This window comes from Drosophila novamexicana, unplaced genomic scaffold (assembly GCF_003285875.2).
Source record: "Drosophila novamexicana strain 15010-1031.04,08,12 unplaced genomic scaffold, DnovRS2.1 tig00001636-arrow-arrow-pilon, whole genome shotgun sequence".
In the NCBI taxonomy this organism is placed as follows: Eukaryota; Metazoa; Arthropoda; class Insecta; order Diptera; family Drosophilidae; genus Drosophila; species Drosophila novamexicana.
Genome location: NW_020824872.1, coordinates 278,716 through 350,804, shown reverse-complemented (window position 1 = coordinate 350,804; position 72,089 = coordinate 278,716). Strand labels below are relative to the sequence as shown.

The 72,089-nt window shown below is 37.8% G+C and overlaps 1 protein-coding gene across 7 annotated transcripts; it reads left to right on the top strand.

Moving 5' to 3' along the window:
* The first annotated feature begins 25,677 nt into the window (after positions 1-25,677).
* Positions 25,678-71,001, top strand: LOC115768104 (putative uncharacterized protein DDB_G0277255). 7 transcript variants are annotated; one of them, XM_030712601.1, is made up of 16 exons: positions 25,684-25,948; positions 26,036-26,153; positions 26,225-27,623; positions 27,722-27,880; positions 28,220-28,531; positions 28,588-28,752; positions 28,816-28,857; positions 28,916-28,942; positions 46,308-46,712; positions 46,769-48,192; positions 50,053-50,268; positions 51,129-51,595; positions 51,672-52,081; positions 56,328-56,739; positions 56,802-56,907; positions 68,782-70,999. In XM_030712601.1, exons 3-16 carry the CDS (start codon positions 26,343-26,345, stop codon positions 70,007-70,009), a joined length of 6,654 nt encoding a protein of 2,217 aa, XP_030568461.1. In that variant the 5' UTR covers positions 25,684-25,948; positions 26,036-26,153; positions 26,225-26,342; the 3' UTR covers positions 70,010-70,999. The 7 variants fall into 7 exon arrangements, with proteins under 7 accessions (XP_030568464.1, XP_030568463.1, XP_030568457.1 ...); XM_030712602.1 differs by having other exon boundaries at positions 26,225-26,549; positions 27,428-27,623; positions 27,722-28,531; positions 68,782-70,998; XM_030712597.1 differs by having other exon boundaries at positions 25,683-25,948; positions 27,722-28,531; positions 56,808-56,907; positions 68,782-71,001.
* The last annotated feature ends 1,088 nt before the right edge of the window (positions 71,002-72,089 follow it).

Sequence of the window (72,089 nt, the reverse complement as noted above, 5' to 3'; positions counted from 1 at the left end):
GCAATGATTTAATTATATTTTGCGTGTCCTTTTAATATTACTTTTTTCTCAATTCACCTCTTATTTGTATATGAACTAAAAAATGTTAAATGCTTATGATGTATATATAATAGGTATAATCAATTGCCGTAAGCTAAACACCACTGCTTAGACAAAAGTAAAATGTAAATTATTTTCATTTATTATTAATTAATGGTCTTTTCATTCTAAGTATTTATTTCATAGAAATAGTAAAATTAATAACTAAAGCCTGAGCAGAATAAAAAATTTCTAATAACATCACCAACTTATCTACTTATAATATTAGAAAGATAGAGATAGAGGCAGAGAAATCATAGACCCGTTGGGGGACATTTTTTAGCCAGTCCGGCAAGCTCTTTCCCTATTCATTACTGACGTCGTAAACAAGAGCATTGCATTATCTATCCTGCACTTCGGTAGGAATAGGGAGCAATAATTCCTGATTGAACAAGAGGGATTAGAGAACTGAAGACGATATGAAAGAAAATAAGAATCTACGTCGCCAACAATCTACTTATGTAGCCATACAATACCGAAAAGTGAAATTTGGTTGTTTAACGACGGAATATTAAGAAGAAGCTTTCTGGAGTTAGATGGCAACTGAAGATTGGGGTACATGATTAATCCTCATAAAGCGAAAAGTAAAAGTTGCTTCTGAGCAGTCTTAGTTCGATCCTAGCTATTTTTATGCTGCAGACACCAGATAGATGATCAGTATTCAAGAAGAGGGCGTACTAGCAAAATGTACAGATGTATCGTTAAGCTCTTTATACTAAAGAATAATGAACCTAAGTACACCTTTGAAGACTAAAGGAGAGTTTAGAATCGAAGAGAACCCCTAGATCATGCCTTGCAACGCAGTATTATCGATTGTATAAGAAACAAGATAAGGCCTAGTACAATTAAATGTCATAAACATACATTTTGAACGATTAAGACGCAATTGATATTGCGAACATCAATGATTCATAGAGTTCAAATTATCTTTTGAGCAAGAGTGATATAGAGGAGCAGTGTTCAAAAGAATACGTTCAACAACAACTGCATACATAAGTTCATGTGCATGTAATAAGACAGAGGGGAGATTATTTATTAAAAGGTCAAAAAGTAATGATCCAAGATGAGTACCTTAAGGTACATCAGTAGTAATGTGAACCTGTTTCAAGCTCAAGCAAGACATTTGAAAGAGAACTAATCCTTAAAAGAAGAAGTAATTCAAAGTAAATGAGAGTGAGCAGGGGAGACAACTCATTTGTAGATACAGCATCTATAGCCCAGTCGATCCAGTCTTGTCCGACTGTCTGTACATCTGCCCGTCCGTCAGTATGAACTCAAGCATATCAGACCCTGTAAGAGCTTAAGAGCTAGTGCTCGCGCAGAGCGAATTTGCCCTGTTCCGTAGTTTTTAAGAGCTTGAGTATATATATATATATATATATATATATATATATATATATATATATATATATATATATATATATATATATATATATATATATATATATATATATATATATGTATATATATATATATATATAAATGGCAGGCCTATATATATAAAAAGCCTAAAAGTGCGCTGCTTATTCTATCTAGCAGAAAAATATAGGGTAGAGTATCCACTGGCAACTAAAGCGATTAGAAGTAGTTTCTACATGGATGATATGTTGTGTGGTGCAGACACCATAGCCAACCTTATAGAATTGAAACAGGAAGTTTGTGAGCCGTTAGAACTTGTAGCTAAAGCCCTTGGAATATGTTGGGTTTTGCATCGATATGAGGGAGACCTTCGATGTTTGTGGGGAATGTAAATTTACAAAACTTTTTTCAGCGCGTTTTTAGCTATGTTTATAGGTGGCGTAGGGCTAGGAAGCGGCAAATTACAGGGCATCATCAGTCTGACCTAACTGCAGACGAGATGGTTGGAGGGCTTTGCTATATAATTTATAATCTGCAAAATTAAAAACTGCGTGAGAAATTCATTATATTAAAAGATAAAAAACCTATTAAGTCTGCAAAAATTTAATGCTTGAATCCCATCATTCAAGAAGACGAAGGAATTTCGATTATACGCGTAGGTGAGCGATTGCAAATGCTGTACGAAGTTGCTTTCTGCTTTTACCTGTCTTGGGCAATTAAATAATGGGACCTTTGCCAGAAGGCCGAGTGCGAGGCAGTTTCTACCCCTTTCAAAGAACGGGATTATTGCTCACAGGACCAATTTGGAATCATTTTAACAGACGAGGGAAGCGCCAAGCTAAGGTGTATTTAGCTGTTTTCGTATGCTTCCTAACGAAGGCCTGCCATTTAAAGATCGTATCGGACTTGAATGCCAACGTTTTCAAAGTGGCACGTTAATGGTTCTTTGCCAGACACTAATTTTGTAGGCGCTTTACAAGAGCTGGGCAAAACTTTTGACAATCCAAGGGCCAAGGTTTTATCAACGACACGTACAGTTATTCATTTTCTTACTCTCTCATTCATTTTATCTTCCCACGCTCAAGCTCGATGTAGATTTTCCATTTTGTAGAAACTGAGCTATTTATCGATTTTTCGTGATCACTAGACGGTCATAAGTTTCAAATTTGTGACATCCAAGGGCTTATACATATGGATGGACAAACGAACAAGACTACATCGACACGGCTATTAATTCTAACTGTATTGGTTCAACATTATGTAACAAGGCTAAGCTAAAAAAATTGCAGCTTAGAAAAGTACTAAATATAATAGCTTCGTAGCAGAAAGAAGACACTTGCATCACTTTTTGATGATTGGGTGTATGTATTTCTATAATAAAACTGTTTGTCCTGACTGACTGACTGGTGTTCAACGCACAGCCCAAACCGTAAAGGCTAGGAAGCAGAAATTTTCATGATGAAAAAATCACGAAAAACGTTTGTATGAAACTTTTTTGTTTACCACCCAATCGGCCTCAAACTCAATTTCAAGGTTCTTTGCTCAAATTCATCTGAGGGGTGTTTCGCACTTTTTGGAAATCCATTCCTTCTTGGTGGAAATGGGTGCCAAAGATTTGGTGGGTGACGTTTCGCGCTTAAATTCATTTCGAAGGATCCGTAAGAAAAATCATTTGATTTGGGAAATTCCACCCACAACAGTGGTTAATTCGCGAAAAACGTTTGTATGAAAGTTCCGATCGGCCTTAAACTCATTTTGAAAGATCTTTGCTCAAATTCATTTAAGAGGTGTTTCGCACCTTTTGGAAATCCATTCCTTCATGGTGGAAATGGGTGTCAAAGATTTGGTGGGTGACGTTCCGCACTTAAATTCATTTCTAAGGACCCATATGATGTAATGTTTTATATTTTTCGCAATGTATGTAATGTAATGTTTTATATCAAAGCATCCTCGGTTAACAGTGCAATTCAACGATTTTTTTATGAAGTTTTAATACAAAATTATTTTTAAAGCTATACATAAAAACTATGAATATGTGTTTTAGCCAAATGGGAAATTCCACCCACAACAGTGGTATCTTGGAGGAAAACGTTTGTATGTAAAGCTGTTTATTTACCGTCCGATTAGTTTCAAAATAATTTTTAAAGCTTTTTGAGAACACTTATTTTATACGTGCCACGGGCAAGGCCGGGCTATACTCGTTAGTTATTTATAAATGTGGAAGCATCTAATACTTTTATATCGCTTACAATCTGGCCATCCTGACAATTAATAGTCTCGATTATATACATTGATTGACTTCACTTACACTTTTCTGATACTAAGCCAGGGTTTCATGTTTAGGCTTCCCTTTTCTTTAATAAATTAAGCCAAGGCTATTGTCGAAAATTTATGTTTATGTCCATTGAATCCCGGAATTGAACAGATAGGATCAAGCCCACCAACAACGTCCACCATCTTGGCGCATCCGGCGAAAAGCAGCCCAGAAAAAAGGACAATGTCAAAAAATAATTCAGTAGGGACTAAGCTGGGCAGAATGGACCGCTTCCCCAGACCAGGAAGCAAGCTCACCCCAAATGCCAAGATCAAGGTCTCCAAGGCCATAGGCTCAGCCGAGTAAATGTAGGCTACAAAAATTTTTGCCCATTTCCGCGATCAGCGGGTGTCTTCGTTACAGGTGAATCCGCCGTCTGATCCAGCCAAGTACCCTACACAGGTGTTTAGATTCGCTTCTAGGTGGCCCATACCCGTGTCTTTTTTTTCCAACTTTGGCCTAGCTCAACCGCAAATCATGTTTACGGGTTCCTTCCACGTAAGGCGCCTAGCAAGGGTCACACCGATGTCGGTGCCGTTGTCCGTGTGCCTGATACTCTCTCCGCAAACGTGGCATGCTGCGTCTTGACATTTTTGATATTCCATCGAGATGCCCAACACCTAAGAATAGACGGCTACTTGAAGCTGGAGTATACCTTCATAAATATATGCATATGCATATGCTTAGTAAATTCAGATTTGCCAGCGTAAAGGAATAGCATGTTATCGACAAACTTTCATCAGACACGACTGAGACAGAGAACGCCCACGCCTTGCCGCTGTTGTCGTCTCTGACTAAGTGCATGACCAAGATTATAGTGGCGTAAGTGGGACGCTGGCAACTATCGATGTTGGCCTATCCTTGAAACCATGTGAACCTCGTGGGATTATCCTCTGCTTGCTAGAGCTCGTATACACAAAAGTACACTAACAATGGGATATGATCTAACGACTGATCACTCAATAATGTGCTGATGTTACTCCCTTTTAGCAAGACCGCCTTCTGTCCCAAAACTAATGAGAATTCCTGTTGCCACCCACTAGGAAATAGGAGCCTATAGCACCAAAGAGGCTAAAGCATTCTTCAGGGGTCTAGCAGAAATATTAATTTATTTTTATTATTTATTTATATATTAATGGTCAATAAAACGAGTATCAACATAAGCATACAAATATTTTTCATAGCATCACTGACACGATGGAGGTGTTTTATTTGCCCGTCCGGCCAGCTTGCTCCTTTTGACAGTTAATTTTTGCAGCTACGTTATTAGAGTCTGCAGTTAAGTAGGAAGGTATAAGTAGAAAAAATAGTATTCTCAAGTAAAAATTAAAAAAAATCGTAACTTAAAATATTTTCATTAAGGAATATATAATACATAAGATATAAGAATGATAAAAGTTAATACAAAAATTAAGGAAATTTGAAAAAATATTATGGCAAGTTATGCCTTTACTCGTAGCTCGGAATGGTCTGTGAATTCCCGGATACCCGAGTATCCTGAAAGCAACGATTTTATTGGGGAGATTGAATGTTCGGTTGAGAATAAGTGAAACAATTGCAATTCTTGTATAATACACGAAAAGGGTTGAGTTTTACGTAATCCCTTATGAACATAGGTAGGAATAGGGGCGATGATTCCTGGTAGGTCTGGAACAGAAAAGAAGAATCTATGTCGCCAACAATCAACTTATGTGGGAAGACAACACCGAGGATTGTCCTTCTGGTTAGGGACAGAAGATCAAGAAGAAGAAGCCTGCTGGAGTATGAAGATTGGGGTCCCAATTTAAATGATCGTAAGGCAAACAGTAGAAATTGCTTCTCAACTGATTCAATACGATCCTGACTATTATTATATTATGGAGACCAGATGCATGAGCAATATTCAATGATAGGGCGTACAAGAGAGATTTATAGAAATTTGGTTATGAAGGGATCGTTAAGCTTCTTAGACGAAGGTTGAACGAATTAAAGTACAGCTTTAGCTTCAATTACAATGGTAGGTTCATGAAGATTGAATTATGAATTAAAAGGAACTCCTAGGTCTTTAAATTTAAGTAAACGTGGCAGTGGCGTATTGTCGATTGCATAACACACAAAATAAGCTGTACTATGATTGAAGGTCATAGACATACACCTTGAACAACTTAGATGCAGATGATGGGCCGAACAATAAAGTTAAATAACGTTCAAAACACTTTGTAGACGAGAGTGACCTGGGGATCAGTGTAATAAACGACAAGTTTCACATCATCTGCATACATAGTACATGGGCACTTGATATAATCAAGGGAACATCGTTTAAAAAAAGAGTAAGGACTTAAGGTCAAAGTTGAAGTACATCAGAAGTAATGTAAACCTGTTTCGAGGTAGTCAACCCCAGCATGACTCTTTGGGTCCTATATTTTAAATAAACCGAAATCCAAAGAAAAAGAAAGAGAAGGAAGTTTAAGTTTATAAATACCGCGTGATGGAAAAGTAACTGTAACTGAGACATTCTCAGCGTCAGAAGGTGCAGTAAAAAATATAGACTCTGTAAAATGTGGTGTCAGTCGGCCGATTATTTCTATGCAAATTAACGGGCTTCGCCTTCCTGAGGTGGCTCAGTAATTAAACAATTAAAAAAAAGAGTAGTGATTCGTATCAAAACAATATAAGACTAAACATTACAGTATTTTATAAAGTAAACTTAAGCTAGCTGCGCAACCAGTGCTTCCGCGGAGCCGCCATCGCTGCCCCAAAAATGCAGCATTAGCGCCTCGTATGGTGTCGAATGGCCGTCGCGGCAACATATTATCGTTGCGACACATCCGCATCACACATGACTCCGGTCATCAGCTTCTTTGAAACGCTGGGTCAGCAGTCAGTGGTCGATCTTGAGGATCGTCCTCGGGCGCTTTGTAGCCCTTTATCATTTCCGCGACTTTTCGGGCGTTTCGATGCTTCCTTGAAAGCCGGTTGTTCCAGTAGACTATCGCTCCCAGGGCAGAAGTCAATAATACTATGCCCAGCGCTATTATCGACCTTACCCGCGCACAAGTGATTTGCCTGCAGAACGTGGCAGTTGCCCTCTGCGAGCAGTTCGCCACGGCCAATATTTGGCCGTCGCAATCGGCCACCAGGTTGTCGCGGAGTTGGAGTGTTAACCCGTTGTGGGCGACTGGGAAGATGTTTATTTTCCTTCACAGCTTGCTTATAATGGGAAATTGGATGATAACATTTATTACATAATCCTTACGGTGTACCTTAATATTAGACACTTTCAATATGTCAGTAATTGAAGTCCCTGTGACTTGGTCAGTGAGGATTGTTGGATGATCAGAGTGATGTACAATGGCTGGATTTATTACGTTAACTTTTTCAAGGGTAAAAGTGAGAATAAGATTTCCTATTTCGGTGGATAACATTCTATTGCGAGCTGCAAGGGTTTCAAAAAAGTGGCCAGTATCGGTCATCTTGCTATTCGAAACTTGGAGGATCTTATTAACGGTCTCGGTAAGTTGATTGATTTTCTGCTCTCTGATGAATATCATGGATAAAAGTTAAAAAAAAACTGTCAACGGAGGTTTTCCTTGTGGACCACCCTCCCCTCTATGAGGACCGTTGTCCCCAGGTCAGCTTGAACTTTTTTTCAATACAAAGAGGCGACAGCTTGTTACCCAGCCTGCGCTTTGTCTTTACCAAAACTTTCTCGCCTACTTCAAAGACCCTATTTCTTCGTTTCTGCTGAATCTGACATTTTGCTCTATCTAGGGCCCCTCTATCTTTTCCCTGACGCCACGGATGCATTCCGGCAAAGTGGTATGCAGAATATCTTTGGGCTTTATTTCCACTACCTGTAAAATGAGGTCTACTGTGTCTACGATGCCCTTTTAAAGCTTCAAGCACATAGCTATCTCCAGAATGTGCTATGAAACCGTTCTACTCACCTGTTTGATGTGCTGTGGGGACGTGGCACATTAACAATGCTTGCGTAATTGCCGTAATTGCTCAACAGAATAGACCTTATAGTCTCTGAATTGAATGCGAGCTCGTTATCGCAATATATTTGTTTGGCCTAAGGAAAGATGTTCATCAACACCAACCATGGGGGTCTTGTGTCTTCTATCGTGAGGGATGCGATAGGCTGCACGACCACAAACTTAGAAAACATCTCTATGCAAGTAAGAAAAGCATTTTTGTCCATCGAGATTTTCTACAATTTGGGACAACCTCATTGGCGAGCTCTCTTATTTTTGGAAAATAATATTCCAACATGACTTGCTTTATGTTTTCTAAAGCAGCCCTATGGGCTCTATTGTGCTCTCTAATAATGATTTCTATTCTGTCGCTGACGTCAGAAGCGTCGACCACGAAATTCTTGCAATACCAAAACTTTGTGGTGGGGAAGGCCTTTACCAGCTCATGCTGGAATCTGGCCAAGGTTGGAAGGTTACAGTGAATCGCGAATCAGCACATTTGGGTTGTTCCTAATCACTAAAGTTTGTCAGGTGGCGAGTCTTCCCGCCAATCAAGATGACATTTCTTTTAAGAGGTAAGCGGGCTTGCTATAATACAATCTGATTCCGAAAGCAGTTTACGGCTTTTCTGTGGAATCGATTGTGTAGGTCAAGAAAAATTGGCTATGAATTGCCGCCGCGTCTGACTCTGGCTCCGCGCACTCGTTCTGGAGAGCATTCACGTTTTCGCGCGACAGAGCGTTGGCCACATGATTTTCTTTGCCTGGCTTATAGAAAAGTTTTGCCCCTGTATCATCAATGAGAGCCTTCCAGCGCTTGATTTTAGCGTTGTTTTTTTGTAATCTGGGTACACGTCTGGTAACGTCTTCCGAAGCTAATATGTTTCGGAGTTTGTTAAATGCGTTGCGTTGGCATTCATCGAACGTCGTGAAATACTTAGCTTTACCCAGGCTTGCCAATATCATTGTGATGATCGGCAACCGTTTAAGATTGAGCTTCCTTAAGTCTATTACTAGGCGTTCTTTCTGCCCATCCCATCTGTGCCTTTCTTATCCACCACCAATACCGGATTGTTGTACGATGATTTGAATTTCCAGATAATGCCATTTTTCAAGAGACCCCTGAGGCGACAAAATCTTTTAAAAACCTAGGTGTGTACGTCGGTCGAACGAATAGTGGCCACAACGGCCGCGTTATAGGACAACCTCGTTAGAGTCCGCGAAAGCCTTGTTCTTCAGGTGAGGCATTCGCAGGAAATCGGACTTTACAGCAGATGGTGCCTCAATTTCTTTGGTCATCGTGTGGTTGACGTCCATGCATTTATAGTACCGCAAGGCCTCCGAAGTCCCACCAATTTTTAACATGCCTTCTTTTAGGTCCAGGCCTATAATCCCATCAATCGTGGATAACGAATCTAGTAGTCGTGCCCAAAAATGGACAGCTTGCTTTTTTCAGCTATATTGTTGGTACCTTGAATAGAATGAATAGCAACTTATAATCCGCCGCGGGATGAACAGAAATGTGCACAATACCATCCGCGTCCTGTGTCGCGTCTGCGTAATCTGTTCCACCTTCAGCGCTTGCCTGCAGGTGATCTACCCTTTGCCACCTTTGACCTGTCATACGATCATTTAGCGTTTAGCCTCCCATAACCTTGGTTCCTCTGAAAATTTATATTCTGCCTAAGCTTTGAGGACGGAAAGGTCCATTTCCATGGGCTCTATCGATTCCGGCCCTAGCCTGGCCCCTGTCTGATGGTTGGCCGTTTTGTTTTTTGAAGTGCGGGCTTTTTTCAACCTCATCATAGTATTGTAAGATTGACAGACCGCCCTGCCTGAGTGCAATGGCGTATTGAATTATACAAGAATTGCATTCGCCGGCCTTCTCACTTTACTTCTAATGAATTTAATGGCCACATATTTCTCCTTAGAGCCATAAAACTCGGGCAGGCATTTGACCGCGTCAAGGGAATCTTCACATAACACCCCGTCGATAATTTCGACATTCTTATAGACCTTATAGACCATAACTGAATTTGTTTTCAAATGTAACGCGGACGAGACAGCGCACTCTAACACATGCAAGGTACCAAATTCCCCTATAAACTATTTATTTCTTTGCTTATTTCTTCACTTCCCAAGGTCACTTACATTTTTTGATGTATTTATCTAATAACTATTAGATGATGGCCTCCCTCGTTGCTTCTATATTTGGAGAAGAACTCGTTATCCTCAATCACTGGCCCTGTGAATCAGTAAGCAATATATTTTGGAAGTGATGCTTCGTATCAAAGCCAATATAATAAACATTACAGTATTTTATAAAGTGAACTTAAACTAGCTGCGCAACCAGTGCTCCCGCGAAGCCGCCGTCGCTGCCCCAAAAGTGCTGCGTTAGCGCCTCGTGCATGGTGTCGAATGGCCGTCGCGGCTGGCAACATAGTTGCGACACATCCGCCGCGCGTGTGAATCCGGTTATCGGCTTCTGTAAAACGATCCCGCAGATAGCGGGAGTCACAGGTTAGCTTGCACAATTAAAATGACAGAAGTAGTAGGACCTTCTAACGAAGGGTATCCGCAAGGTGACAGGGCTGGTTTTTTGGTTTTTTGCTTAACCTCGTGAACAATCATGTGAGGAAGCCGAATGATGGGGAAGCCATCATGTGAAACATTAATTTTTTATGATACTATTTCAAGAGAGGTGGACAAATTAATTTAAGATTAAGTCCGTTGAAAGCCGGGACACAAAAACTTGCTTATGAGGAGTAACAACAGTCAAAATAAGAGCTAATGGGGCTGAAGATAAAATATTTGCTGGTGGGGCTAAGGAGGCACCCCGGTGCAATCCCGATTGCAATTAACAATATGGGCTAGATTGCGCGAAGGTCTATCTTTGCAGAATCGCTTACAGGGGCAGATTCAAAGATAGGGTCTACAGGCATTACTCCAGACAAAATCGCTTGGAGAAGGCGATACCGACAGCGTTGGAGATAAATCTAAGTTGCTAGGGCAAAAATGCCGAAAGTGTTTGGGCAGATATAGAGGGCAAATTCACAACTTGAGACTCTAACCTTCGATGAGGTGGAAACTCAAAGTTATATTTGCTAAAGGGGGCGCCAAAACGACCGGAAGTGCTGGCCATTAAAATATTTGTAAGTTTTGGAAATGAGACCTCTGACATTCTGATAATGAATAGAGACTTGGTTAGAAGACGAAGCTAGTTTTTTGGGGAAGAAATGGTACGCTGTATTGAAGGGACTGGAAGGGTGACAGGCTGGTTACGTTTTTTATACCCTGAACCCATTAAAAATGGGTATAAGGGTATATTGTATTTGTGCAAAATCCAAATGTATGTAACAGGCAGAAGATAGCATCTCCGACCCCATATAAAGTATATATATTCTTGATCAGCATAAATAGCCGAGTCGATCTAGCCATGTCCGTCTGTCTGTCCGTCCGTCCGTACGTATGTATGAACGCAAGGATCTCAGAACCTATAAAAGCTAGGGACTGAAATTTAGATGTAGATGCTCCTAGTTCCCGCGCAGATCGGGTTTGCTTCCGATAATCGATAACTTACTCCGTTTGCAAGCAATCGATAAAAATCGATATCGACATCCTGTTTTTTTTTAGCAAATTGGGTAAATAATAAGAGCTAGTGCCACCAAACATGATATGTTGCTTCTAGAATATTATAGATATTTCAAGTATGTTTCATTTCATACCTATCGCCACCTCCCCGCTACCACCCCAGAGCTATAAATCAAGTTAATAACCCAACTTTTATTGCCAACCAATTTAAACCACAATTTAAATGCAATTGTTTTTTTCAGAATACACAAATATTCTATGGTACAATAAGATATACTGTAGAAAAAGTTATATACAACTGCGCAATTGAATGGGGCAGCAGCTTTAAGAATTTCTGTATACATGTACACACACACATTCATGCGCGTCTGCTTCGCATTCTAATAACATGGTAATTGCATCTTTTTTTTTTGTAATGTTATTTTAGTTCCTTTTTTTATCATAAGTACTTAATTGTTGGTGTGGCTGCTAAGTAGAGGCATATCAAGTGGGGCGGTCTGTCGCGAGTTCGAGCCCTGCCAAGGGAATTGGTGTTGGTGTTGGAATAAGAGGGTTCAGGGTATCCCCTTGTCGGGAGCTCCCGACTAGAACCTCTTACTTGTTTGGCATGAACTCGTAAACAATCAGGTGTGGAGGCAAAAATTTGGGATCACAAATGATTGGGAACATATCCTGAGAAACATTGTTTTTAATGATGATATTTCACGGGGAGTGAAGAAATTTAATTTGGTAATTGACACGCTAGCAGGAGACTTGCTAGCAATATAGGCTGTCAATGACTTACAAGTGGTGTCAGACGAAAGTCGAGACACAAAAACTTGCCTACGAGGGGCAACAATGGTTAAAGTAGGAGCTGATGGGGCTGCAAGTAAAGGGACAAAAGAGGCGTAGGTGTCTTGATAGACGGAGAGGGCAGCTGCAAAAATTGAGGCTCCAACCGGCGATTGGTTGGAGACTCGAATTTGTATTTGCTAAACAGCTCAAAACTCAAATTAAAATTACTTGAGTCAAAATTACTCGGAACTACGAAGACCCCATCTGATGGCTTGGATATCACCTCATATGGTCCTGAGTATGGAGCCTCCGCCGGCTGCTTTACCACGACAGTCCTGACGAATAGATGAGAGCATTTATATATGGCTTTGTGCGAAAGAGTCCAGACTTGCTGTAATCCAAAGCTGGCGTCGGCCTTACCGCCTGCATGTTGGTACGAAATTGACTGACAAACTGACATCGATTCCAGGTCATTCGTTGGGGAGGCGAAGTGTGCACCCGTACATACCGGAAATTGATGCTTGAAGATCTTCCTTGAAATACGTTCGGAGGCCAAGCATTACAGTGGGAAGTAGAAGTGGGTGGTATGGTGTCGTGTAGATGTGTTCACTTCCCAATAAATTGCCTAGTTATTTGAAGACTCGAATTGGGCTCCTTGATCGGTGGTGATTATCAAAGGACATCCAAGAAGTAATATCCAGCATGACCAAATTACATCGCAGACCGTCTGTGCTGTCATATCCTGAAGAGGAAATGCCTCCGGCCAGTGAGAAAACCCGTCGATCATCGTCTGGCAATATCTGATCAAATCTGTAATCAGGGACAGTGATTTTGGTAGGTAATATCGAGTTGTGCTTATGTATTTTTGCCCTCTGACATGGCAAACAATTTCGTGACCATTCCGATATGTCCTTACGCATCGACGGCCAAACATATTTAGCACAAATTTGTTTGATTGTAGACCTACCACTAGGAGAGAGAGAAAATATGTTGTATCTCAATTTCTTTAGAATATATAGTATAGGAATTGCTGTCGATACGTCGCAGTACAGAAAATTTTGCTCGTTGACGTGCATTGACTGTAGTTGTAACGAATCATTGCTAAAGATGTCTCTTCATTTAAAATACTTAACAGTTCTCTGTCCGTTGCTTGGACCGCTTCAATGCTTTTTGTATCGATAGTCGACCGCATCGTTATGGCATCCTGGATGATCCTGGAGGGCGCGTCTGCTACTACGTTGTCGCTGCCGTTTAAATGTAAGATCTCTGTGGAGTACTGGGATGCTTTTTCAGGTTTTATGCGCATTCAGGGCGAATGCGTATATCAGCGGCTTGTGATCAGTTTTTATTATGAAAATCCTTTCTTCTAGCATGTGCTTGAAATACTTGATTGCTTCATATATTGCTAGTAACTCCCTGTCATATGTAGTACCTGCTGTCCGCTGGAAATTTTGCGAGCATTTTTGAATCCAAATGGCATGTATAAATTAAGATTTTAAAAGAAGGTCTTCGCGGATTTTCGTCACAAGATTTTATTTTGGTTATTTATAACTAGGCCGATGCCGATACGCCGTAGTGAGTGAGTTAATTTAAGCGCGAAGTCCCTGGGCCGATGTGCCTCAGTGAAAGCCGCATTAAAAACTAAATTTACAAAAGATTGATCAAAAATACCTAAGCTATTGTGTGCTTTAACAACGGCCTCTAGAATGCTTAGCTTGCGCCTCGTGCGCTGCCGTCGTGCAAGAACATCCGGCCCAGACTTATGTCAGCATCTACGGCTGGTGTTATTTATCATTTTGCTGACCCCTGTTAGCTCGTAAGAACATCCGGCTCGGTGCTATATCAGCATCTGGAGCTCTTGTCGTTGGCCTCTGTTAACTGCTCCCCTTTTAAGTTAAGGCCGCCCTCGGCCGTTCCTATCTCGGCGATCACCTTCTTAGTCTCCTTGGCCGATGCCATGTTTTTGGTGAACCGACGGTAGGTGACTCCGACGCAAATTATGGTGCAACACATAGCACCCAACAAGAAGGCTATTACCACGCTGTCGACGCTTCCAATTTCGTCCTTGACTTCCTTGATGATCTCCAGTTTACGTTCATTCAGGCGATGAAGGTAGGGGAGACTCAACACGTCTTTGTGGCCGGTGACGTTCAGAAGGGGAGATGCCGCGATGCCGGGGAACTTACTCTGGACGTTGTTGCGATTCAAGTACTTAGTTTCGTTGATCAGAGCCCAATTATTTAACGTGATTAGATTCGTTCCGTGAACCCAAGTCTCAGTACCGTTGTCAACGCAAACTTTAGCAGGCCGGTTATTGATGATCAGAATTCCGTCATCGACCCATGTGATCGGGTCTAAGTGACTCGGCTACATTTGGCAGTTTGCCAAGCCACCAGCATGCAGCTCTCTGGCACAAGAGCTGGTCGGTGAAAGTTGACAAAAGGTTCTTCCCGACGTGGAAGTGCAATTCTTAAGGGCAAGCACTTAATCTCCGCACTCAGCTATAATGTTGTCGTCAATTTGTAGCACAGCATTCTCATGTGCAACTGTATACAGCATCACCTTTCTGCAAGCCATTTTGATTTTCGGGAACTTAATGATAAAGTGAAGGGCATTAACAGATTGTAATACTTTCACGGACGCAACGGACATAAGGTCAAAGGTCATAAGGTCTTATGAAATATCCTATATTAAGTGTTATGTGTTAACTACTCCCCCTTCAAGTATAAGGCCGTCCTCGGCCGACCCAATCCCGGCGACGACTTCTCGTAACTGCTTCGCAGACTTCTTTGCGTCGATGATCCGCCAAAGAGTGAGGCCAATGCAGATTAATGCACAGCATATGGCTCCAATGATGAATGCCACACGATAAGCTTGATCAGTTCCGGCGACTTTCTTGAATTGCTGTATTACCTCCAAATTACGTTCACTCAAACGATGAAGGTAAGGGAGGCTGAGGACATCTTGGCTGGCAGTGATGTTCAGCAAGGGAGAATTGGCAATACCCGGGACTCTGGATCTCAGTCGTTGTCCACCTTAATCCTTGCGGACCCGCCGTTGAGCATGATGATTCCGTCATCTACATGGGTGATTATTTCCAGGTTGCTCGGCTGGATGTCGCAGTGTGCCGTGCCACCTGCATGGAGTCCTTTGGCACATGAACTCTCTAATGCCAGACGACAAAATGTGGCTCCAGGTGAAGCGGTGCAACTCTGCAGTGTGTGGGTTTCTCCATCGCATTCGGCTATGACGTTGTCAAAAAATCGCAATATGAAGTTCTTAGGTTGTCCTTGTGGACCACCCTCCCTCTAATGAGGACCTCGGTCCCCAGGTCTGCTTCCACGCCCAGCCACGTTTGCGGGTCCAACGCCGTAGTCATGCACTTATTATTCGTAGTCGCTCCCTTCGCGTGGTAATTGTAACTACCACTGGTTGGGCGCCAATTACGATTTAAAAAGAAGGTCTTCGCGGATTTTCGTCACAAGACTTTATTTTGGTTATATATAAAACACTAGGCCGATACGCCGAATTGAGTGAGTTAATTTAAGCGCGAAGTCCCTGGGCCGATGTGCCTCAGTGAAAGCCGCATTAAAAACTAAATTTACAAAAGATTGATCAAAAATACCTAAGCTATTGTGTGCTTTCACAACGGCCGCTAGAATGCTTAGCTTGCGCCTCGTGCGCTGCCGTCGTGCAAGAACATCCGGCCCAGAGCTATGCATTTTGCTGACCCCTGTTAGCTCGTAAGAACATCCGGCTCAGTGCTATATCAGCATCTGGAGCTAGTGTCGTTGGCCTCTGTTAACTTATACAAATTCAATCAAACCAAATGGAGTGCATACTGCAGTTTTCTCGATGTCTTCTGATGCCATCGGTATCTGATAGTATGTGTTTACTATGTAACCGGTCTGCGAAGTTGTGTATGAATGGTATCGAATAACAATCAGGAGTTGCTATCACGTTTAGCTTCCTGTAATCGTCACAGGCCCGTCAATCATCACTTTGCTACCATATTCAGCGAATTTGCCCATGAACTTTTGGAATAGCGACAGATTTCTCCGTCGGTCAGTTGATGGATTTGTGCTATCGCTGATGCCAGTTTCTCACCCATCAGTCACCGCGGACGATCTGCTACTGGTTCTCCAGCTGTGATGATGTAGTGGCAGTGGATGTGATGGGCGATTTTCGCGTCAGCTTTTGGCCGTGTTGACCGCCTTAGTATGTTTTGCGTGAAGGCTATGAATGTGTGGTTTTGGTGCATTACTTGCATCTTCGAAATGCTGCGAGTTCATTGAACTGCCGAAAATTGGGTGCTCCAGTGTGGAGATTAGACGTTGTTGCTGGATGTCTTTGAGAAAATGGAACTGTAACAGAAAGTCTGTGCCAATTATTGCAGTTTGCACGTCAGCAATGATAAACGAATACTTAAAAGCAGGACCCAGGCCCAAGTCGAGACAGTGTAGGTTGCCATATGTTTGAATTATGGTTCGGTTTGCGGCATATAATTGCAGTTTACTGTTTTGTAGTTTGCTATTTGTCATTGTGCAAGGCACAACTGACACAACAGATCCAGAATCAAAAAGAAAGATATGATTAGTATGCAGATCATGTGCGTGTAGACGGTGGTCTTGCCTCCGCGTCGCCTGTGCTAAATGGTTGCTGGTCGTGGAAATGTTTAACTGTTGGTAACGTGGGCAGCTTGGTTGGCATTGACGGACGCGGTGAGCAAACTTGCTGTGGTAGGAGCAGAGCGATTTTTTCCCCCACTTTCCTCGTCGTTTCTGGTGAGCGTGCACTGCTTTGAGCTATGACATTCGTCCTGTAGCTTATCGACTTTCTGCGAAAGCGCGTGCAAGGCGGCCGAAACATCAGTTAAACTGAGGCTTTTGTTACTGACCGCTTCTATATTCTGCTGATTTTGCTCAGCAGTTGCAGTTTTTGTCGATATTACGTAAGTCGGTTCCATTTCACTATTTTCCAGCATCTTGTCCGCTATTTTTGCTAAATTATTTAGATCATCTTCCTCCCTGACAGAAATTAGCGGACGAACTGACATTGTCAGCTCGGCGATAAATAGATAGGTGCTTAACGACGCATGTGTGTAAGGATTTCCGACGGCTTCTTGCCGGTCATGTCGCGACCTTGCAGAAGTCTTTTTAATTTTGAGTCCTCTGATTCCGCAAATGTTTCGAGAAGCCGTTTCGCTATGCGCCGTATCTGTTATGCAGAGGTAGATTCAGGATGAGATCCTCGATGGTGAGAGCGACATCCTCCTCTAAGTGTAACGACACCAAGTCGAACTTGCGATGGTCAGGTGCAAGAGAAACAGGCGCTCAGATTGTGCAAACCAAAGTTGAGGATTAAATTTTTTACCTGCGGCGCGTTGTTGGACTGTGAGCATGATTGCTAGTAGCCGTGCAACCGACGATTGAAGCTACTGCACTTGCACCTTCAATTCTTTAAGTTCTTCATTAAGCCCGCTATCTTGGGTCGCTATTTTTGTTGCGACGAAAAATTCGTCAGTGTCGGGAATTGTGTGCTTTATGAACGTGGACCCCAGAAAATAGTGCTCGTTTTGCATATAATGCCCTGTTTAACATTCGGGGTCACCACTCTCTATCTTGGTCTCTTGGCCAATTGCAGTCTTAATATTAGCTTTATCTGTGAAAGCAATTAGAATAGTGAAATAACTCGTCTTCTGTTATCTTGTCGCTGTTCGCTCCGATTGGCATCCTTTGGTCTTCTGCTCGTGATTGGCAGCTTAGAGGTAGGCCGATATATATTGGCCGAAAGATCGTGGCTAGGGCTGCCACATATTAATACTGTCTCCCCTATCTATAGCTCGCTCCTGTCAATAGGTGATGAAAAAAGGATTTCTAACGCGATTCCCATTCACATCGTTATGAACAAAGTTGACCCATTCACCTGACGGAAATTCCATTATGGAGTGATTGTGAAACAGTTTGAATTGTAGGTATCACCTACCTTTCTGCTGAAGAATCAGCAAAAGCTTCGTCCGATGGCTCCAAGCCAGAGTCAAAGGCTGTTTCCAAAAACAATAATCGAGCTTCGTTTTCGTGTTCTGGGGCTAGTGTAAGAAACGATAAGGTGACCCCCAAATGTTTATATTACGGTTCTGAAGGCCATTTGATACTGAAATGCTCAGCATATGAGGCGTGATCAGCTCAGCAGCGGTTTGAGTTCGCTAAAGCGGCTACTTTATTCTTATCAATTGCCTTCGAAATGGGCACCCTGTTGCCAGATGAAAGGCAAACAAGTGCAGAGTATGCAATCGTTCTCATAACATACTGTTGGATGGATACTCTGCCGTTTCTAACACTCGAGCCCTTGACTCGCACAGGATCTACAATGCATGCTATGCATGCGACTGTGTCTGATAGTGTAATCCAAGCTACCGCAGTCTTTGGCATCAAAACGAAAAGTGGTGAGTTCGTTTTGACTAGAGCTTTACCCGATTCTGGTTCACAAATTATTTTTTTAAAATATGAGCTAGCACAACAATTGCAGCTGCCAGAAGAAGAGGCTAGTATAAGCTTACTTGGGATTGCTCAATGCATAACTCCATATTTTCACAAGCCACAAAAGATCGACATGCTCATCGCTGAGACAAAAGACACTTGTGGGCTAGATTTTCTTAGGGCGTGACACACCGACAAGTCATGAGAAGACTCACGTTGTCAATCGGAGTTGCCCACAAGAGTCTTATACCTCGATAGACAAAACGTTAGAGAAATTTTGCCCATTGGAAGAGTTGCCTTCAATCAAAAAAGTCCGAACAGTTCAACAACAGTAATGTGAGAGTCACTATTTAGATAATCTGGCAATACTACCGTCAGGTCGATTTAAAGTAAAACTACCATTTAAATGACATCCTAATCAGCTTGGCAACTCTTCGCTGCTAAGCTTTTGTCGCTGGAAAGACGCTTGTCCCGATCTCCCGAGCTGAGGCGTATATACTTGGAATGTATGGAGGATCATTTAACTTAAGGTCACATGTCGGAAATAGAAAGTCAGACTCCAAGTACTCCACTCGACTTCATTCCGCATCAGTGTATTTTAAGCACATCGAGGAAGCTACGCATTGTTTTTGACGCGTCCTGTCGGACATCGTTTTAAATTGCGTTGAATGACCTTTTTATGGTTGGATTGACCATTCAAAAGGAGCTAAATTCGACTCTGCTTCGATTTAGACTCCAAAAATATGCATTGACAGCCGACATGAAAAAGATGTATAGGAAGGTCACGGTGCATGAAAAAGGTCGGGAGAAAGAACCCATCTGACCTTCAGGATAAACGTTGTAATTTACAGCATTGCGCCTGCTCCGTTTTTTGGCACAAGTTAGACTGGGATGAATCTTCCCCTCAAAGCTTCGATAGTTCATGGCGTTACGATTCTTTAGTCTGATTCTTTATTGGGTTCAGTCACATCCTTCATTTTTGGCAACATTTGTGTCGAATCGAGTGGCTGAAATTCAAGAGTGGACAGAGAACGCAGAATGGCGCCATGAACCTACAGAGCAAAACCCAGCAGATATCGTTTTAAGAGGCTGCGATATTGACGAGTTAATTGGGTCGATGTGGTTCGATGGGCCTTTATTTATGATAGAACCAAGAAAATCCTGGTCGGTTAACCAGCATCTGATGACAGATAGCTGTTGGACTAGCAGCTATGATAGACTGTGCCAATTATTGCAGTTTGCACGTCAGCAATGATAAACGAATACTTAAAAGCAGGACCCAGGCCCAAGTCGAGACAGTGTAGGTTGCCATATGTTTGAATTATGGTTCGGTTTGCGGCATATAATTGCAGTTTACTGTTTTGTAGTTTGCTATTTGTCATTGTGCAAGGCACAACTGACACAACAGATCCAGAATCAAAAAGAAAGATATGATTAGTATGCAGATCATGTGCGTGTAGACGGTGGTCTTGCCTCCGCGTCGCCTGTGCTAAATGGTTGCTGGTCGTGGAAATGTTTAACTGTTGGTAACGTGGGCAGCTTGGTTGGCATTGACGGACGCGGTGAGCAAACTTGCTGTGGTAGGAGCAGAGCGATTTTTTCCCCCACTTTCCTCGTCGTTTCTGGTGAGCGTGCACTGCTTTGAGCTATGACATTCGTCCTGTAGCTTATCGACTTTCTGCGAAAGCGCGTGCAAGGCGGCCGAAACATCAGTTAAACTGAGGCTTTTGTTACTGACCGCTTCTATATTCTGCTGATTTTGCTCAGCAGTTGCAGTTTTTGTCGATATTACGTAAGTCGGTTCCATTCCACTATTTTCCAGCATCTTGTCCGCTATTTTTGCTAAATTATTTAGATCATCTTCCTCCCTGACAGAAATTAGCGGACGAACTGACATTGTCAGCTCGGCGATAAATAGATAGGTGCTTAACGACGCATGTGTGTAAGGATTTCCGACGGCTTCTTGCCGGTCATGTCGCGACCTTGCAGAAGTCTTTTTAATTTTGAGTCCTCTGATTCCGCAAATGTTTCGAGAAGCCGTTTCGCTATGCGCCGTATCTGTTATGCAGGTTACGATTCTTTAGTCTGATTCTTTATTGGGTTCAGTCACATCCTTCATTTTTGGCAACATTTGTGTCGAATCGAGTGGCTGAAATTCAAGAGTGGACAGAGAACGCAGAATGGCGCCATGAACCTACAGAGCAAAACCCAGCAGATATCGTTTTAAGAGGCTGCGATATTGACGAGTTAATTGGGTCGATGTGGTTCGATGGGCCTTTATTTATGATAGAACCAAGAAAATCCTGGTCGGTTAACCAGCATCTGATGACAGATAGCTGTTGGACTAGCAGCTATGATAGACCGACAGATATCTTGAAACTATCGGTAGTTTTTCATCGCATGCCAAGCTGCTGAGAGTGTTTGCTTATGTGTTCCGATTTATTTAACAATGCAAAATCGAGCAAAATCGTCAGCAGCCTTAGAGAGTGGAGCTCCTTAGCGGCGCTCAAAAAAAGGGAAAGCTTTCGAGAAAAAAGTTGAAGTCATCCAATAAGTTGAATTCAAAGATGACATAGATAGAGTTCGAGAAGGAACGCGCGTGGGTCCATTTATACATGAGTATAATGGATCTTCTTTTTGCAAATGCTCCTCTTTATTGTGGTGATAAAAACATTATTAGTACCTGCATTTGACGAATTGTCATGCTGGCCCAAGTGAGTTTTCTTTGTAAAAGAGGTCTATCGTCAGACAGTTGCTTTAAATGCAAACCTCGTCTACTAAAATAAATTATGGAAGATTTACCAGCAGATCAACTTCGAGCACTTCTCCCGTCTTGTATCTATGGCGTCGACTTTTGTAGCCCAAGTCGCACATAGGATTATTTGTTTGCTTCGCTTTCAAAGCGGTTCACTTAGAACTAGTATCTGACTTATCCACTTATTCATTTTTAATGGCTTTTCAAAGGCTCTTCGGCCACGGAGGAGTCCCAAAGACCGCCCATTGCGACAACGAAAGCCAGTCGCCAGTTTCGAGAGTTACGAGCTCGAATTGAGGAAAAGGCGGACGCAATTCGTAAATTCGCATTAAACAGCTATTGCGAAATTGCGCTCTACCGCCAAGAGCTCCGCACTTCGGGAGTTTGTTGGAGGCAGGTATGAAGCCTGCAAAGCACCTACTCCCACGGACGGTACTCCCAAGCAACGGTGAGACTCTAATGGCAGGCCACCTACTGCTGGGAGGCCCATTGAGGGCTCTGCCGGCAGAGGGGATTGTGGACCAGGAGGGTCTTATCTGCTTGAATGGATGGCGAGCTGTCTCGTCGCTCCCGGAACAGTTATAGCGGTAACGGTCAAAGGAGTATGTTCTTGGACTCCAAGCGTGCACCAAGTGGCACCATCTACTGCCAAACGTCATCCTTAGAGAGCTAGTGGTCGTGTCCGAGGACAATTTGCCTCCCCAGTAATGAATGATCATCAAAGTGACGTCGGTGCATGCAGGAGGGGGTGGTGTCCTTAGGGTCGCAGAGCTGAGGTCCGTCAGTGGCGGAAATTTCAAAACGCTGATCCATTAGTTGCCACGGACTTGTCAAATGAAGCCCCCAAGCGCTTCATGGTGACCAGTGTTGGCGCTGATCTGCGCATTGAATAATTTAATTGATTAAAACGTTAAAGTCTGGTGTAAGTTAGGCTTAGGGCGGAGCGGGAGCTTAATATAGCGCTGTCACTCGCTCTAGGAGCGAATTCGCCTCGCTTCACTTTATAGTTGTCAGTTGTCGAATTATACAAAACCGATCAGCATGACACGCAAAAAAAAAATCGTTAAATCTTAAAGCAAATAACAATTTTAGTTTATAAATATATAAAATCATATAATTTTTCACATATCACGTTAATGTTCTGAATTCATATTGATTTCGTTAATGATCTTGTATTCAGTCTTACCGAACCAGCTTTAATTTACTTTAACTGGTACAATACGATTTAATTATTTCTTTTTATACGTGTATACAAAATTTCAATAGTTTTTTTTTTTTAGTTTTAAAGTATAGTTCGATTTTTTCTATTAATATATATTTTTATACCCTGAACCCATTTTTAATGGGTAAAAAGGGTAAATTATTATTGTGCAAATGTATATAACAGGCAGAAGGCAGCATTTTCGACCCCATAAAGTATATATTCTTAATCAGCATCAATAGTCGATCAAGACGTGTCCGTCTGTCTGTCCGTCCGTCTGTCCATCCGTCTGTCCGTATGTATGAACCCAAAGATATCAGAACCTATAAGAGACCACGCTAGTGACTTGAAATTTTAGCTTTAGGTCCTCCTAGTGCCTGCGCAAATCGAGTTTTTTTCCGATAATCGATAACTTACTCCGTTTCCAAGCAATCGATAAAAATCGATATCGACATCCTGTTTTTTGAGCAAATCGGGTAAATATAAGAAGCTAGATTCACCAAACTTGATATGTTGCTTCTAGAATATGCTAAATATATCAAGTATCTTTCATTTTATACCTATCGCCATCTCCCCGCTACCATCGCAGAGCTATAAATCAAGTTAATAACCCAACTTATATTGCCCGCCACTTTAAGCCCCAATTTGAATACAATTGACTTTTTGAGCATACACAAATATTCTATGGGTACAAAAAGAAATACCATAGAAAGTTTCATTAAGATCGGTTAAGAACAACCCAAAAATTATGTGTTTTACTACGCAATTGGATGGGGCAGCTAGCGCAAATTCCATGAATTTCTGTATACATGTACATACAGACAATTCTATCAACAGCATTGCAATTGCGATTGTCTTCTGTGCTGCTATTTTAATTCGTTTTTTTTTTCTCAACAATGCTCAATTATTGGTGTGGATGTGGAGTAGAGGCATAGTAAGTAGTGCGGTCTGTCGCGAGTTGGATACCTACCGGGGAAACTATTTTAATTTTTTTTGGCTGGTGTGGCTGTTGAGTAGCGTTGTCAGCAAGTAATGCGGTCAGTTGCGAGTTCGAACCCTGCAAAGGGGTTTTTTTTAATATATCTTCATTTCTTTAAATGAGCGTGTAACGCGTGCTGCATTTGGTATTGGAATAAGAGGGTTCAGGGTATTCCCTAGTCGGGAGCTCCCGACTGAAACCTTTTACCTGTTTGTAATACAATCTATTTTACTATTTATTTTTTTGATTTCAGCAGTTGCCTTGTGATTAAAGGGTAAGCACTCTTTGCTTAAATTATAATGTTTTTGTTTTTGTATGGAGAGAGGATCGTCTAGTTTATTTAAAACAAACAATTAGCCGAGGATATCACAATTAATGTCGATGTCCTTTGTGCTGCTTGTACTCCTAATAAGCAATATCTAAAATAGTCGAAAGTGCGCTCATTGCTCAGACGCAAGGAGATGCTAACCTTAACGTTGTAAGCGCCAGAAACAGCCGTTGTTAAGCTAACATTATATTATATTATTGGCATGGTTTTCGGCTATATAAATCGCCATTAGTGCCAGGAGTGCGTAACGAATTTTTCGTAACATGCTCACTAAAATTGTTTGCAGTAGTATTTACTTAAATCGGTTTTAGTAGTAATTACAATGCTTAGTTTAAAAATTGTTTTTACAAATATAACACAGTTCAATACCAACTACTCCAAAGAATTATCATATTAGCATATGTTATCTGATATGCATGCACTACATTTCCAGTATATTTTAGGTCGCGGTCATTTCTACTATTCAACTAATCGAACGAACTATTTTTCAACCCTATTTTACTGGGCACTAAACACATCCTCATGTCCCTATAAAATATCATTCTTATCCAACTCACTGAATATATATGTTCAACATCATTCGTTATTCCCTAGTTGTAAGATATTGCTTTCGAATATATACTTTTGCGAGTTTCACGTACCAGACCACCCAAGCCATTTGACTGAATCCTTGAAGTTTCAATAAATAGTAAGTAAACTTCTATCTTATTCAATCGACTCAAATCTTTAAAGATGAATAATATGCGTTCACGAGCTGGCTTTACAAACCAAAACTTTATTACTGGGCACACTTTTTTAGATTATCTCATAACCTTTGCGTTGTTTATTATACACATTAAATATATGACTTCCGTAGAAGCTTCTACAGCAATACACCTTTGACTTGTCTATTATACACATTAAAAATATTTAAGATACTCCGCAGAACATTCTACGGCATTCTAAGTAGAGTAACTCGCAGATTTTTACCAGCTCCTACTGACCGACAGTTGAAGGTACTTATTTTGAAATGATACTCTTAGAGAATTCAGTAATTCAAAACAGAAATGTATATGCGCCAATAAGCCTTACACCATGAATTTAAAGGTTGTACATTTAAAAAAAAATTTTTTTCTCCTTATCGTTTTCCTCGTATTGCATCACCAGCGAAAATTATTCCATTTTTATCATTTTTAAATTGTTGTTATCTTACCCTATATAGCTGTCGATTACAATCTAGTAGCATAAGACTAATCGATTTATAGTTAATGAACATCGATTATATTACTTCACTGTTTTCGTGTTAGACTTTGTGGTCAGAAAGTTTTAAATTTAGCAAATGCTTTTAAAACACTTAAACTTACAGGAGTGTGAATAAATTGTTAAATACAGAAGTGCTTACCAAAATAGATATATGTAGAAACCGCGCGAATCAAATTTAAAATGTTTAAAAATGAATTACAACTTTCGACAAACAGTATGTAATGCGTACTGATGTGTGCGGCGCTGTGGCTGTTGCTGCGTACACAACGCGAGGAAACATGCAATATTGTGTGCACTTTTCCAACAAGTGCAAGCGAGATGGCTATTGCTACTAGAATCATTGTATACAACATCTTTCATACACTTACATACATACAAGGCAAGTAGCGCGCGAGCGCTCTTGTAGCCGACATTGCTCTAGCGACTACAGAGCATAAAGAAATAAAACAATTTAAAAAATATATAAAAATGTGTCGTGATTATAAATATCAGAAATAATAACATACCAAGAATATATATATATATATATATAAATACAACGAAACAATAAAAATTTTTATTATGGATAGAAAACTAATTATTTATACATATATGTGTGTACATGAGTACAAAATATTATATATGTATATTATGTAGACACAAAATGAAAACAGATTCAGTTTAAAACAAAGTCAATAATATGCATATGTGTTCAAATATACGTGTTTATAGTTTAGTTAAATACATAAGTGCAAGTATGAACCTTTCTGACGGAGTGATGAAAAGTGTAAAAGATGGTGTCGGGTGGTGGATAGAGAAAGGGGGAATGATAATGCTATGTATGTATTTATATACATATGTTTTAATGAACACGCAACATAAATATATATCATACGTTTTTTGTTCATATGCGTGTAAGTATGAATTAAATACAAACACAAAAAAAAAAATGATTTACGACCGGTCACCTTCTATTATAAATGGTATATTACATATTTTAGAAAATTGTCAAAAATTCATTGCCGATTAGTGCATTTTACTCTACAACAAACCGTTTGGCTGGTATTTAAATCGTTATTAGGTGGAGTGGTATTTTATATTTCATCTTTACTATGAAAGGTAAAGCACACATCATTTCCTTAATATGATCACACCAATGGACTCATTCTTTTCAATTTCGATGATTATAGCTTTAATGGCACCCACAGCATTAATAGCTAAAATAGAAACAACAGACGATTATTGATACTATAGAAAGGCGCAAGCACACACAAAAATAAGAGAAAAAACTAATAATACGTTATTGACATGGATACCACTAATTCAAATCCAACTGGAACGCCGGTGTTAAAATCGCTTGCTGCCTCAAGCGTTCTACAGGAGTCACGCGCTCTTTTAACGCAACTTGACAGTGTAGAAGCAGCTAAAGCGGTTCTTCCTGCGAACGCGGCTATCGTGAGTGCCAACAAAAATCAACTACAAGATGAGACGAACACACTTGGTACGATTGCAGTGGTAAGTGATCAACCAGTCACTTCAACACTTACGTCGATAACAATGCCAAACACAACGGCTGTGGGACTGAACCTGCCGCCACCTACACCGAATTTAAGTGTTGCAGGATCTGCAACTGATGTTGATTTATTGAGTTGTTTGCTCCCAGCGCCGTCTTCATTTGTAACTGCTGGTCTAATACCAACGTCAACACCACCACCTCACACCTCTTTAGACCAAACAGCACCAGCAGCACTAACGCCTGCACCATGTGCAAGTGATTTTGACTCTGACACGGAATTGTCAATCGTAGCAGCAACAGCTGCAACAGAAGTTGCGTCCACAGTAGACAACTCGACCACTTCACCAATCTCAACCTTATCGTCCGCACCAGCTCAAACTGCATTATTAGCAACCACAAACGGCCACATCAACAGCAACAACACCTCCAGCAGTTGTCCTCAACTGAGTCTTAACACAAAACAGCAGCGCCAACAAAAACGACGGCGTGAGCGAGCCCAGCGCCTGCAGGCAGAGCGCGATAGTCGATGCAATTTAAGTGCATTAAGTGGCACTCTAATTGCAGGATCTGTTGGTGTGGGCGTTAGCCTTGGTATTGGCGCTGTTACTGGTAGTAGCAGTGGCGGTATCATTGGTTCGGTTACTGCACCTAACATAATAATGGGTAACTCTAGCGCAGTGGCTCCTGGGAATAGCTTACTATACAACCTCAATAGTGCTGGTAGTATGGGTGAAGATAGCAATAATTCCAATGGAAATTTTACTAGCAGTAGTAACGGTAGTAACAATTTACTACCACCTACGGACAGCATTGCATCACTGCTATTAAATCCGCCACATTCGCCCGAATGTAATTCTGGTCTTATGGCCACCCCTAGTGACAGCGAAGGTGAATCACTGGATGAAGATCTTCTTTCAACATCATCATCGTCAACATTGCTGCTTCCGCGCGATAAGCCCCCACCAAGGCCGCCACCTCCAGTTCGCCGAAAATTGCCAAGATCACCTGTCCTAGAAGAGGAGATTATTGATGGATTTGCCATATTAGAGTTTAAAACTTACGAAGATCTTGAGGTAAGTTCAAAGACCTTCTGTGGAGGGAAAAGATGTGATTACTATTTTATTTTCTTAATGTTGTCTTAATTTATGTGTATATATCTAATTAAAAACAGTTTGCTATTAAATTGGGTCAAAAACGCAAGGAAAAGCGGCTTTCGGCATTGGAAGAACTGACGTGCACCTATAGCATAGAGGAGATGAAAATGCCGAAGATCATCGATACTGGCCAACCGCACACACTGCGAACTACCAATCTATCCAGTTTGTCTATTGTAAGCAACAATAATTTAAAAGAAGTTAATCACCACCAACATCGCGGTGTCGGTGCTGGGATGGGGGGCACAATTGTGGCTACGTCTAACAGCATTAGTACTAACATTAACAATAATACAGCAAATAACAACAATAGCAATACGGTATATACTGTGCCATTGGCAAGTATGTGTAACGCACCGGACACGGAAGCAGATAATTGGGTAGAAGATCCATATCGACAACAGCAGGATCAGCTAAGCGGGAGTGCCAGTACTATTAGCATTGACATTAACAGCAATGCAAATCAAAATCAAATTAGTAATAATCAACATTTGAACCATTTAACCCAATCTAAGCAAACCGCATCCTCTGTCATCAACATAAACAATACGACTATCCCAGGAGCCGTAAATACTGTCACTGATAGCTGCCTTCTGGATAATGGTAATGCAAAGCTATCCATTGGTTCGGTCGTGCCACACATAAATCTTAGTGATAATGGAAATGAAAGTAGTGGTAGCGAGAGTAAATCTCAAAATACCAAGAATGCTAACCAACCAAATAATGTGGCAGCAGAATATATTAGCATTAAGAGCACAAAATCAAATGATGCTACCACATTAAACAGTCGTCTAAAGGTTATTTCGTCCTCATGTCCAAAAATCAAAGTGAGTTAAGCAATAAAAAAAGGTATAATTATTAACAATTTATTGAATACCAACAGAAGCTGAATGGTTTAGAATGCAGTAAAGCAGATGTAATTGCTACAGAAGCTGTCGCAACGGGACTGACGTTGGAAATTCAAGACTTTACGAACAGTTCAGCGAAGGTTGTAGGGGCCAGTCTTTTGCTTCAAAAGGATAACGATCTAAATGAAAGTTTTACTGATGTAAGTTTTAATTTTATTGATACCTATTTATAAAAATACCAATATTTTGTACTTTTTGGGCAGAATTCAAATCACTGCACTAGCAACTTCAACGAAACTAATATCGTATGTATTTTCTGTAAAACACTTTATTATCTTTCTATTCATATCATATTTGTTTCAGTGTGATAAGACTAACGGCGGGAATAAGGTAAGTTTAAACCAACAGGTTGTGCATTTTTATCCAAATAAATCCCATGGTAGATTATATATATATACTCGCCCGATTCTTAAAAAATTACAGATGATTAACGAAAGAGAATAGAAAATAAAACATTAAAGTACAAAACATCAACAGTTATGTGTTTACCGATTTTTTTCTCTTTAATTTTTCGTATTTCGGCTGGTGCAAATTTATAATCGCACTTTGATAATTCTAATTTTCTTGACTGTTTTTAATTAGCAAATTCACTTAAAAAATTGTTCGCATAGAATATTAAATTTAAATTAATTAAAATACGATCATTCCGCGTAGTTCTTACCTTACCGACGAGGAAAAATGAATATTAAGAAATTGCTAGGAAAATTAATCATTCTGATGCACTGAAAAAAATGGCACAACAACAAAAGTTTCTAACCGAGATAAGCGATGTAAGCCAACCAAATTGCCATGACTGTAACCTCGATGTGCCCAGCTTTTAACCATTGCACGTTTCCAAAGTTATAGAAATACAATATCTTGAATCTACAAGAGTGCTAGGCAGTCAAAAGATAGCTCTAGAATTAGCAGGGAAAAACATAGGCTTAAATATAGGTAATGTGATCATTTGTCGGAAGCTTTTATTAGCACCAAATAATCGAATCTTTCGCATTGCAGACTATATTTTCGTATGAGAAAAAATTAAATTTAGATGGCGCTGATTGATATAAGATTATTTATTTGCTAAATACAATTACTTCTTGTGAAAGATGTTACGGTTTTTGATGTTTTTTGATAGTGCGTTTAAAGTAAAACCGAAAATCGAATAATAATAATAAAAAAGAAACGGTGAAGACATTACTGTTGTTGTTATATATACATATATGCTTCATATGTTTTTATGTTATATATGTATTTATGTATATAATATAATGGCAATCGACTTAAAGAAAAATACCATTGCAAAGTTGCCCATTTATTCTACTTACTATTCCCAATTAGCTTTTTCGTGCCCATTTGTTCAAAATTAATGTAATCTTTTAGCAGAAAGAAAAACTGATAGTTGTCAATTTACTAAACATTTTAAATATTTGTATTATAAAAAGTTGAGTAAAATATTAATGTATTACACATTTTTTCTGATTGTGAAGGAAACTCAAGAGCTGCATTATCGTGGCAAAAGATTTAGACAAATATAGTTGGAAAAAAAATTATTACCATAGTTTTTAATTCACAAAGCTCCTTTTAACTTTAAAAACTTTTACAAATACAAAGGATTAACTTTTATCCTTTGTAAATGTAAAAACTAAAAGCATCTTTATAAGTTCCTTAATCTCAATCCTTTGAGCTAAATCACTTTTAAAAACAATCCTGGTGGTTCTGATTTTTCTTGTATACGTAACATAAATCATATGAAGACATGTTACGCCACTAAAGTCAAATAAATATATTAACGATACGCAAGCGAGACACAGTGCACCAATAATGACGCACAGCGACTAAAACATGGTAACGAAAATAGATAACTCGGAAAAGGGCCTTGATCTATTTATTAACTTTATTCAACAAAAGTAAATAAAACAAAAAGACACGTTTTTGACCCAAGACAAAAGTTTTTTAAAATTCGTTTTAAGCAAGTTATCCTCTTTCCTATATAAATCCAATTTGGCATGGGCAAAAAAAATTTTCCTGTGTAAAATTGATCAATATTCTTTTTTTATAACATATACAAACAATGATTGATAGGATTTAAATCAAGTAGGGTCTTGAGTGAATGTGGCGTATTATATAAGGTAAACTCGCGTATTATTAGTCATATGCTTAAGGTCATTAGGGTCATGAGGTCATTTCCTCGTTGAAATCAAAGAGATCGATATGTCAAATTTTTGCACGCTTGGCCTCAAATTTGGTTTATCATCACTACACCTACACCATGCATAATTGTCTTTCATTGGGTTATATGCTTCTCTAGTTATTCTCCACACTCGCCGCCGTCTATCTGAGCCAAACATGTTATACTTGAACTCTTCAGAGAATAAAACATGGCGCCAAAACTGTGGAGGCGCAATGTGGTAATCTTTTGCGGAGTCGTTTTATCAAAATATGTGTTTTAAAGAAAAGAGACGTACGTACGTAAGAGAAATGATAAGTGTTGTTTACAGAACGTTTTTATTGAATTATTGAATAATTATGTTAAAATTTAACATGCTCTGAGAAGGAGAGTGTGCTCATGCATATATGGTTATGTCAAAGTATTAGTGCGCGTGTAGCTATGTACTTCTTTTACATTGCGCTCCTGGGCATTAGACTGTGAGATACATAGTCAGCCCTTCTGCCGTAAAGCAACCAAGTGGCTGATCATAGTTATTAGTGGCAATGTTTACGATTGCAACAAAAAATTACATTGTGCATGCATGAATGAACAAAGTAATTATATGAAGTTATTTAATGTTAAAAAAAAATTCCTGTAAGATAAAAATAATTTTGGGTTTTGTTTTGTCTTGTGTGTAATATAAAGGGTGTATTTTATGCATTATTATATTATTTAATATTAGTACAAAAAAAATTTTTTATTGTTTGTTTTCGTTTTTGGTCTTAAAAATTGTAAGATTCTTTTTATTGTTTGTTAACTTTGATTTTGAAATTACAAATCATTTTAATTATTAATAACTTATTCTTTGAGGGTTAATAATGTTATTTAAAAAACAATTTTAATCTATCAATATGTACTTTTTGTTTTGTTTTTTTTTTTTTTTTATTTTAGAATCTATTATGATAATGTTATCATTGGGTGTCCTAGATATCTATCTTTAAGCTTATTACCTGGTTTTAGTAAAACTTGGACTGCTAATTCTAATTGAAAATCTGAAACTTTCCTATCATACTATTCTTTCTGTTTTTTTCTAATTATTTTCCATAATTATTCTTGCCTTCTTATAAGCTTATTCTTATCTAAATCTAGGTTCCTTTGCGTTATATCCTATATTATAAAGATGTTATATTTTATCTATGCTACTAAAATGTTTTGATAGGATTGGATTTTTGCTAAGAACTAGTTCATATTGGCAATTATCAGGTGCCTTGGATGGGGTAATATAGTCGCAATAAACAAAATATTGAAGCCATACTTCCCAATCTGTTCTATCAACTGATATGTTTGAATTCAATTATGTTTACGTGACTTCGTTCAACAGTTCGTAACGTCTGGTTATGGTGTACTGTAGACGTAATGTTGTCTATTTATAAATATTTTCATAAGTTTTTTTTGGAATACTTGTATTCTGTTACCCTTTACTGTAATAAACGTCTTCATTGGGCCGTTATTTAGAATAAATGATTCGAATATAACTTTTGCAACGGCTTTTGCGCGTTTTTTCTTTATTTATTTGTGTCACCGGTTTGAGTAGCGCTATGTTCTTATGTTCTTTAAATATATATTCCCCTTATTTTTGAAAGTATCTATTGAAGTGTTTTCGCTCGGTGCCACTTTAAGTTGGCTAATCTTATTTATACCGGCTTTTGAATCAAGTCTTTGAAAGAATTGCCCTAGGTCGGACATTCTATTAGAATATATATTTTTAATCTCAATTCTTGCTATAACTTCTTAACCATGTTCTAACAAATATTTGATAAATATTTGTGTTAATCGCATTCACTACTTTCCGCGCTTCGTCATTCTTAATGACTTAATCTACGTTGGTCTTAAAAGCAATTTCAAGATTTCGCCTGGCAAATTTTCTTTTCTATTTTCATTGTTATCTCCTGCGCGCAGGATTTATTTTGTTGTCTTGTGGTGATTTTAAAGACTTGGAATGTCATCTGCAATATAATTATCTTTACCCTTAAGATATTCTACTGTAAATTTATATTCTTCTACTTTCAATTTCATTATTGTTAATATTTTAAACTTGCGTTAACCATTGAGAAGAGCTAAGTTAATGGTCTGTGATCCGTTTTTACTATAAATTGTTTGCCATATACGTAAGACGAAAATATTTAATTGCCCAGTGGATTGCTGCTAACTCTTTTTCTGATTTGGAACTCTAGCCTTTTGTGAAGGTTTGGGGCGTATGCTACTGGTAGATTTGTACCATTGTATTCTTGTGTAAGAACTGCTCCACAGGCTTGCATACTTGCGTCGACTGTAATGTAAAATTCTTTGCTAAAATCTAAAAAAAAAATTCCGAGAAACTTTGATTAAAATGTATGCAAAATGGAAAAAAATCTTCTATCCGTCGGAACAGGGGTTTTCTTAATGACATCGTAATATTTGTCTTCTGTTAAAATACTTTTATCAGTACACTTGTGACCTGGAAAAGCTACTTCGTGTATGAAAAACATTTCTCTGTCATAAGTCACCCATATATCGATAAGCTTGAGAATTTTCAAGACCTTAAAATGCTATTGCCAGTTAGAATGAGCTTGGCGCTATTTTTAATCCGTATGGTAATCACGTGAAACAATAGGAGCCATTGTTTGTTGAAAGGGACATAATATTTCGAGAATCTTCATCAAGTTCAATATGGTGGAATTCTAACATTGGCAGTGAATGGCAGTGACTTGTCTGCAAAGATTTTTTTTATTAATTTGACGATAACGAAGCACCGTCTTTTGTCAGTGGAACCTGGTAAAGGCTTCTTGGAAATTAGAGTTGAATTTGAGTAAGTGTTGACTAATTTAGATACAGACGGTTCTACGATACCAAACGTGTTTCTTATTAACCTTTTCTTAAAAAGGTTTTCTTCTGGGTTTGATTGATTTAAGCGATAAAGGCGTATAATAACGTGTTTGTATTGTGGGGCCAGTGAAGTTTAATTGACTCGTCAACCCAGAAGTGTCAATTTTACCAGTAATTAATTTATGAATAAATATTTCACCAAACATAGTTCTACGATTAATTAGAAAAGGAAGTTTAATCATCAGAAGTCTACTGGAGTTTGACGTCAAACGCCATCGAGGATCCCAGTTTAAACCACGAAGGGCAAACAACAAGTATTGTTTCCGTGCCGATTCGATTCTGTCTTGGTGATAGGTATACTGTGGCGTCTATACACGAGGCATACTCAAAAATAATAGGTCGTAACTAAAATATAAAAAAGAGTCTTTATCGTGTACGGATCGTCAAAATTCTTGATCAATCGCTTGATGAAACCCAAAACAATTGTGGTAGTCGGATGTAAGTTTATGATGAAGAATGATTACTGGTACTGATGACACGCTCGAGCAGTAAGATTGCAAGGGTGTAAGAAACCATCCGGGTAGGACTTCTATTGAAAGTCATTAGCTTGCATTTGCAAAAGTTTAGAGTTTAGAGGTTTAATTGACACCAAGACTGAAAGGCATCAATGTCGGGTGTAAATAAATACATAAGCCCACTTCTTTATATGAAAAGTACAACATTACATTATCAACTTACATCAGCAATCGAGAGTGTGACGGTATATCGAGGGAAAGTCATTGATGAAAAGAGTAAAGAGTAATGGGCCAAGGTGGATATCATAAGACATGAAGTCACCTGAATACATTTAGAAAATGAAATGAAAATACAACGGCCGAAACTCTTTAAAACAGATGTCTGTAAATATTTCAGGAGGAGCATTTACTTAAGGATAAAGTATCCCTCGAATAAACAAAATTAAATTTTTCCATTGTTATAACTGGAGCTTACATTTTTGCCTGTATATAGGCTTTAACATCATCTAGCCTAGAAATAAAAATGTTTTTTCGGTGGAATAGCCACTAGAGACTTTGGTACCACAGGTGTGAGAGTGGGAACATTGTCAGCTAAAACAGCCAGTAGTCCGGGCGGCGAGACTTCTAGCTCCCGCATGATCATAGCAGAAGCTCTGCTCTAGTAATAATTTCGCAAATAAACGGACCCGAGGCAACCATTCGGTTAATAACCAACCGATCGTTGTTTATCAAACTTTGTGATTTTGCCTTTCTATTCGCCCTTCATATTTAAATGACAGATTGTACAGTGGGACTACTGCGACTTATTTTTTTTAAGTGTTATGCATACGATTTTTGTTGTATTTGACGTGCGTATTTAAAATAAGATGACGTTCCTTAAATATTTTCCTTGCATATTGGAGAACTATCTGACCACTTATTAAAGAAATTTATATAAAATTCTCAGAAACTTCCTAACCCACAGTCCCAGTCTATGTAAACGAAAACTACCGTTACCTCTTTGCATTGAGGATATTACGGTGTACGAAGACTATTGGAGCTAAACACTTGCCTTTTTCTGTTTTTTTTTTTATCGTTATTTTTTGTATTAAACATATTTTCTTTTGGTAAATAAAGGAAAAATGATAAAAATAAAAATGCATTTGTACTTTTTCTGTTGCCCTTCTGCGACTTATTTGTAACGTTACCAACGAATATTTTTGTCGCTGTATAAAGACAGTATTGGTACACTGTATAGTTTTATTGTAAAAAACAAAAAGATTGAATGTATAGATTTTGGAAATTTACTAAACTTATAGTCAGCGTGACAAAAAAAACTTGCCCATACAAACGCGTCGATATAGCGCGCGAAGTCGACTTATTTTGTTTAATAACTCAATGAGGGTATCCCGTTAAATTATAAATATAAAGAACTTTCATCCAATCATAATCCAAGAAAAATTTTATACTGCGCAATAAGGGAATGAACTTTAAATCACTTGTAAATCTGGCAGTAAATCCATTATTTCTAAAGTTATTCTAGTTAAAACAGTAAATGAATATTTTCAGAAGACAGTAGTTAATTTTAAAATAGAACAAATAAGCAGTGCATTTAATTCGTCCATCGAATTTAAGCTAACATTTTTTATTTTAACTGAACTGTCCTTTTAAGATTCTATCCTTTTTATTACGTGGCAATAAACTTGCAAAATAATCCTAGTTTTTTGATAAATAAATATGAAATATAAAAACAAATAAAAGTGATCTAGTTGAGAATTCCTGAATAAGGGATGCTCTGCGCACAGTGCCGTACTACTGTCACAAACATTCTACCTCTCTTTTATATATGCCGCAAACTACGTACCCTATAATACAACTGTGCTACGTCCCTTAGCTTCACGCTTGCAAGAGCGCTCGCATTTAACTTGCGTATTTATTGAACGATTTTTATGACATTCTTAGGGCAGGATTTTCATATCGGTTTTATCGATGGCTTAGAAGCGGGCAATTGATCTTACTTAAAGAAACTTTATTTATACGAGCAATAGGAGTAGTACGTTCGTTTTTTCGTAAAATTCACAGAGGAAATTGCGAGTTAAAGGTAAACGAAAGTTAATTTTTTTGGCTTCAAGATTCTCACCTGACAGCTATTATGGGCGGAAACCGTTGGCTGGCTCCATTCGATGTCGATTCGATTTCTTTAAATTAAATTGTTTATTATATTACTATTTTCTGTCTAATAGATTTACAAACAACAATAACAATGTATGTAAAAAGCAACATCGACGTGCCAAACCCTTTCATTATTTCATTTAACTCCTTTCCTCAAAATTAAATAAATGGTCTCAAGCAATCTTGCTCTCTGATCCAGTGAGAGAATTGCGGACCCGTGGTGTGACTTTTTTGTACTCGCTGTTCAATCTCTATGTGTTATGGCTAGAGGTAGGATAAATGTCATACTTTACGAAAGTATGAAAACATTTTGCAATTTAACGATTTATGCTTAGCAAGTTTTTAAACAAAACTAAGTATTGTTATTGCTCTCAATTCTAAAATTATTAACGAATATTTGTTTGTTGACATCCTCTATTCTGGCACTCTCCACTTAAGCATTCTTGTTGGTGTTTAAAATCAATAACTGCGATATACAAACAAAACTTAAAGGAAAATTTGTCTAAATAAAATACATAAATTAGAGGGAGAGGAAAAGAGTCTGATATTAACTATTTTCCTCTCCCTCTAATTTATGTATTTTATTTAGACAAATATATATATATATATATATATATATAAGTATATAAACCCCGAAATATTAAAAGCATTATATTGTAACGTGAATAAAGCAATGTGGTATCCCACTTATTCCACAAATGAAGAAAAGAAAAACCCCACAGAAAAAAAATAATGCCGAAGCTTTACTAAAGTTTCATTATTCCCAGAACCCATTGAAATTGGGCTCAAAATATATTACTTTATGCAAATGTATGTTACAGCACTTAGCATTCAACATGTTGTATAAATCCGTTTCTCTTTGACATACACAATGTGTTCAATTAAAGTCGGTAATCCACCATTCTGCATCGTTTTTTTCTCGGAATATTTCAAAACTCATATGATGTACATATATTGAGCGAAAAACTAACCGAAACACTTTTAACCTTAACATAAAGCAATACATGGATACATGATTGTGTGAATTTTATGTAGTTTGGGTGATGTTTGTTGCTTGAAAAAAAATGATATAAGGAATAATATAAATACAATATACAGTTTGTCAAGTAATTGTTTGCAAAATGAAAATCAGCACACAAATTCATTTTTAAACTTATATTTTACCGATTTAAACTATTTCTTCTTAATTTTTTTTTTGCATATAATAATTATTCTAAGTATTCTTTATAGATATAAGGCACAAAAATAACAAAATTCAAAACTCAAATGTAAAAAAAAAAAGACAAAACAAAAATGAGGCAATTTTTGCGCTGTCATTTAATTCTGTGCAAAATGCATACTATTACTATATACATAACTAAATCTAGGAAACTATAGCTATTGTGGTACTAATATTTGGTATATTGGCCATTAGCATCCATTACAGCCCGCAGACGACGTGACATTGAGTGAATAAGGTTATTTAGGTCATAGATTTCGGGTATTTTCATCCATTCTTGTTGAATGGCCTTGATGAGAGCGTTTTTATTAGTTGGGCTCCGTTTCCCTACGCGCTTCTTTAGGAAAGCCCACAAATTTTCAATTGGGTTTAAGTCAGGACTCTGGGCAGGGGTGTCAATGACTTTGCTGCAATTATACAGTAGCCAAGTCCTGCACAAAAACGATTTGTGTTTGTGGTCGTTGTCCTGATAAAGCTTGTACCTCTGTTTATTGGGGTTTTGAGGGTCTGCGAAGCCAAACTTTATTGCGCTCCTTGACAATTCATTCTTTAGAATGCCCAAGTAAAACTCTTTTGTCATCACATCATTGAAAATGCGCAGTTCACCAACACCTTTCGACGATATGCAGCCCCACACCATTACCGAAAGCTTGCCAAACTTTACTGTTGGTATTATATTCTTCGGTTCCAGAGTTGTATTGGGCTTTCTCCAAACTTTGCTGGGTCCGTCATGATAATATAACATTATTTTTGTCTCGTCACAAAATAACGTCATCCCAGTACTCCGCGGGCTTGTTGACATTGGCAATTGAAAAATTAAGCCGCCTCTGAATATTTACTGCGGACAGTAGTGGCTTCTTCCTAGCTATTTGCGAGGAGTATTTATGCACTTTTAAGAGTTTACGAACTGTCTCGTGGCTCACTGTCTTATTGCAGTCATTTTTTAAGTCCGATGCCAATTGTCGGAGGCTAGTTTGAGGTTGATCGTTGATCTGTTTTAAAATTGTTGCTTGATCGCGTCTAGTGAGCTTCGCTGGTCTGCCTCCGGAGTGCTTTAATTCCAATCTTTTTTCTTTTTCGGCGCGGCTAATAATATTATAAATAGTTCTTAGCTTAATTGAGAACATATCCGCCAATTTTTTAGCAGATTTCCCCTTGTAATGGAAATAAAATAATTAAATTAGATTTTCATTAACTCGTTGACCAGGCATTGCAAAAAGCTCTAAATTAGGCAAGATGTGAACTGTTAAAAACGCAAAATCGCTTAAAAGGTTCGCACACTGCATATCAATGACTCACGGATTAAAATTTCTTCGAATTTGAAGTACCGTTAGGTAGCTTGGGCTCTATTTCGAATTGTGTTTGCATTTTGCAAAGAATTAATTGACAGCGCAAAAATTGCCTCATTTTAGTCTTGTCTGTTTTTTTTAAATTTACGTTTTGAATTTTGTTATGTTTGTGCCTTATATCTATAAAGAATACTTAGAATAATAATTATATGCAAAAAAAATTAAGAAGAAATAGTTTAAATCAGTAAAATATAAGTTTAAAAATCAATTTGTGTGCTGTTTTTAATTTTGCAAACAATTACTTGACAAACTGTATATCGAACAAGTAAAATGCTGTAGTCGAGAGGGCCGTCCGATCACTTTCAAACCGTTTTATTTTCAAAGATCTTTGAGAGAATTTATTTTATACCATCCACTGGCTAGGCCGGAGAATGCCCGCTAGAAATATAATAAAATTAAAAATACTTCATCTAATAAAAAGGCTAAATGTCAAATTTTGCGAGTTTAGCTCTTACGATCTAAGAGATTTGCTCAACAAACATTTTGATATGGATTGCTTGGAAAACGGGGGATTATCGATAACAAACTCGTGCTACACGTGCACTTGGAGGACCTACGTTCAAAATTTTAAGTCGCACAGACTCTGAGATCCTTGCGTTCATACATATGGATAGAATGGCGGACGGGCAAACAGTCTGAAATGGCTAGATCTACTCGGCTATTGATGCCGTTCAAAAATATATATACTTTATGGGGTCGGAGATACTTATAGTACATACATTTGCACAAATACATTATACCCTTTTTACCTGGTTTCAATTTGTCCAACCTATAAGCTTAAGCTTGTCCTATGTAAGCTTATGTTGAAAGGGTAATAAACACTTCATGAACTCAAATTTTTACTGTCACCGAAACACTGTTATTTTCTCAAAATTAAAGGCCGAACAGAAACTAAACGAATTAATGTTTGCGACTAAACTAGACCACACGCTCACAAAAATTAAGCACAGTATCCTTTAGGCGGGGTATATCATTTTCTTGAACAAATAATTTATTTTCGTACGCTTTCAAGTAGACGGTTATTTCTGACCTCCGTGTGTTTTAAAATGTACTGAATTGATTTAGCCTGTATGACCATTTACTTGAACACCAAATTTGGCAGTAAGTGTTAGCCTGATTGGGTCACTATATCAAATATAAACAAGCCATGATATCTTAACCAAACTTTGAAATTACGATTTGACTATGCTCCTCACATTTAATAAATTCCTTGGACTAGACTAATAAATTATATATGAGAATTTATATGTGCGAGCTACCTTAAAGCCAAAGGCAGATTTTCTAACACTGTTAGTTGGGAAATAATTAAAAGAAATTATCGAAATATGAACAGCGATTTAAAAATACTGATTTTATGCCGAGCCAACCTGACACAACGTACATATGTGAATACAAAGTTGGGATAGGTCACGGTGAGCGCTAGAAAACTAACAAAACTAATTAATTAATAAATTTAACAAAAGCCACTGCAGTGAATTACATGACTGACACAATGCCCGCGCATTCATATCAATATTATTTAACAAAGAAATTATAAAAAAAACAATGTCCCCATTTTCGTTGTTTTATATACAGAAAATACTATCTTATAAGATGGACGCCCCTTTTCGGGTGGATATTTTATCTCAAACTAATATAAATCTGGCCACACCAATTCCTGCTCTATCGGGCGACCACTCCTCTTGAGCGCACAAAAGTTACCCAAAGGTCATTGTCTGCCCAAGAGAGTTTTCGATGTAGATAGAGTTGTCGCCAGGGTCAAATAATTACTCTAAAGAATGCAAGTGGTACCGTGTGAAATTAAAAACGACCGCTGTAGTCGAGTTTGCTCGACAAGAAAATCCCCTATGCTTTTCAGTCACTATAATATTTTCGCTATTAACACCGGTCTTTGAATTTTTCAAATCAAAAATGATACCCCAATATGAATTCCAAAATGCCTTTGCATGTAGTGATAGATGCATTTATGCACAACCTACAAACTTATGTGCGACCAACTGCGCCACACTATTGAAAACATAATGAGGAAGATAAATAGATTAGATATACGGCGGAATATCGATTTTGAAAAATGCGGTAATTTTGCAGATAGTATAGAGGAATATGCATATCAAGTCTCTAGTTTTACAGCTTCCAAGAAAGACGCGTTCATACCCACGGGGAGACAGACAGACTGACATGGCTTAATAGACTAAATAGATTGTTCGTGCATAATTCACCCGTCCAAACATGGGTGATTTACGCCATTGACTAAGTTAAGTGCTTTTCTCGAAAAATAAAACCAATTTATTTGGGCTATTGCATGAATTAAGTTATTGCGTAAGTTGGGCTATGTCACATTAAATAATTTATTTTAAATTTTCCCTTACCATTTAAATTAGCAATTGGCTGTCCAGTTAGCTGGCATGTCGTTTGAAGAGCGAAAAGCCATGCTTCGCTTCTTTCCAAAATTTACAAAATGGGGGTCTGCGGTTACAAAATATGTTTAGTAACCAAGGCTACGAAATCGACTTTTTCAAATACGCACAAAAATATATACCATTGAAAAATATATCAAGGCGTCATCTATTTAGTGTAAACTAATTTTAATCCGACTGGCGCGAAGTTAAGTTGTTTTAAATAGGTATAAGCATCAAGAATGAGCAGGTTGTATAGCTATTTCAGATCCTCCCATGTTTGCCATCAGCAGACGATGTTGCCGACTCTAGAACTGCAAGGTTTTGTCGTCAGTCCGAAGTTTTAAGCACTTGAGAATTATAAGCAACGCAAAAACAAAGCTAGCAAATCCAAAGTCTACTCTTGTGTGCTTTCTTTTGAGGTATACACTGTTATGCGAATCAGCACCGTTATCAACAAAACATAAATGTCCGTATTTATTTTCAGAAAGGAAAAAACTCTGGTTTCACAGTTAAAAAGAAAATATGTATTTCAATTTATGTACAAATAAAAAATATTGTTGACTTCCGACTTCAAGAGGTTTCGTAGCTTAACGCCCGGGCTACGCAAGCGATTGGTCAGGGTCAGCTAAATAATACGTTTCATAGCATTGAAGTTAATATCAAACATCAGAGAAGTTATTGGGAGAGCACCACGACAAAAGTTATCATTATACAAGCTGACAAAAGCAACAAAATGGTTAGCAGGCATAAAAATAGTTATCAAGAAAAGGTGATATTGAATAACAAGACAACATACAAACAACAGGAAAGGGCCCATAAATACAGCTAGTGAACAAAAAGAATTTACTTCTGACCCGCATACTTTTCAGACTGATACTAAAATTATAATGCTCTTGAAAGTACGCCTCGAGAATATACGGACTGCCAAAACATTAAACACATGTATAAATATTTGGACGATATCATATGTATTTTAAAATAACAAAACGTAAATGATATAGTAAACAGACAATATAAAACAAGGATTTGGCACAAAGAAGAAGTTCCATCTGGATGAATAATACATTTTTATTCCAACAAATACCATTTAATTCGAAAATACCAACACTCTACGACATTATTCACAGAGTGTACCTTAAGCGATGGGGCTATAGTCGGGAGTTCCCGACTACGGGATACACTGCACCCTCTACGACCAATACCAAATGCAGGTCACGCTCGTTTGCTGAAGTAGTAATAAAATTAATTTAAAAAAAATATATATAACCCTCGATAGGACCCGAATTGCGAAATTAATATTATTTTTATTCTCCAATTAAGAAATAAAAGAGTGATAAAAGAGTGTATTACTTAAAAATAAAAATAATTTAATTAATAATTTCAAATATAAAAAATTACACAAATATTTGCATCGACTTTAAAATACATATTTTGTACGGAGTTCACCTTAGTTCACAAAATTTGGGGTAGGTCGTGATCTGCGCTTAAAAACTAGGAGAATTGTTTCTTTGCCAGCCAGAGACTTTGCCAGAGCAGTGGATAACAACACATTCAAATATGCTGTTATGTATGTATATTCACACGGATACAAACATAATTGCTTGCACGGCCCTCATAGAGCCGAAGCTGAGAACACATTCTATTTTTAGCTTTTTCGTTCTCTCGGCTGTGAGAGCGCAATACTACAGATTTCGTTTTCGTTCTCAATTTTCAAAAAATCAAGCTGCATAATAGCATTTTGTTGTATAGCGTTACTCATCTTAGTGTTTTTATTTTCTTTGGCTGAACCCTCTTCTACCAACACCAAAAGCAGTAATGAAATAAAAAAATATAAAAAAAAAGGCTTCCTAATCGAACCCGAACTCATACCAACCGCACTATTTGCAACCGCCTCTACTTGACAGTCAAACCAACAATTATTTTTTGGCGAGAAAAAAACGAATTAAAATATCAGCACATACACACAGTCTAGAATACAATAGAACCTCAATTGCAATGCTGTTGATTGAGTGCAATCAAAATGCGCATGAATGTGTGTGTATATGTATACAAAAATTCTTGTAATTTGCGCTAGCTGCAGAAAACACGTGTCAATATAAGTACACACTATATTTAATAACTTTTGTGTTTCTTAACCGATCTTGATAAATTTTCCACAGTCGATTTTATTGTACTATAGAATATTCATGTATTCTTTAAAAAAAATTGCATTAAAATTGTAACTCAAATTGCTAGTCAATACAAATTTGCTTGATTTATAGCTATGTGTCGGTAGCAGGGAGGTGGCGAAAGACACTTAATATTGTATATACTATTCTAGATGATACATGTCGAGTTTGGTGACTCCAGCTTTAAAGTCCTAAGAGATTTGCTCAAAAGACACGATTTCGAAATCGATTTTGATCGAGTACTTGGAAACGGGGCAAGTTATCGATCATCGGAAACAAACTCGTACTGTGAAGGCACAGATTCTGAGATCAGTGAGTTCATACATATGGAAGGACGGACGAACGGACAGACAGACGGACATGGCTAGATCGACTCGGCTATTGATGCCGTTCAAGAATTTTTATACTTTATGGGGTTGGAGATGCGTCTTTCTGTCTGTTACATACATATACACATATACATTATATTCTTTGTATCCATTTTCAATGGGTTCAGGGTTTAAAAACAATGCTAATGAAAAAAATTATCCCAGACTATGTGATAATATAATAGCAAAAAAGAACTTAAGCTAAATAAATGGAAGAAATCATAAAGAGAATCATGATTACCAAGCATAGTAAATCAGCTTTTTTTTGGTAAAGCATTTTGCCAACAGGCAGGCGATTGTCAAAATACTATCAGACACACTCCAAACACCTACACTTTTGATATAAAATACCGATCATAAGGAGACACCAATGTGAAAAATAGCAATTGCTGCTAACAGCAGATTATGATTGTGTGAAGATATTCGACAATGTGCATCAGTAAAAATACAGCGCTTGCCATGTGAGTCAAAAATTAAATAATACAGAACTCAGACCACAAATATTGAAGGAAAAGAAAACAAAAAAAGGGACAGTATATATAAAGGTATGACGATACTATAATTAAGAGCTGTAATGTGTACACTTCTTTAAAAAAATATTTGTTAAATGTTCCCGATAAAAGTGCGACTGGGGATTAAAAACTCTAATTATAGTGTATATTAGATTGAGTAAGACGTCGAAAAAACCCTCCATTTTAGCTATTTTTATTGTTTTATTTTATTTTTTGTGAAAAATAATAAATTAAAGTAATAAATATATTAATAATTGATACCAGGCATTCAACTGTGAAACATTTCAATGGCAAATCACTCATAATGCAGCATTCTATATATTTGATTGATTTTCACATGAAGAGCAAAAAACAATTACATTCTCTAAAAGCTGATAAACAAATGACATACTTAACATTGCTTTTATTTATATTTTAATAAAATTTCTAGAATGTTATATTCTATTGAAGCTCAGCGTTCGGTTGATAACCTTAGCAATCTTACTCTTACAGTTCATTCGTTCATTCAACGTTAGTACGAAACTTTTGCTTACTATCCAATCGGTCTTAAACTCAATTTCAAAGATATTTGTTCAAATTCATTTGAGAGGTGTTTCACACTTTTCCAAAAATGTATTCATTTTGGTCGAAATGGGGGTCAAATATTTGGTGGATGACGTTTCGCCCTCAAATTCATTTTCAAGGATCTATATGCAAAATCATTTATGACGTGTTTCACATTTTTCGCAAAATCTAAACTCCTTCGGTGAAGAGTGCATTTCAAAGATTTTTTTTGGTGAATTTTAGGTGGTGTCCGATTTGCGTCAAACTTATTTTCAGAACTGTACATAAGAATATAATGAATACGTGTTTCTGCGATTTGGGCAATTCCACTCCACACAGTTGTAAATTGGAGGAAAACGTTTGAATGAAAGTTGTTTGTTTACCGTCCGATCAGCTTTATATATAAGCTCACGTATAACAGGGCGCAAGGTTTTTAAAAATCAAATTATCGTTGTTGCATCAAAAATTTAAATATATCGATATCCAAACGCTGAATCTTCATTAAGAGCTAGAATGTCTCGTTGACCTCAAGTCTCCAGGAGCTTAAAACCAAAAAAGTAGTCACGCTCAATCCATATATTAAGGGCTATATAATTAATTTTTTCTCGATTTCGCCAATGTACCGAACGTTCTCTATACTCAGTCTTTGTAAGTATTGTAGACTTAATGTTTCTTGGTGGTTTATTGAACAATGTTGACGCTGCTGGGTCAGGAGAACCAATAATAATAATATAATATTTCAGAGCCTCAAATTTCGTTTCTTGAGCAGCAAGTGCGATATTAAATTCGGTTTCTATTAATATCTGCAATTGATTTGTTGGCATTGCCATATTAAATTTGTTTTATTTGATTTCTAACACTTCGCAATGATTTTTTTTGCATTCTTTACTGCCTAATTTTTAAAATTGTTCGAGTAAATCTATCTATTTAACTATCACTTCTATAGGGCTTTTGTTTATTTTTATATAGTTTTACTGCCCAAAGATTGGGAACTTAGCTTTGTAACTGTTGCTATGATTGCAATATAAAAAGATAGGATATCAATGAGCAGTCCACTTATGTGCTCTTATTTAATTCCTATAAACTGCTTAAGTCATTGAAGGGTTTGTTGTTGTTGTAAAAATGTTCCATTTGCTGCCGTCGGCGGTGGAGTTGTATGTTGCTTCTGTTGTTGTGATTTTTATTCTGACACTGTCGTTGCTAAAATATGTCGTATATCGGTCGGCGGCGTCCGCAACTTTGTTGCTGTTCGATGCCCGCAGAAGCCGCTGATGGTGCATCGCAACATGCCACTTATGGGTGCTTAGTTAGTGTTCCCTGTTGTTGGGTAATTGGGTTAACTTATATACTTAGCAATATAGTCCTAATGTAATGTGCATAGTAAGATATTAATTGCTGCAATGACAAATCAGTAAATAAAAAAAAAAAAAATTGATTGATAATTGAGTTTTTAATTGTGTTTTTTCATTAAATAGAATCCAGAAAACTTGGTAGCTTTTGTTTTTCCTTCAACGCCAAACCATATGTCAAACGATGCGCTTCAACAATCATCAACGCGCAATTCAACGGAATATCCACAACCACAGACTACTCGTACGGAATGTGTAGCTGCAAATGTGTGTGGTAACGATATACCGGTATTATCGCAAGATATAAGTACACTGTCAAACACTTTACCTGGTGTTGGAGCAAATGGGTCTCTTACAGTTGCCGGCGAGAGTATTACCGAATCTGCTGGCTTACAACAAACCGTCAGTGTGGTACCACCAACACTTCTGACGACGAAGTCTGCAACAGGTCATGGGAATAATCAAAAACTAAGTACGGGAACAGATAATTTACAGCATACCATACACCATCCTGCGGCAACATCTGCACAAGTAAGCTGGTTTTTTATTCTTTTAGTTCTTTGTTAAAATTGTTCAATACTTTCTAGGTGACTAGCCTTACTATTTCCGCTGGTTGCGAGTCATATCTTACATCAGAAGCCGGACGATGCGGACTTGAACTGACGTCATCGGTAAATGCTCAAGGAATTACTCTAAGCAACAAAATGGTAACGCCACTTGGGATGGAGACTCCAGTGCAAAAGCCTACGATTCCTTTGGGTACTCCCCTAACTTCCGTCACAATAGCACCATTACATGGTTCATTCGGCGAGCGAACTTCCAATTTATTGCTTGCAGCCAATATTAAATCTAATGATAATGCAATGCTGAGCATGGATGGGCTAGGAACAGCTGCATCCCTAGATTCACAGAAGACCACTAATAGCTCAGTACCCACGTCTACATCCTCAATTGCTAATGGATTCCTTTCTGGTCATACATCTGTTACTTGTGCAACATCAAATGTTGGAAGTGTTCTTTCACATATCGCTCCACACTCGGGAAACAAGGTGCTTTCTGTTCCTATGACTTTGCCACCTATTACGGCAGTTAGTTCTGGCGCAGCTGCGGCCTCCGGCATTGCAAAAACATCAGTTAGTACAGGAAGTAGTCCAGTTGGGGCAGCAGGATCTTCATTGGTATTTCATGGTGCACCCCCACTGATGCCTCATTCGGGTGCAGGCCTACCTATGCTAATTCAAGCTACACCATACCGTACTTCCTTTCCCCACTATTCAGCTTTATATACACCATATAATAACATAGCACATGGACAATACCTGTCGCAAGTGATACCCATAGGGTCTTCTAATACCTCGTCGTCGCCTCAGCGTTCGGATGCTCGCAACAGTCGAGAGTCGGCGACAACATCATCTTTAAAAGCACCAGTAACAAGTGCATCTACACATCATCAGTACAGTGTCAGCGGCATCGGAGGAATGCGACCTATTACGCCACTTGGTTATGTGATTTCCAATAATAATACAACCCAGGTATTAGGGACAATGGCTACAACAACGGTAACGACAGTACCTTTGTTAAATTCGACGCACTCACGACACTTAACAGCTAACGCCGCAGGTGCGTTTGGGGTGACAACCACCGGATCAGCTATTGCAACATCACAATTGTCTACATCCTCCGGAATTTCAGTTGCGGCTACTTCACAATTACAACAATCTGCACCAATGCAAATGCTTCCACAAACTGGGTATCCAACCCACCTTCCTCAAGTACTAAGCTCATATCCACAGTTCGCACCTTCAACGTCGACACAACAGCAGCCACTTTTACGTTGCACTACCACTTCTGCCAATGGCATCAGTAATACTTCAGTTCTTACTGTACAAAGTTTAATGACGGCGATGCCGTCGACGTCATTAACCGCATCTATAGCATCGTCATCTGTGATTCAAAAAATAGTTTCGCCCAAAAGCGGGAGCCCTAGCAGAGATCGGGACACAAGCTACAGGTATTACAATTTAATAATAATTATAATTAATCTCATAATACAACCAATCTACTAAAATAATAATATCTCTAATGTATAAAACTGGTTGTCCTCACTGACAAAACAACGACCAACGCACAGCCCAAACAATAAAAGCTACGAAGCTAATATTTCTCCTGAAGCTTCCTTTGGGGAAACAAGTGAATGCGAAGACATAAAGGTGTCTGTAAATTTCGGTTATATTTTTATTGCCATTCATTTGACCACGGGGATACCGAGTATTTATTAATGTAGTTAATAGAGAGCTGCATGAATGGCAAAAAGCCACGTTCAACAAAACAATGCCAAAAATGAGTTGAGTGAAATTGAATGCAAAGCCGAATATGTTTGGGTGAGTGAGTGCGGTCACGTAGAACTCGGACGCGCAACATCGAAACGAAAGAAAACGAATTGAATGAGTGGGAATGCGTTGGAATAAGAGGTTTCGTTTCGAATGCATTCGAATGACCAACCGCTTTTTAATTGTTGTTGTCTTGTCGCGCATAAGAAGAAAGGGAAAAAACAAAACAAAAACAACAAAATGCGCTTGCAAAATACATACAGTCTCGTCACCGTTTTTTTCTTCGCCCATTTCTTTTGACTGCTTGAGTCTGTTGTATCGAACGAAATGAAGGCACGCACTCGAGTAATTCGAGTTTCTTCGGCTGTGCCAAATTTTTCATCCGCTTTACGCTTTTTTTATTCTCACTTATTTCGATGAATGCCGTCTGGTATGAGACACAACACACACTCACATTGGTACTCATTCGTTTCATTGTGAGCCTCGCACTCACTCAATTCAATTCAATTCGAGTCCATTCAATTCAACGTATGTTGTGAGTGAAGCCATGCAGCTCTCTAGGAATGCGTGAACATTGTGGGACTGGGGAGCATGTTATTGCATAATAAGATAAAGAATATTTTACCGGCTTAGCCAAAAAGAGATGGAGCTGTCGTGGCGGGAAGTCCATTTTTTTATTTTATTTTTCTACACCTTGAGCAATTTAATATATTTCGATCAAATGAAAAATAAATAACCTACTTCTTCGGCGAGCTGAAGATTAAATACACTTTTAGAATTGATGTTGTTCTGATGTTGATAGGATTTGGCTCATATAAAGCATAGTAGAAGTATGGCCAAGATATCTTTATAAACAAGATTTTAATTATCGACCGATTGTTTTCATATCAGCTATATCGGGGTCTACAAACAATCGACCAAAAGAAAAGCCACTCAAGTTGCGACAAAGTATCTATGTACTATGTACTACTCTCATCCTCCATCCCTCCAGTCTATTAATTACTTATTATCTTATCCACATCGAAAAATTTATCTGCCTCATTGTCCCCACTGCGACCCAATCAATAAGCTAACTGAACACTGACTTAGAAATTAATTTGTGCACTCCTTGCTCATATAGATTATTCTTCATATATTCTCTCTTTTATTTAAAATATGTCTTTCGTTTTCGTTGGGGTTAGATTACTTTTAATTGATAAAATAAAAAAAAATACAAAAGAAAAACAATCTATCATTGCTTACACATTTCCATTTCATAACAAGTATTTTATTATTATTGCCTTTTTGCTCTATAAATATGAATAAATAAATATATGAATTGACAATTGCTTCTTAATGTGAACCGTCGAACTGCCTCTTGTTAGGGGACGACGCACATAGGCTCATGATTCGATTTTTTTGCTTTCGTCTCAAATGAACGCTTCTGTTAAAATTGCAGCTTCCTAGCACTTTCAGTTTGGGCTATGTGTTGATCAGCAGTCAGTCAGAAATTAATACATACATTTAACTTTAAATCTATGAATATATTAATTTATTCGCAGCATTACAGCCGTGCGTCCAAGTAATAGCGTGTCGGTGTCAGGCGGACCACCAGGCATTACATTTGGCCCAGCATTTTGCAGCTTAGTGTCGTCGACACCCTACAATGCCGTTTCTGCTTCGTCATCGACTACGTTGTCATCAGCAACACATTCAGTTCTAGCAGTTGGCGGACATAGTATATCTGCATATACTACAAAGACAGGACTCTGGTTAAAGTATGATATTTCGAATGTCGTTCGATATAAATTCTCTATATTAAAATTTTTAATTATAAACTGGAAAGGTCGCCAAAAACATTATATTCTCTATATATAAAACTGTTTGTCCTAACTGACTGACCAATTGGTGATCAACGCTCAGACCAATCGTAAGAACTAAGAAGCTGAAATTGCCACTGCAGTTGTGGTTTGGCGGTTGGAAAATGGGGGTCAAAGGTTGAATGAGCGAATGTTTATTTTTTGACTTCATTAATTATCGCAAGACTAACATTGGCGGATAGTGTTGATTCCAAATATTGGTAATTTATTTGATAGACTAAACATATTTTCAAATAGACGTGGATTTCAAGATAGTAAGGGTACATTTTAAGTTTTCATGGCGGGCACTGATAGAAAAAGTTATTCAATTCTTTACTATTATTTAAAACTTTAGGCTTGTCACGAGCAAGGCCGGGTAATAACCGCTAGCCCTTATATATAAAACTGTTGTATATAACTTTTTTGTTTACATTCCAATCGGTTTCAAACTCATTTTTAAATAGTTTTGTTCAAATTAATTTGAAGCGTGTTTCACACTTTTATTTATTTATTTATTTTATTTTTATGGCTTTAAGTATTATACCACGGAACTAAAATATTAATTCCAACTTATAGTTTTCAATTCGATATGATTTAAACTTATTTCAAATAGCTTTGGTAAATTCAACTTGAGATAGAATAAATTTTAATTTTCAACGGGCGCAAAATAGGTGAGAAATAAGCATTTCAAATTTTAAGCAATACCGGGTAATACCCGCTAGCATTGTATATACTTGAATAATTTATTATTGTATTGTAATTTTCTTATATACTTTCAGCCCTTCAGTTATGCAGACGTCGGCAATGACATGTACACCATCAATTCCCATTGTGTCTAGTGGAAACGCTCGACCATTACCCTCACCTCTGAACTCTGTTGCCACAGGGACACCTGCACGAGTAGCTGGAAATGCAATTTCACCTCAAGCGGTACATTCCACTGTTGGCAGTGGGCATGTTCCAATCCCTAATTTTCAGGCCACATATTTTGCTACGCCCCATGCACCATCACATTCATCTTCAGCTGCTACCATTTCCATTGCAGCAAGTAGCAACAGTTCAGTTTCTCATTTACCTTTAGTACCCCACACAACGGCTGTTATTGCGACGATGACCACAGCGACAACGACGACATCATCAATCAGTACAATGGGTAATACACAATCAAATGTAGCAACGGTAACCACAGCAGTTACACCTACACCACACCCATTTTCCGCAGAATCTCTTTTCCAGCCAAGCAAAAGTATGAAAAGTCTCAAACTAGTATCTCTCTAGTGAATATCAGAATAATTTTTTATTTATTTTTTTGCTCTAAATAGATGATCAAGCGGACTTATTGCGTCGCGAGCTTGACAGTCGCTTTTTGGATCGCTCTGGCTTAACCCAACCTCCTACAGCGTCCTCGTCGACATATTTGCGGCAAGAATTGCACCATCATCAACATCAGCACACGCACCTGCATCAACATTCTCAGCTTATGCCGGCGCCACCTATGTCAGCCACTAGCACTGTACTGCCGCCCACGACACCCACTTCAGCACAGATTTTTCCACCACCACTATTTAAAGACATTCCCAAAGTAGCTGCTGTCGACCCGCAGTTTTATCGTGCTGGTATCGGACTACCTCCTGGATATTCGGGATATAATCCAACAGGTCTTTTGCATAGTGGTTTGGGAGGACCAACTCCATTTATGCCACCCAATCATTTGACTACATTTGCCCCAAAGGTAAGAACGAGTGGCTTAATTATCTTAAAACCTGTCGAAAAAGTTCGGACAATATATTAATATATAATACAATTTTAAGGTATTCGGCTCAAGGTCAATGTTGGTCATAACAAGCAGCAATGATAATGTATAAGCACAAAAATGAGCATCTTATCTGTATAGCTTTTTCCCGACATTGCTGGTTCTATCACCAGCAAACTTTGCTATCGACATTAGAATTTCATGGCCCTGTCCTCAGTCCGAACCTTACTACTAGTCTTTTCTGCATAGACTATATTTGCTAAAGGGTATCTCTCACTATCAACAAAACAATGACAATGTTTTTTATGTACACTGATAATAATAGAACCGGCAGGATGTACCTGTTTACTCTTGGTGTTTATACCTTGTTGTTGTTGGTCGTTATGACCTACGTTGAAATTGAGCCGGCTAGCTTTAAATTTAGTTCATATCAAACAATTCACTATAAACATTTTGACTTATAAATATGAAAGCTATAAATAAACAAGAACATTGCAGTCGCGTGCAACCAAGAGAGTCATTGATAATTGGGCAAATACATGGTCATTTCAGTGGCAAAACGGTTGGCGTGGGTGGTTCTGCAGTATGTCGATAAATCGATTGGAGTGCCTATTGATTTGTAGAACAATACCAAGATCACTGTAGACACACGCAGTTCTTTTTTTTATGCTTCTTGATCGGTCTTTGTGAAATTTTCTGCAGTAGATCTGATTATGCCATATAATATTCATATAATCGCTTTAAACTATGCTTTGAATTGTCAGTTGGTTCCAATTATGGTTTAAATTGATTTAATTTTGCGGGATAGCTGATCTGTTTATTCTATACTAAAGGCTACGTTTTAAATTTGGTGACTAGCTCTTAAAATCTAAAAGATATACTTAAAAACCTGTATTCCGATATCGATGTTTGGAAATGTGGAAAGTTATCGATGGTCGGAAACTTTCTCTTCGTTCGGAAATTCTTTAGTTGTAAGGTTCTGAGATCGATGCATACTGACAGACAAACGTACATGGCTAGATCAAATATATATACTTTATATGGTCCGAAATGCTTTCTTCTGCCTGGAATTGAATGTGTAATGAGTTATTTTGTAAATAATTTCATTGCTTTGATTCTGCAAAAATGTAAAACAGGTCTCAAATGATTTTTTATCTTATGGATCCTTGAAAATGAATTTCAGCGCGAAACGTCATCCACCAAATCTTTGACACCCATTTCCACCAAGGAGTACATTTCTGGAAAAGTGTGAAATAGCCCTAAAATGAATTTGAACAAAGAAAAGTTTTATACAAATGTTTTTCGCGATTTTTCCATAATCCCCGAACTCCCGTCTTAACGTGCACCTTTATCACATAAGGTAATTTACATTTAAAAGATTTCTTTTAGACCAAGAACATAGTCGTAGGCCGAATCATTTCAGCGTCTTCCAACTAGAAGTCACTTCAATACAAGAAGCACTCTCTGTGATCGCTAATCTCAAGTAGCCTCTGTATGTATTCTGACGAGCTTAGCAGCTACCGTTGATTATTTGTGATAAAATTCGATATTTGTTAACATCAGCCGTAATTCGCTCAAGGAGAAGTGCTTGTGCTTGCCAAGCACTTTGCAGATTACCTCATTACCAAAGCCACAAAGATATCGTAACTACAGTCGCTCTGACAATTTGGCAAGTCTGGGAACCACAGATATCCATCTCAGCGCTTAGAAAAACACCGGTATACCAGTCTAAATCCAAAAACTATTCGAGTTTGTGGCCAATCAAAGATGAAACCAAGCAACAGATTTATATTGGATCCCAAGACAAACCTTGCCGAACCGCTATAGAAAACGCTTAACTAAACTGTGTCGTCTAGACTGATTGATATTGACTGTTAGGCAGGCAGCCATCCCTATAGATTCGTAGCCCCCTATAAGGGCTATGCAAATATTGTCGTGATAAGAAATATAGACAGAGTCACATATCTCTTGCATATATCCAGCGTTATGGAAACAGAATGGCGCGGGCATCGGGCTTTAGCAGTTGTTTCATATATCGCTCTTTTGTTTTCTTTGAAACTGGATGAAGATCAGTCGACTGAGGAATCACAAGTACCCAATTTTGTTGGTCGAGGGATACTTGCCCTCACCTAACGCACTAGCCAAGCCTCGCCTAAACACCTCTAGCATTCCCTATAAAGGAATATCGTCATGTACCATCTCACTAACATTTCCATTAATTATTCCATATTTTATATGTATCAAGTCAATTCTAATCCAAACTGTTATCGGTGTTGGATGGTATAATGTATTTGTGCAAATGTATGAAACAGGCAGAAGGAAGCATCTCCGACCCTATAAAGTATATATATTCAGCATCAACAGCCGAGTCGATCTAGCCATGTCCGTCTGTCTGTCCGTTCGTCCGCATGTATGAACGCAAGGATATCAGAACTTATAAGAGCTAAAGAAATGAAATTTTAGATGTAGGTGCTCCTAGTGCCTGCCCAGATCGAGTTTGTTTCCGATAATCGATAACTTGTCCCGTTTCCAAGTAATCGATAAAAATCGATATCGACATCCTGTTTCTAAGCAATTTAGGTAACTAATAAGAGCTAGAGTCACCAATCTTGACATGTAGCTTCTAGAATAGTATATATATTTGCATTTGGTGTTGGAAGAAGAGGGTCCAGGGTATTCCCTAGTCGGGAGCTCTCGACTAGAACGTCTTACTTGTTTCCGATTTATACCATCTCGTCAGCGGTGTTCATTATTTTATTTTATTTATTTAATTATTAATGGTCTACAAAATGAGTGTCTTCCTCATTATTCAATAGATTATACATACATAATAGAAATTAAATGCTAAAAGCCTAGTTAGAGAACACAATTTTCTAATAGCATCACCGACCGATGGTAGTGTTTTATTTCCCAGTCCGGCCAACTGTGCCTCTTTTCACAGCCAATTTTGTAAGTGACGCTATTAAAGCCTACATTTAAGAAGAAGGGTGTAAGTAGAAAAAAAGTGGTCTTAAGTTAAATTAAAAATAATCTTAATTTGCTATATTAATAAAGAAAATACAATTAATATGAAAAAAGAAAGTAAGAAGATTGTCAATAAAGTAAAAAAAATGTATGCTAGATATATAGAGTGTTAAGTAGATAGGATAAGGAGATAGTATTGGGAAAGTAATGGGAAATCACCGATCCGGTGGGAAAAATGTACAGCCTGTCATAGCTGGGAATGGTCAGTGACTTTCCGAAGGTATCCTGAAAACAACGTGATGCAAACTATTGTAATTTTTACATAGCACGCGAAAAGGATTGTGCATAGCGTAGTCTGTTGTGCACGTAAATAGGAATAAGGGGCGGTAATTTCTGGTTGGTCTAGCCGGAACAGAGAATTGAAGACGCCCTAGCAGAAAAGCAGAAACTATATCGCGGACAAGCAACTTATGTAGAAAGACAACACCGAGAATTTTCCTACTCGTTAAGGACGGAAGATTAAGAAGAAGCAGTCTGCTGGAGTAGGATGGCAACCCAAGATTAGGGTCCCAATTTAAACCTCGTAAGGCAAAAAGCAGAAATTGCTTCTGAAGAGATTCAATACGATCCTGGCTATTGTTATACTGCGGAGACCAGATGCAAGAGCAGTATTCAAGGATAGGGCGAACAAGAGAGGTGTACAGAAGTTTCGTTATCAAAGGATCGTTAAAATCTTTAGACCATCGTTTAATGAATCCAAGTACACATTTTGCCTCATTAACGATGGTATCTATGTGAAGATTGAAGCAGAGGATTTATATGAGAAATCATTTGAGACGTGTTTGCCATTTTCCGCAAAATCAAATCTTCCTCAGTGGAGAGTGCGATTCAAAGATTTTTCGGTGAAGTGTTAAGTTTTGTCCGATTATCTTCAAAATTATTTTCAAAGCCTACAAAATAACCTTACAAAAACGTGTGGTAAATTAGCAGAAAACGATTGTATGCAAATTTTTTGTTTGCCGTCCGATCGGTTTTTAACTCATTTTCAATGATCTTTAAGAGAATTTGTTTTATACTTGTCACGGGCAAGGCCGGGTTATACCCACTAGTATATATGTATATATAATAAATATAAACATTGCTAGCTGTACAAAAAACTTTTTTGCCTTTTGTAGTCATTAACATTTAGAAAGCTTTACTGCGTCGTTAAAAGAAAATGTACATTTTATATACTTAAAAAATATAATTTTCCTTTAATTAGAAAACTGGACGTTGGAATGCTATGCATGTCCGAATTGCGTGGGAAATTTACTATCACCAAAACAAACAAAATTCTGAAAAAACTGTGTCCATTGTGGGTTCTAGCCTTAACAACAACGGTAGCAGTGTAAACTCTGGGACTTCTGGTGCAACTAGTAGCGCGCTTAGTATGAACACAGCTACTGTGGGTATACCTGCAAGCAACATAGCTGTTTCCGCGACCAGTGTCGTTGTGGCCAGTGGACCCGCAACATCACTTAGTATGAAACCCTCGACTGCGTTGACCCTAAGTTCAACGTCACCGCACCTTCTACATCGATCAAGTGAACTGACATCAGCTGCGTATGCCAGATCGCCATTTGAAGCTTCACCACTTGCTGCAAGTTTTCTAGGTGCACCACCTAGTCATATCGGTAAGCTGTAAATTGAACAATCAATAACTTCCACTAACTTCTTTATTATTAATATTTGATAGGTACAGCGGTTTCCCCGTTTGGCCGGTACGTGGGATCATTCGGATTTGCCGGTCTAACACATTTTGGACGGGATATTTCGTTGGGTGGACATTTGGATACGTGGAGGTAAGATAATCTGTTAAAGCGGGAAAAGTTATTGGGCAAAGCTTATAACTGTCATACAAATCAATAAATAATAAAAAATGTCTAGCTGGTATTTCCCGGCCTCGCCCGGTCCAGCTATTTTCCTTTTAATTTTAGACAATAATTTTCGACCCATTTTCCGTCCGTGGATAATTTAAATTTATCCGTACTATCTTAAACCCCATGTCTAGACATATATTGACGTAGTTTTTGGAAAATTAGGGGGAAATCCATCAAAAAAAGAACGAAAACTTGAAATCAATGAGAATATTGAAGGAAAAATAAACTTTCGTTCATAAAACCTTTAATATTACTAGGGGTTTATTTCAAAACACTAGATTTTGCGTAAACTGTAAATTTCCTTGAATATAAAATGTATTTCCGTAACTTCTAATAACTTTAAAGTAACCACCAAATCTTAAATGAATATGAAAAAAGATCTTGGTGGCCGGTTCTGCGCAACACGAACAATTATCGAAAAACCCAACACGGCATGCCGTTATCGCGGCCTGTCTCTTAAACCAGCTGCAACTGGACGAAAAGAAAACCAGGCACACAGTCAACTTCACGTAACTTGGTACGACCAAGTAGACAAGTGACAAGTAGACAAGTAGACAAGTGACATACGTGGAAGAACCATAACAATAAAGTCTGTGGCTAAATTCGGACAATGCCGGGCAGAATAGGCCATCTCCTTAGGCAAGCGAGCGGTTCCACCCCAACCTCTTATGTCAAGTTCCTTAAAATCATAGCGTTTTCAAAGACAAGTGAGAACTTTTTTCATTTATATTTTATTTGGATTCTTTATTTTTCCTTGAATCTAAGTATCATTATCAAAAGATTTTACAGAATTAAAAAACTAAAAACATTAAAATTTTATAGTGTCAAAAAAGTACTTTTACACGAAACTTTATTACTAAAGAACAATGTTTAACAACAGGAATACTTTGTATTTAGTATTCTGCGTGGCTTTTATTAGCGTCACATACAGACTGCATTCACCGTTTCATTGAAACAATAAGATTTTGTATGTATGTTTCTGGAATCTTTTGCCATTCTTTCATTTTTGACTCCGCTTTCCGACTTTTTTTTTCAAATATGACCAAACATGTTCTATTGGATTCATATCCGGACTTTGTGGTGGAGTGTCCAATAACTTTCCACAGTTCTATAACAGCCACACCCTCACCATATGAGCTTTGTGCTTCGGTTCATTGTCTTGGTAAAATTGAAAAACTGGCTTATTGCCCTCCTAAAACCCAAATTTCCATGCGCTGCTGACGAGATTTGCCAGTAAAATGCTCAGATATTGTCTAGCATCCATAGTATTTTCAATAAAGGTCAAATCTCCTACACCTTTGCTAGAAATACACCGCCACACCATTACTGAAAGTTTTCCGAATTTAACTGTTGGAATAATATTGCGGTTTTCCCACGCTGTTAGTGGCTTTCTCCAGCGTCTGGATGGCCCATCATTGTAGTATAACATCATTTTGCATTTGTCACAGAATATGACGTTATTCCAAAAATCATTCGACCTATTTACATGGGCTTGAGCGAACGATAGCCGCTTCAAAATGTTGGCCGCCGAAAGTAATATTTTTTCCTTGCAACTCGTGATGTGTAATCGTTCGAATTTAGCAGTTTTCGGACAGCTTCATGTGAAACATAAACACCAGTTTCTTATATTTTTTCTGAGAATTTTTCGCTTATATCGGTCAGAAATTTTAGAGGGACGACCACTGGCTTTGCCTCTAGCCTATCTTCCTAATTGGCTCTGTTTATTATGTTGTATATCGTCGGTTTTGATAAATGAAACATACAATCCAGTTCCAAGAGTTGACGTCCCATCTTATGGTTATAATACACCAGCTGAACGACTTCAAAAGTAATTTTTTCCTGGCATTTAATTTTTCACAAAATTGAAGCCAAACGTTACAAATTGTAATAGAAAATGACTAGAAAAGTCGAAGACACAAGAGAAGCCAAAACGCATGGGCCAAAATCTAACGGGATCGCCAAAAAGCGAACGGCAAAACAATTTGGCGTAGCTGTAAAAACATTTATTACAGCATAGAATTTGAATCTTTTTTGTTTTTTAATTTTGTAAAATCTTTGGAGGATGTTACTCAAATCACAAAAAAACAGAAAAAACTAAGATGGTTCGGTCTCGCAATCATCAAACGTTTAAATTCGTTGCGCTTATGTGTTCTGTTTTTTGCTTCTGGTTGAGCAATGCGCACTGTTCTGTCTAACAGCAACATCTTAACAGGACACATTCTGTCAAAGAGCATAACGAAAGAAGTGGAAGCGAAAGTTGTCTTTTCTTGTTGTTGTCGTGTAATGGTATTAATTAAAGCTGGAGCGAGAAAGAGAGAGAGAAATAGAAAAAAAGGGCATAATACTGTTATGCATGTACACTAGGCTACTTAATATATGTGTCCTATCATCCACGGATGCAAATCCACAAAAGACACTTTTCCAGTTTTGTTTTCTGTTGTGTTCTTGGAAAAAACGACGAAAAGTGTTTTTGCTCGTTCTTAGTGTCTGGTGCGTAAAAACAGCACTTCCTGTGTTTTCTTTCTTCCATATTCATTCAGTCCGTCAAAAACTGTTTATTTTTTACAGCCAATTTTTTTTAGCGAGCTCTGATTTTTAGCGTTTTCATTCTTTCAGCTGTGAAAGCGCAATGATACTGATTTCGTTTTCGTTCTCAATTTTCCAAAAATCAAGGAGCAAAGTAGCATTTTGTTGTGTGGCGTTACTCATCTTAGTGTTTACTTTTTCTTTGATACAAGGTAACAATAGCCAAAATCTTATGGTTTGATCTGTGCGTTGATGTACACTCCATCCGTCGTCACAAACAAATTTACACCTTGTTTAGGTGAAGGATTTTCCGAAATCGGTAAAATACGTACCTTTAGCAGAAAATGCTATATTAGAAACAGACACGACATTTCTAACGTCATTATATTAATACCTGATAAAGTAAATAATACTGGTTATAGCTATGAAATGAGAGATACTTGAACTATATATATTATATGTATGTCTTAAAACCTAAGAGGCACTAGTCTCTGAGATCCTTTTGTCCATGCATGCGGACAGACGGACATGGCTAGATAAACTCGGCTATTTTGGATTTTCCACAAAGCCAAGGTTCGCGGACATGAAAATCGAGGTTCATAAACCGAACTTTAAGACGAGTAGCGTGAACCGAACCACCGAACAATTTTTTGGGTTTTCAGCCTTGATTTTAGAATATAATTCTAAAAGCGATCACGATACTAAAAAAAAAATTATAAACATATTGGAAAGACTCTATTAACCTCAGGTTATTTTAAAGGTCGAAACAAATAAGCATCTGACAAACATAATGCTACCCTCTATGCATTGCACAAGCACATCGTTCGTATACAAATAAAAGGCTCGTCAAATAAACAATAAATATAAAAAAATTAAAATATGTCAAAACAAAATTAAGTTTATTTTATTTCACCATTGACATTCATGTCATTACGGATATCCGTCTATTTGTAATGAAAACATCGATCTCAGAGAATATGAAAGCTTTAGTTTTGACATTTAAGTTCATGAATATTATGCACACAATATTATGTACAGATTATCAAGCACCATTAAAGCTATACACTTGAAATTTTGAACGTAGCTTCTATTGCCAGTGTAAATCAACCAGTGTATAGTATATAGAGTCTCGTATATACACAGGTTCCTGAATATTTCCCTCTTTAATTAGTTTCCCAATAATTAGTATCTATACACCATTGATTGACATACCTATGCCTTGAATACTGAATAAAAATCGGACAATAATCACCGAGATTAATGAGGAACATAAAGCGTAATGTGTGAGGATAACGGCGTGCGTGTGTGTGTGTACGATGAGTAATTGTAACTGCAGCTTTGGACTAGAGCTTTCCTTCATGTTTTATTTTAAAGCACGAGAAAATTAACAAGAATGAGGTTCTAGTCGGGAGCTCCCGACTACGGAATACCCTGAACCCTCTTATTCCAACACCAAATAAATTAAAAAAAAAAAGTTCCCTTGGCAGGGTTCGAAATTGCAACTGATTGCATTACTTGCTTTGCCTCTACTCAGCAGCCACACCAATAATTAAGTATTTTTGAGAAAAAAAAACAAACTAAAATAGCATTACAGAAAAAATTTGCAATTACCATGCTGTTAGTATGCGAAGCAGGCGCGCATGAATATGTGCGTGTACATGTATACAGAAATTCTTGAAGTATTCGCTAGCTGTCCCATCCAATTGCGCAGTTACATATAACATTGGTTTTGTCTTAACCGATCTTTTTGAAATTCTCAAATGCACACAAACACGCGCGTCTTTATTGAATTCTATCAACAGCATTGAAATTGTGATTTCATTGTATTCTGTACGTGTTTATGTGTAGCTATTTTAATTGTTTCTTTTTTTCACCGAAAATAACTTGTAGCTTTCACTGTTGAGAAAAAGCGTTGCCGGGCAGTTCGTTTGATTATGGGTTCCAGTCCAATTAAGGATTTTTTTTAAATTTATTTTTATTACCACTTAGGCAATCGAGCTCGCAGTGCGAGCTGCATTTGGTGTTTGTAGAAGAAGGTTCAGGGTACCTCCTAGTCGGGAACTTCCTACTATTTTAGAAGCTTTATGTCAAGTTTGGTTACTCTAGCTCTTATTATTTACCAAAATTGCCCAAAAAACAGGATATCGATATCGATTTTGATTGATTGCTTGGAAACGGAGTAAGTTATCGATTATCAGAAACAAACTCGATCTGCGCGGGAACTAGGGGCATCTACATCTAAAATTTCAAGTCTCTAGCTCTTATAGGTTCTGAGATCCTTGCGGTCATACATACGGACGGACGGACGGACGCACAGGCAGACGGGCATGGCTAGATCGACTCGGCTATTGATGCTGATCAAGAATATATATACTTTATGGGGTCGGAGAAGCTTCCTTCTGCCTGTTACATACATTTGGATTTTGCACAAATACAATATACCCTTATACCCATTTTTAATGGGTTCAGGGTACAAAAATAATAAAAATATCGCTATTTATCAAAAACAACTGCTAAGTTAAATGATAAGCGCAAATTACAAAGCTACTAAATGCAGAAATGCAAAATTAATAAACATTCGTATTTGTAGTAGCTGTTCTTAACTTATGTAATTTAACTATGGCTGTCAAACTTTTTATAGCATCTTTCTAAAGTGAAGATCAATACGAAAAATCTACGTATGTTCGTTCAATACAAACGTCTATATGTATATACTCGATCTTTACATATTTAGTATAGCATTTTCATTATTTTCCCAAGCTTTGTTTTTACGTTATATACCTCCTCCTAAATTGTTGAAAATATCTTTGAAAACAATATATTGCTATACGAAAATCTCAACTATATGCAGTGTAGTGAAACTAGTAATAAATAACGGGGATGGTCAAGATATCTTGATAAAGATTAAGGGTTTTCAAACATAACCAGCATTTTTGGTCAATCGAACCCAGCTATAATACATTTAGTATTGAATCTACTTAACTTCCTTTTTGGTGCAGATATCTTGAAAAAAATAGGGTTTCATACAATAAACTAATTTGCGATATATACTGCCTGTAGTAGAAATAGCCTTAAAACTGAGGAACTTATTTGCGTAGATACAGAGAGACGGACATGGCTATATCAACTCGGCTATTGACGCTCATCAAGAATTTATTCAAGAATTTATTCTTGATGGAAATATGCTCTCTATATGCTATTGAAAATCATATTTAATTATAATTTCAAAAATATAAAAAGAATGAAAAGCGCATTTAATTATTATTGGAAAAGGTTATGATAGTGAAAATCACTTTTAATGATAATAAAACGTGATTTTTATTTTTTTTATTATTTTTATTATCAACTTTTTTTAAACCTTTTTGTATTATGTCACGAATGGGATGATGACGGCTTATGTTTCCTTTGGGAACTCTTAGTTCCCTCTACCTAGTGCGCATGAACAGCGAAACATTAAAGATATTCTAAGGATTTATCAATATTCTTCGCTAGTCCATTGAGCCATGTAAACTGCACGTTACTTATGGACAGAACTGTCTCCTAGTAGGAAAATTAAGGTCGGCATGATCATGCCCCACAAAGCTAATCATGTATTCCTGCAACGGCTCTGTGTCAGTGCCTATAGGACTCTTGTGCAGCGCAGCAGTGCCATCTGCATTCCTGGCTATAAGGTTTCATCTCAGTCCACTAACAACTATGTGAAATGAGTCAAGTGTGGGAACAATAAATCTGCTTCGTGAGACTCCGGCACAAATAGGCATGTTTGTCTACTTTGAGCCATATACGATTACAAAAATAGAATGATGGAAAAATATCCAAAAAAAACTGCCACAGCTTGTTTTCTTCTAAGGCTTTCAACGTAAAATTGTCCACGTAGCTTAGGTGTTTCTGAGTTCAATGACGTTTTTAAAAGGGTTTGGGTGAGACTAATTGGTCCGTATGCATCGTAAGTCTTCTCTGGGTTAGGGAACGTCGTGATCATTACAGACTTCCAAATCCTGGGTAGTTTCCTAATCGTAGAATGCTGTTGAACAAGAGAACTATAAGAGGCAGCGCTATAGTTGATAAACGTTTTATAAGTCTTGTTATTCAACAAAACCTCGCTTGAGCTTTTTTTAAACTTATATTGTTACCTCTAACAAAAGAACTGTTTAAATGGAATCCAGCGATTCCTTGACATTTGATGGATCGGCTGTAAGTTTGACACTACTATCTAGAACTACTTGTCTCAAGTAAGATTTTACATAAATATTTTTTTTGAGATGTAAATTTGAAATCTATCAAATTAATAACCAAAGGTTGGAATTACGTTAAAGTTTGTTGATGTAAAGCTTTAACACGAAAAATAATCTTTTAACCATACTTTGACTTCCATTTCAACCCAGGGGAGTACATTTTTCAAAATTCATCTCATCAAATGAATTTAAAAAGGGTTCTTTGAAAATAAGTTTATTATAACTTAAACCCATTAAAAATGGGTAAAAGAGTATAATGATTTTGTACAAATGTATGTAACAGACAGAAGAAAACATCTCCCCCCTTAAATATATTCTTGATCAGTATCAATAGCTGAGGTGATCCGACATCCGTCCGTATGTATGAATGCAAGATCATAGAACCTATAAGTCCTATTGACTAAAATTTTGAACGTAGGTGCTCCTAGCGCCCATGCTGTATGAGTTTGTTTCCGATAATCGATAACTTACCATGCTAACAAGCAATTCATAAAAATCGATATTGCAATCCTGTTTTTTGAGAATATCTCGAATGTAATAAGAGGTAGAGTTAAATTTGACATAGCATTTTGAATAGTATATATACACCCCATAGCTATGAATCCAATAAATATACCAATTTGAACCCTGCCCATCAAACTACAAATTTGAAGTAAATGTCTTCTTGAATATTATTTTGAACAATAAGGTCTACTGTTGTAAATTTTATCAAGATCGGTTTAGAAACACAAAAGTTACTAAAGATAGTGTGTGCTTATATTGACACGTGTTTGCTGCAGCTAGCATTGCAAGAATTTCGGTATACATGTACATACGCACACATTCATGGGCGTTTTTTTTTTAATTCTATCAACAACATTGCAATTGCGATTGTGCTATTCTCTGTGCTGTGTGTATGTGCTGCTATTTTAATACGTTTCTAAAACCCTAGCAGAGGGTAATGTGAAATGTGTAACGCATAGAAGGAGACATATCTGATCCCATAAAGTATATATATTCTTGATCAGTATCTACAGCCGAGTCGATATAGCCATGTCCGTCTGTCCGTCGTCCGTCTGTCCGTCCGTCCGTCTGTCTGTTTCTATGTTTTAAAGATATAGTTATGAAACGTTGCAGAAATTCCTCTTTCTGTTGCACTCAGTATATATGTCGGAAACTTTAGTTATCATGTAGCTGCCATTGGAACGATCGATCTGAAAGTAGCTTTCTGTATGAAAAAAACTTTTTTGTTTATCTTAACCATACTCGGCAATAACTATTTTCCCTGTGCTTCTTAGATATGAAAATGTTGGGTCTGCAAGGATATTATTATGCCGAAGATAGCAATTCTTTTCGTTTTTCGTTGAATATGAATGGTTGATGCGGCTGTCGAGTAGAGGCATCTGTCGCGTAGAGGGTCTGTAACGGGTTCAATTCCTTTTGAAGAAAAGATATATTTGTATACCCTGAACCCATTAAATGGGTATAAGGGTATATTGTATTTGTGCAAAATCCAAATGTATGTAACAGGCAGATGGAAGCATCTCCGACCCCATAAGGTATATATATTCTTGATCAGCATCAATAGCCGAATCGATTTAGCCATGTCCGTCTGTCTGTCCGTCCGCCCGTCCGTCCGTCCGTCCGTCCGTCCGTATGTAGGGGCCAAAGGATCTCAGAACCTATAAGAGCTAGAGACTTGAAATTTAGATGTAGATGCTCCTAGTTCCCGCGCAGATCGAGTTTGTTTCCGATAATCGATAACTTACTCCGTTTCCAAGCAATCGATAAAAATCGATATCGACATCCTGTTCTTTTTAGCAAATTGGGTAAATAATAAGAGCTAGAGCCACCAAACATGATATGTTGCTTCTAGAATATTATAAATATTTCAAGTATCTTTCATTTCATACCTATCGCCACCTCCCCGCTACCACCCCAGAGCTATAAATCAAGTTAATAACCCAACTTTTATTGCCAACCAATTTAAACCACAATTTAAATGCAATTGATTTTTTCAGAATACACAAATATTCTATGGTACAATAAGATATACTGTAGAAAATTTCAAAAAGATCGGTTAAGAAATACCAAAGTTATATGCAACTGCGCAATTGAATGGGGCAGCAGCTTTAAGAATTTCTGTATACATGTACACACACACATTCATGCGCGTCTGCTTCGCATTCTAATAGCATGGTAATTGCATCTTTTTTTTATAATGTTATTTTAGTTCCTTTTTATATCATAAGTACTTAATTGTTGGTGTAGCTGCTGAGTAGAGGCATAGCAAGTGGTGCGGTCTGTCGCGTATTCGAGCCCTACCGGGGAAAGTATTATTATTTTTTTTGCTGGTGTGGCTGTTGAGTAGAGTCGACAGTAAGTAATGCGGTCAGTTGCAAATTCGAGCCCTGCCAAGGGAACTTTTTTTTATTAATTTATTTGGTGTTGGAATAAGAGGGTTCAGGGTATCCCCTAGTCTGGAGATCCCGACTAGAACCTCTTACTTGTTTAAAATTTATTTTTATTACAGTTACTTTTGGGTTCAGGGTATCCCTTAGTCGGGAACTTCTGACCTGCTTGTGGTTTTTTTTTATAAGTTGCATACACCAGCGACCCGGCGGTTGCAAACACATTACCCAGCTGTTTCTGCTACAACCCAAAATTATAAAGCCATTTGCAAAGAATATGCGACGTGTTTTACACTTTTTGAGAAATTTACCCTGGGTGGAAATGGGTGTCAAAGATTTGTTGGGCGATGCTTCGAGCTCAAACTATTTCTATTTGGGCTGGAAAAAATTGATGTCTAAAATTTGATGAAAAACTTGGCCAGTTAATTGTATTTTGTAGGCAGTTGAAGTGTTCTGTTCTAGAGATCAGATCTTACGATATGCATCACGCCGTCTATCCAGAGGAAGTCAATATCTTGAGATACATCGAGAAATATCAATGTGCAATAATCTCTGAACTCAAAGAAAATACAGTACGAAATTCGGAAATCTGAAAGTAATGTGTTTCTCCAGTTGCTCCAAGCTGTGCTTTTGGCTACTGGGAATCAAGCTATTTGGAACAGAGAATATTTCTAGATTGGAGACGAAGGGTCACTAAATAATCACAGCTCACAGCGGAGTTGAAATAAGTACCTGAGCTCCTGCTAAATACAAACTGACACATTTTTGCTCCAAGATTTAAATGAAACCACAAGTCCGCTGTGTGTCTCATTAAAAACTCGTTTTGCGTATGGTCTACAATATATATTTCTAATTTCGTGTATCTAGTTTCAAGGTCGACGCGTTGATGCAGACAGAGAGACATGTCTAAATCGTTTCAGTTCGTCGTCTTGATCGGGAATATTACTTTATGGCTACGGACACGCATACTTCTTGCTGTTACATACATTTGCATAAAACCACTATACCATTGTCTACCAATTTTCCACTGTCACTATTTGTTTCTTCATCATCGTTTTACCGATATTTTGGCGACCTTTCCATATTTAAAATATTTTTAGGCTGGCTCGAGGTCCGGGTTTGTAAAAACACAGTGAAACAATATTTTTTATTTTTTTTTGCTGCCAATATATTTCGGTTGCACATCGGCAAACCGTCTTCAGGGCACTAACGCCAAGATACAAAAAAAAAAAAAAAAAATAAAAATTAGATAACATAGAGTTAAAACATTAATTTGAACATTTTAGATACATGATTTTACACGTACGTACAAGTGAGCGCAAATTTCTGTGTCTGCCCTGTAGTTTAGTCGTTTGTTGGTTTGTGTGTTAATTATATTATTATAAGATTTATTTAATAAATCTTATATTTCAGTCCACTTGATGGTTTCTTTATTTGTTGGGACCACTCTCAGCAATTCAAAACTGTTCGCGTTATATTTGTACACAGAGTACTTTACACTAGAAAAAAATTCCATAGATTTTGCATGATACCGACTGCACATTGCCATAGGCCTGCAGCCATGCGCATGCTGCTTTAGCGAAAGCGTATGTGCGTATGTGTGCGCGTACAAATAAGTGGCTCTAGTCGGGAGCTTAGGGGATAACCTGAACCTACGATAAACATAAATTTTAAAGAGCATAAATTCCTTAATAGAACTTGAACCCTTAAGCAACCGAACTACTTGCCATTGCTTCTACTCAATAGCCAATAACCGATTTTTGACCCGCATATACTATTATATAAGCTACATATCAAATTTGGTGACTTAACTCTTAAAACCTAAGTGAATTGGCTAAAAAACATGTTTTCATGATATAATATAAGATATGCTGATAAGATTTTGCATATATATGAGGAGCATACCTAAATTAAGAAATGCCGAACTGAGTTAAATAGATTGATAAACAGAAAAGTTGTTCATGGAAGAAATGGTAGCTCCTATGGCAGCTATATGATGTTGTGGTCCGATGTTAAATAGATTTTGTATATAAGTAGAGGACTTAAAGAAACTTTTAAATACCGAGTTTGGTTAAGATAAGATGAAGATCAAGATCTCGATAAACAACAAAGTTTTTCATACAAAAACCTTTCGACCGATGATTCCTATGGACATGAAATAATAGTTCCATGCGGGGGCTGACATTTGAAGTGCCACGGAATTACTGATCTATACACAATAAACTAGTTTGCATAGAAATAGACAGACGGACATGTCTACATCAACCCGGCTGTTGATGCTGATCTAGACAACATGGGGTTGGAGATGTCTCCTTCTATGCGTTACACATTTTATGACAAAATTAAAATAAAAAAACACATAACCCACTGTATAAAAGGTCATCAGACGAAAACTTTGACACAATAATTATCCTAGGACAAGAACAACACTACAACAACATATAACATACACTATAAATGCTACATATATTAAACATTCCCAACAACAAACGACTAAATTACAAATTGTGCTCATCAGATCAGATGTGTTGCATCGTGCACTCTTACTTGTCTTGCTCATATAAACTCGTGTTAAGTAAACATTTAAGGCATACTAGACCAATAGCTCGGGCTTAAAATATATAAATTTCAATTACATTTTTCAGAACTAGTTCAGTTCCTCGCTCTATGCCGTACCATCCTGCAGCTACCGCTGGACCAAGCTGCTGGCCAATTAAATCCGATCCCGCCCTGGAAAATGCACGACGGGAAGCAGAAGATCGAGAACGAGAGCGAGAGATACGAGAACGTGAGCAGAGAGAGCGCGACCGGCAGAGACGAGAACGTGAAGAACGCGAACGCAAAGAAAAAGAAGAAAAATTAAAACGGGAGCAGCAGGAACGTGAGAGAGAACGAGAACGCGAACGTGAGCGCAAAGAGCGTGAACGACGTGAAATAGAACGCCGCGAAATCGAACGTGAACGTTTGCTACAGCAACAGCGGATCAGCGAGAACAATAAGCAGGCGGCAACCGCGGCCTCTTCATCCACACCTCGGGATCGCTCACCTCATCGTAGCATTTGTGAACTTAATGCTGAAATACGCATCAAAGAAGAACATCCTCGCACAAAAGACGAGCAAGATGTAATGCTTATGCGTGCTTCAGCGGCAGCTGGTGTAGGGGATCCACGCTATCATCCCCCTTCGCTCGTAACTGCTCAGGCAAATGCAGCAGTTGCAGCTGCACATCATCATGCAAATTTCTTAGTTGCGGGGCGACATGGGTTACCGCCACCATCACACCTTACCCGAAATTTGATGCCACCTTCGTTGGGTGTTAGTGGACCACTAGCACATTTTGGTCCGCCTGGCCCGCCAACATGGGGTATTGATCCATATCGTGATCCATACGCTCCTATTTTACGATACAACCCTATAATGGAGGCTGCTTTTCGTCACGAAGCAGAGGAACGTCAAAAAGCCTTAAGCATGTATGCAGCGCAATCGGCAGCTCATCTAAGAGGTAAGGAACCAAGTCCCATACCGCCACCGTCAGTGGGTCCTTTAGGTCCGGCCACACATCTTCGAATGCAGCCACCTTCAGGTGTAAATATAATTGCTTCATCAAGTGCACCACCGCCTTCACAAAATTCACAAACACAATTGGCTACAATTGGAATTGGGAAGGGACCACCACAACCTTCAATGAATATGGCAGTACAACACATCATAACTGGCGACTCCATGATTCATCCATCCGTAGCAACTAAAAAGGAAGGTGAACAGAGTATGGGTTTAGTGGTTAATGCGCCTGGTACAAGTGTTAACCATAGCAGTGTACCTGGAAGCATAATAGGCATAACACCGGCGTCACCAATAACGCCAAGTCGATGATAACCTTCTAGGAAAACTATACAAAACTTTTTTAAATAATAGAAATTTTAAAAATTTCAATCACTTCCATCCCAATGTCAATAAAAATTTGTACTCATTTGCCCTACCTCTAAATTACACCCTTAGCCTGAGGAAAAATCAAGATAGTAAGCGCGACGCTTTTGTAATATAAAAAAAATGAAAATATTTATTAACTTAATTTTATTGTGGCGAGATACAACTGTTTAAATAAAAAGGTAGGCTAAATATTTAATCTAATCAACATCAAGAAAGGTGGAAAAAATATTTCCACTTCACTGTATTTTGTTTTATGTGGGCTGTAAGTTTTCACAGCAAGTTGCTTCCCAACTACATCTATACGTAGCGGCACACACTATATACGTACTCGTATATGCAAATATTATACCTTAAGTTTATTTAATTCACCGATTACCTATTAGTTTAAATTAGATATTTAGGTTTGGTATGCTTTAATGCATTTGTATTATTTGTAAAATGTGAAATTGATGTCGACAAGTATTTAAATGAGGAGAAAAATATACTCAGATGTACATACATATACATGCAGACATACGTATAATAACCACATACATAGTAATACAAAATACGCGAATAACTCATTAATTCAATTTCTGTATACTATAATATTGCAACCTGTGGAATCATACCATACCATTCCAATCGTGCATTATGTTTTTCCAGTTGTAATTTCATGTATGCCGGTAATGTATATAATTTTGAAAAAAATGATAATAGAAACATTGCTATTAACTGAGAAAAAGTGATTTTATTTTCCAAATTATGCTGTGTAAGTTGCCCATCTATCTATCTATCTATTTTATACTTTGAAAGGTCAAAGTTATAGTGATGAAATATACAAAAATATGACATTTTTAATATATCTGCGCTACATATATCTGAATTTTTTACAGAAGCTTACTTTTTATACGCTCTAGAATTTTGATCAGCATCATGTCCGTCCGTCCCTCCGTCCGTCCGTCCGTATGTATGAACGCAGGGATTTCAGAACCTATAAGAGCTAGAGACTTGAAACTTTAGCTGTAGGTCCTCATAGTGCCCGCGCAGATCGTTTGTTTCCGATATTCGATATCTTGCCCCGTTTCCGCGAAATCGATAAACATCGATATCGACATCCTGTTATTTGTGCAAGTTGGGTAAATATTAAGAGCTAGAGTCACTAAATTTGACATGTAGCTTCTAGAATATTATATATATCGAGTATCTTTCATTTTATACCTATCGCCATCTCCCCGCTACTACCTCATAGCTCTAAATCAAGTAAAATATCAAATTACGCTGCCCACCAATATAAGCCAAAATAAAAATGCAATTGACTTTTTGATAATACACGAATATTCTATAGTACAATAAGATGTAGAAAATTTCATCAAGATCGGTTAAAAAACACAGAAGTTATTAAATAAAACATGTTTTTCTGGCCTCGAGCTTGGGGCAGCAAACGCAAATTCCTAGAATTTCTCTATACATTTACATACAAAATTCTATCAACAGCATTGCAGTTGTGATTGCATTGTTTTCTGTGCTGCTATTTTAATTCGTTTTTTTTTTCTCATTAATACTCAATTCTTGGTGTGGCTGTTGAGTAGAGTCGGCAGCAAGTAATGCGGTTTGTTGCAAACCCTACCAATTAAACTTTTTTTTTTTTGTGGCTGGTGAGAAGAGTCGGCAGCAAGTAATGCGGTAAGTTACGAGTTGGAATCCAACCAAACGAACTTATTTTATTTTAAAAGTATCTTTGGTACTACAAACGAGCGCGTAGCGCGAGCTGCATTTAGTTTTGGATTTAGACGGTTCGGAGTATCCCCTAGTCAGGAGCTCTCGACTAGAACCTCTTACTTGTTTAAATAAGCTTACAATAAGGCAGGGGTTCGGAATATACTATCCTTAAGAATTGAAAGGAAACAGTTTTCACTTTACTCAATTGGCATTACTCATTTTGAAGAATCTACAAAAATTATAAAGTATATGTTTCATTATTTTATTGACCTTATTTATAAAGCTCGCATACAAATTAAATTTCTACGTAATTTAAAAATTG

Bases quoted from the DNA above. Each gene is read 5' to 3' on its own strand.
- LOC115768104 (XM_030712596.1), top strand. From the start codon at position 26,343: ATGGATACCACTAATTCAAATCCAACTGGAACGCCGGTGTTAAAATCG. The intron at 27,624-27,721 runs GTAAGTTCAAAG...AATTAAAAACAG, and splicing joins AAACTTACGAAGATCTTGAG to TTTGCTATTAAATTGGGTCA. The intron at 51,596-51,671 runs GTATGAAAAGTC...TGCTCTAAATAG, and splicing joins TCTTTTCCAGCCAAGCAAAA to ATGATCAAGCGGACTTATTG.